General features: G+C 56.5%; 2 protein-coding genes across 2 annotated transcripts; one reads left to right on the top strand and one right to left on the bottom strand.

Moving 5' to 3' along the window:
• Positions 1–24,219: 24,219 nt before the first annotated feature.
• On the bottom strand, positions 24,220–48,248 carry LOC135888151 (zinc finger protein 135-like). Its single transcript, XM_065415963.1, has 12 exons — positions 48,110–48,248; positions 47,886–47,957; positions 46,426–47,664; positions 42,751–42,979; positions 42,425–42,497; positions 41,191–41,270; positions 40,981–41,064; positions 30,237–30,430; positions 28,069–28,185; positions 25,208–26,294; positions 24,647–24,808; positions 24,220–24,505 (listed from the first exon to the last, which is right to left on the bottom strand). Exons 1-12 carry the CDS (start codon positions 48,246–48,248, stop codon positions 24,220–24,222), a joined length of 3,762 nt encoding a protein of 1,253 aa, XP_065272035.1.
• A 10,119-nt stretch (positions 48,249–58,367) lies between these two features.
• LOC135888152 (zinc finger protein 501-like) lies at positions 58,368–59,681 on the top strand. Its single transcript, XM_065415964.1, has one exon. The coding sequence runs from the start codon at positions 58,368–58,370 to the stop codon at positions 59,679–59,681; it is 1,314 nt and encodes a 437-aa protein (XP_065272036.1).
• The last annotated feature ends 1,267 nt before the right edge of the window (positions 59,682–60,948 follow it).

The following is a 60,948-nucleotide window of genomic DNA, read 5'->3' on the forward strand; positions in this document are numbered from 1 at the left end:
ATGTTGGGCCCATTTATAAAAAGGGTAACTGGGATGAACTGGGTAAGCATAGGGCTGTAGTAAAATGGCAGCCAACTCAGGGCAGCTTGTGGCAACAATTTCATTGAGCGCAGTGGGAGATGGTGGCCATTTTTGGTTAGGGCAGCATGTGACATCATCCTATTTGAAAGGACATGTGAGAGGGGCCATCTTAAGTGAGGGCAAATGGTGGCTTCAGACTGCTTTCCAGTTTAGACCCTCCTATCTGTGCTCCCATGATCACTAACACTGCAGTGTCCTTCTCTGTCACCCTGACCCATATTGTTCAGATCGCCACACTGCCCCTTCCTATGTCTGTCAGCCCATGTTCCCTGAGGGAAGCCTGGCTTCAGTCCCATTGGAAACAATGGGAAACAGTGGCCATCTTTCCTAGGGGCAGTCTCTCTTTAGAAAGGGCTGTAGGCCAATGGCAGCCATCATGACTCATGGCAGCCTGTGGCTTCAATGTCATCAAGATCAATGGGAGGTAGCCGCCATCTTTATAAAGGGCAACCTGTAGCGTCACCCCATATAAGGAGAACAAGTGGAAGCAACCATCTTAACTGAGGGCAGCCTCTGGCTTCACTCTTATTGGGAACAATAGGGGATGGCAGCCATTTTGGAAAGGGGCCAAACTTTGCAAATTGGCTTCTAATGACCCCTGCCTACAGGAGACAGACTCTGGCCAGAGCACATTCCCGTCCCTGCCAAGCCCGGGTACCAACTGTGTGTGCTCCATTGAATTTCTCCCTAGGATCCCCACTGGGGTGGGGAGCAAGAGAGAGCAGTGGCCCCTCTACAACCCCATAAAACAGAACTTCTTCCGCATCGGACTAGAGTCATCTGAGGTTGCGGAGATGCCCCTCAAGCAACGCTGCAGCATCTTGGCATCACTGCTTGCAGAGAAGCCGAGCCCGACAGGTGAGCATCCGTGGGGTGAGAGACAGTAACCCTAGAGTGGAAAGGCCCCATGTCCCCTTCCCTCTGAGCCAGGCAATCCCCCCACCCCTGGGGCTGGATAGGAGCTGGGGGTACCACTAGGACCCCGGAACACATTCCCATCTCCATGGGATTTTCTGGCCTCCTAGAAATGCCCCATTCTCCTGCCTGGAGTAGTTCTCGCATCCCCTGGGAACTCCAGAACCCATCTGCTGTGGGAAGCCACAGGTTCTGACCCATCTTCCCTTGCTCGGCCCCTCCGGGAGGACAATGACACCCATGTTTCCTGTATCAGCCCAACCCCATGTGCCCTCATTCCAGCGGAGAAGGCTTGAGCTCAGAGGGGGATTCCCAGCAGGGTGAGTGGGGGTGGAGGGATGGATCCAATGACAGAGGGGGCTGGGGGCAGGTGGCCCGTAATGGCATGGAAGAGAAAGGTGGCAATGAAACAGAGAAACACAGCTGGCTCTGGGGAGGGACGCGGCTGCTGTGTAACTGTGTAGCACAGGGAGTGAAGGAGAATCCAATATCCACTGGGACTCCTGTGTGCCGGGGGCCTCTTCTGGGAGGCAGAACAGACCCTTGCACATTGGACACCGGGGTTCACAGTTGCTGGGAGACACGGGAACTCCACAGCATCCCCTGCTGCTACAATGTAGCACTGGGGGGGGGGGAGCACTGACTGTGTGGGGACAGCCCCCTTCTGAGCCCCCCATGTCGCTCTCCGCAGCAAAGCACCCCCTAGTGCAGGGGGATTAGCACTGACTGTAGGAGGCGAGCGTCCCATACTGAGCCCGTGCAGCACCTGATTTCCCCTGCAGGTCTCCCCTCCCATTTGCAACTAGACCAAACCCTGCATAGTCTGAGCTCATCCCCGCTGCTGTTAACCTCACTCCCTGTGTGTCCTGCAGGAGCAGACCCAGGACGTGCCCAGCCCGGGGGGCTGTGAATGAAGAGCTGAGCTATTACAATCCCCTGACGGGGGGAACCCTCCTTGCAGACAAGAGCATCCAGTTCCTGTTAGCACCTGTCGATTCATTAACGAGGATCCTGCTAATAACCCACCTGGGAATCCATGGATTGACCCTCCCTCTGCAATTCCTCCACCTCCAGTGCATTAAAGCATATTCAGGGGATGGATCACTTGATGATTCCCTGTTCTGTTTATTCCCTCTGGGGCACCTGGCATTGGCCACTGTCGGAAGACAGGACACTGGGCTAGATGGACCTTTGGTCTGACCCAGTGTGGCCGTTCTTATGTTCTTATGTTTAATCTGGAGACAGAACCCTGGTGTGTGAGGTTGATTAGCTGCTCCTGAACAGGGAGGACTGTGTGTGTGTGTGTGTGTGTGTGTGTGTGTGTGTGTGTGTGTGTGTGTGTGTGTGTGTGTAAGAGCTCTGTGTGTGCTTTGTGAGAGTGCTTTGTATATATATGCAGGGGCGGAAGTTGTGAAGCTTTGTGCTGGGGAACTCACCCACTAGGCTCTATCCCTGGGACCTGAGGCAGAGATCCCCTCCCACCCCCCCATCCTGGGAGTTAACAGGGTCCTGTGCAATGCAGGTGCTGTTAACGTGTGGTACTCCTTGCTGCAAGATATTGCCCTTAAGGCTCATGCTCCTGCCCTCTCACACACGCTGTGGCTAATTCATGCTTTCCACCCAGCTCCCCTCTGCCACTAATTCTCTCCCCCACCGCACTCCCAGGTGAGCCCCCAGTCCCACTCTGTGCCCTTGGTTGGCCTGGCCTGCTCCCAGCTGTTCCTGGCTTTGCTGAGGGTAGCGCTGCTGAATGGGATGTACTGAGGGCATCTGGAATGTACTTGCCCCAGGCAAGGGGATGGGAGAGATCTGGGGTACTATCCCCTCCAGGGCACCGCTGACCCCAATGGCACCAGGGGGCGCTGTGCTGCAGGGAGTGGGGTGGGAGGCTCAGTAGGGGGCACTCTCCCATTGCAGTCAGTACTGACCCCAATGGCACCAGGGGGCGCTGTGCTGCAGGGACTCAGTAGGGGGCGCTCTCCCCTTGCAGTTAGTACTGACCCCAATGCCACCAGGGGGCGCTGGGATGCAGGGAGCGCTACAGTAAACATCACCAAGAAGCAATGGCCAGATTCAAGCCCCCTGAGGGCCTTTATTCAGCGCAGAGAGGCGAGGAGTTGATGGGTGGACTGATCCCCTCCCCTCTTAGGGTGGGGAGACCTGAACCTCCTTCTTATGGGGGTCGTACCACACCAGCAGGATCGGGTGGGTGTTTCCCATCCTGAACTCCACCCAGCACCCGTCGCTCTGCAAGATGAGCCTGCCGCCCACCCACATCCAGACATGCTGGCGGCTCTCCAGCAGCTCCATGGCCCGGCTGAAGCAGGCAGCCAGGCCCTCGGTCACCAGCCCCTTCTCCTCCAGCTGGTTCTTCTTCCTCAGCACATCGGTCTGGCTCAGGTCTTTACTGCAATCAACCACGTCTTCCATGGGGCGCTCTCCCCGGGGGCTGCGGCGTCTCGGGCGGGGGCCGTGCGTCCTCTGCTGAGTTCGGCTCTGGTGATCAATTTGCTCCCAGGTTCTGGGGCCAGATCAGCTGTTCGATCCCCTCCCCCTAGGTGACAAGGTGGGAAATATATGGGTTTTGGCTCCCATAGGCCCATCCAGCCCGGCATCCTGGTCCCATGCCACCCTAGATCAAGGGGCCCGTCAATCTGGTATCACCCCTCCTCCCTGCCACTCTGGATCAAACCCATAAGCCCATCTAGCCTGGTATCCTGCCTCCCAAATCATACCCATAAGCCCATCTAGCCCGGTATTCCCCCGCCTCCTTTTTGCCCCGATCAGAACCAGGGGGACATCCACCCCCACCCCCCTCACACCACCCTGATATCCTCCCCATCACCATCCTGGGTCAGACCCATAGGCCCATCTAGCCCGGTATCCCGCCTCCCTAGATCAGACCAATTGACCCATCTAGCAACCGACGGAAAGCCAAGCTCCCAACAGAGCCGATGCCTGCTAGCCAGAGGGTGATGCTAGACATGCAGGGCCAGTTTGCTGCCTTGTGTACATTGCCGCCTCCCTCTGCAGCCTCGGGGGCGGGTCACTCGCAGGTTTAAACCCGTGTCAGTGTCAAGTGGATTCTCTGCCACTTGAAGCCTGTCAGTCATGATTTGAGGATGCCAGGAACTGAGCCAAAGATTAGGGTCTATCACAGGAGTGGGTGGGGGAGGTTCTGTGGCCTGCGATGGGCAGGAGGTCAGACTAGATGATCAGGACCCAGGCTGTGGCCCCACCCCTGCTCCATGCTTGGGCCTGTGTCCTGGAGGTTGGGCTGGTGCTCAGGCCGGCCCGTAGCCTGGGGGTCAGAGCGGCTGGGGCCTCAGGTGGAAGGGACAGGGACAGGGCCTAGTCTCCCCAAAATGGGGGTTCACATGCCGCCCGTGCCTTCTGACCTTAAAGTCTATGAGTCCAAGGTCAGTGGATCCGGGGCAATTTACTCCCATGGGGGATCTGTCCCGTAGCCTTTACGCGGTCGGTGATAGAGAAATTGAGAGGAGTCAGGCGGGAGGCAGCTGAAGAGGTGCAAAGTCAGATGATGCGTCCCATTCCCCCAACAGCTCTGGTCCCTCTGTGACGCTCAGCTGGGCTCCTCGCCCGTGGATGCCAGCTCCTTCCCCCATACCCTAGTCCAGTCTCCCCAAGGCTGGGACGCCAGCTTATCTGCCTCACGTACACAGCTCCCAGCTACAATTAACTTTCAGCTCCCATGGACTTTGTCCTTGGCTCCGGCGCAAGCAGGATGGAGCAACACCCCCTCCACACACACACACACACACACAGATCTTTAGTATCAGAGGGGTAGCCGTGTTAGTCTGGATCTGTAAAAAGCAACAGAGGGTCCTGTGGCACCTTTAAGACTAACCAATACATCTGTTAGTCTTGAAGGTGCCACAGGACCCTCTGTTGCTTTACACAGGTCTGTGTCGCTTTCCCCTGAAACTGTCAACTGAGCATGAGAAACTGTGTTTCTCTCTCTCTCTCTCACACACACACACACACACAGTGGATAAACAGGATTGTTCCCATGCTCCAGAAGGGGAAACTGAGGCACAGAGCAGGGAGAAGAACCCTGTACCTCTCCCAGAGCTGGGGCTAGAACCCAGGAGTCCTAGCTCTCAACCCCCACTGCTCTAACCCACTCGCCTTCCAGAGCTGGAGACAGAACCCAGGAGTCCTGGCTTCCAGTCCCCTCCCGCTCTAACCACTAGACCCCACTCCCCTCCCAGAGCTGGGCACAGAAGCCAGGAGTCCTGGTTCCCAGCCCTCACTAGTCCAACCCAGGAGAGAATATTTACTCCTTCTCATTATTTACTCCTTCTCCTAACACAAGAACTTGGGGTCACCCAATGAAATTAATAGGCAGCAGGCTTAAAACAAATAAAAGGAAGTATTTCTTCACACAACGCACAGTCAACCTGTGGAACTCCTTGCCAGGGGATGTTGTGGAGGACAAGACTATAACAGGGTTAAAAAAAGAGCAAGATAAATTCATGGAGGATAGATCCATCAATGGCTATTGGCCAGGATGGGCAGGGATGGTGTCCCTAGCCTCTGTTTGCCAGAACCTGGGAATGGGCGACGGGATGGATCACTTGATGATTCGCTGTTCTGTTCATTCCCTCGGGGGCACCTGGCATTGGCCACTGTTGGAAGACAGGATACTGGGCTAGATGGACCTTTGGTCTGACCCAGTCTGGCTGTTCTTATCTTCTTATGTTCTTCCTCACTCCTGAACCACAGCTCAATGCTATCCCAGTGCTAAGATCCCCCCACTCCCCACAGCTCTATTAATGCTGTTTTATCCCAATCGACAGCCCACTGCTATCCCTGCCCTGGGCTCCCCACACAACTCTTCTGGTGCTATTTAATAAATAACTTTTAAGGTTAAGCTGGTTGCTTCCCTCTCTCTCTCTCTTGCTGAACTTTACTCTTTTGTGTTTTTAGCTTCCCCATTTACTCTGCAGCAACGCGTCTTTTACCTAAGCTAAAGATCCCTGCAGCACCCAAAATACTGTGGGGTTTGCTCATCAAGTGGGTTAATACCAGTCCAATTGTGTTGTGAGAGTGGGGATAGGGACGTGCTGAACCTGTGGCATACGAGAGTGGCAGCTTGAAAGTGCTGCTTGGCCCAACCCACTGAGTCCAGGGGCATATATGGGGGGGGGGGCAGCTTGACAGTGCTGATTGACCCGGTGCACTCAGACTTGCTCTGTTTTCTGTGTGTGTGTGTCTGTTCTCATCTGATTCTGGGGCTGGAGGAACCCAGCCCTGGGGAATGTAGGTCCTGCAGGATAGCTCCATTGGGAGGGGACTTGCAGAAGAGAGAAGTAGAGCTCCGTATGAACACACAAGTCCCATAAGCAGTACATTGATAGAATTCCGTGCTTTAATTAACCAGTATCCTCTGCTTCCCCGGCTCTCTCCTCACCTGGGATTTCTGGTTTTTAATGTCTGGGATGGTTTTCCCTCCCTCCAGGATTGCTGTTGCACAAATTTCAGAGGCACCTATCGGCTGCAACCAATATCAGCACGAGATGATCCCTGCCCTGAAAACCCTACAGTCTAAATGGACGCAGGCAGGTTCATTCTCCCCATTTTACAGACACATACCGACTTGGGCAAGGTCACCCCAGTGGTGGATTACTGCACGGGCCCACGGGGCCGCAGCCAATTCGGGGCCCCGGGAAAAATCTCTCCCCTAGCCGCTGTGGCCCCGTGGCTGGAGGAGCTCATTCCGCACTGCGGCCCCAGGGCCACGGCGGGGGCACAGAGCTTCTCCAGTGTGGAAGCTGCGGGGGGGGGGGGGCGCGGAAAGGAGTGAGCGGAAGAGGGAAGAGGCAGAATGGGGTGTGGCCATGGGCGGGGCCACAGGTGGAAGGAGCAGAATGGGGTGGGCCCTGCAGGTAGAAGGGGCGAGGCTGTGGGCGGGGCTGCAAGCAGAAGGAACGGCATGGGGGCGTGACCACAGGTGGAAGGGAAGGGGCCACACTTCTGGCCTTCCTTCTGCCTCAGAGTCGCCCTCCGAGTGCGTCTCTGCAGTGGAGCCTGATTCTTCGCCCTGGGAGGGGAAGGGAGCGGATCTGAAATGCTCGGCGGAACAAGGAGAAAGGAGCGAGGTCTGGGTTGCAGGGTGTTTATTCTGCCATGGTGCTAGGAGGCGCAGGTCAGAAGCCCCAGCGCGAGGCTCCCATGCGGTGTTCCCGCACGGTGCCGGTGTGGGGGTCATACCAGACCAGCATCGTCTGCTCGATCTGGTCAGCACGGAGCTCCAGCCACTTCCCGTCACTCTGCAGGACGAGCCGGATGTTGGTCCAGGGCTCCACAGGCCGCTTCTGTACCATTTCCATCGCCCGGCTGAAGCAGGCGGCCAGCCCCTCTGTCATGTGCCACAGCCTCTCGGCCCTGTTCTTCAGTTGCAGCAGCTCCAGCGCGTTCAGGCCCTCGGTGCACACCCTGGCCACTGTGCCACTCCCCTCTGGGAGAGCTTCCTCGCGCTGCATGAGTGGGTGTGGTGGGGGCAGCGCCTCCTGCAGGGGGAGAGCGTGAAGAGCAGGAGCTGAGGACACGCCGAGGGTCTGACCCCCACCCAGCATGGGATCAACCACACATGACCTGGCCTCTCTGATTGTACACAGCGCCCCCAGCTGGTGCTCCTCACTCTGCGCCTGCAATGGATTTGCCCTCCAGGGGGCAGAAGTGAGTTTAGTCTCCAGGGTCTGTCCAGTCCCAAATCCCTCCCCGGCCACCCCACCTGCACTGGGCTCCCATGAATGGTGGCTCCACTCCTGGCAGCGTCTGGGGCTGTTCTCCCCGGGGATCAGGTCACCGTGTTGTTCTCCAGTAGACGAACCAGAGAGAGAAAGAGAGATGCAGAAACAGAGAATGTACCAGAGACCCCGTCCCCTATGCCCCCCTGCCAGACCTGGGGATTGCCCCCAAGAGTCCTGACTTCCAACCTCTCTCCCGCAATTTTAAGCACTAGACCCCACTCCTCTCCCAGAGCTGGGGCTAGAACCCAGGTGTCCTGGCTCCCAGCCCCTCCCCCCTGCTCTGACCACTAGACTCCAGTGCTAGGGGCACCCACCTGCAGCACTCAGCTGACTTGGGGTTGGCTCATGCATGTGGATGCCAGCTCCTTCCCCAGGGCCTGGGGAGAGCCCACATCGGTCACCCTGCCCCAGCCCCAAGGGGCTGGGACACCAATTTATCTGGCTCAATTTCATCCAGCTCGGACCCCTCTCCCCAGCTGCGGTTGACCTGGGACTCCCAGCTGGCTGACTCTGGGGCCTTGAGCTGAGCAGAGCAGGGGAGATGGTTACAAGGTTCTGTGACTCCGTTTTGTTTAAGGGAAGGGAAAGGCGCAGCTGTCTCTGTAAACAGAAGTTGGGGCTGGAGCTGTTGGGAGAGGTCAGAAGGTCACTCCTCTAATCTAAGGGTTGGCCCTAGTGGTTGGCTTATGAGGCTGGGAGTCCAGACTCCTGGGTTGTATCCCTAGCTCTGGGAGGGAAGTGGGGTCTAGTGGGTTAAAGCGGTGGGGCTAAGAGCCAGGACTCCTGGGTTGTATCCCTAGCTCTGGGAGGGAAGTGGGGTCTAGTGGGTTAAAGCGGTGGGGCTAAGAGCCAGGACTCCTGGGTTCTATCCCTAGCTCTGGGAGGGAAGTGGGGTCTAATGGGTTAAAGCAGGGGGGGGCTAAGAGCCAGGACTCCTGGGTTCTATCCCCAGATAGAGGTGGGGTGTAGTGGGTTAGAGCAGGGGGAATTACATTCCATTGCTATTGGTTCTTTCACTATAGCACATTTCCTCTCACGCCCATTTTTCTTCGCAGCACGCGCCCCTCTCTTCCAATCTCTCCCCTTCCTTACTGCCCCTCCCTGCCTCCCATCTCAAGCGGTAATGGAAAAGCTAGAAGCTGATTGGATGACTGGGAAACAATGGGATCCCCCTTTTCGGGCTGCTCAAGCACCCAGGCCCACATATGACATCTCAAATATCACCTAAAGCTCAGGAATGGAGACCTCACCTCAGGCTCTGTGGAACTGTCCACGACAAGGGGACATCTGCTCCGAGTAGGAAAGGGGGCTTCCTCGGGGGGCTGGTCCCAGACTATGGAACGAGCTCTCCCAGGAAGTAAGGTCCACCCCAAACCACACCCCCTTCTGTGCCAGGGGCCAGGTGCATTTCTTTGACCTGCCTTCTCTGCCGTACACATATAGCAAGATGTGTATTTAAAGGGAGTGTGCGCCCCTCTTAGTCAGTGATGACTCCAATGCCCCAAGGCACTGCTGGGGGCACTGTGCTGCAGGGAGTGGGGTGGGATGCGCAGTAAGGGGCACTTGCGCCTCAAAGTCAGTGCTAACCCCAATTCCCTAGAACAGTGCTGGGGGCACTGAGCTGCAGGTGGTAGGAGGCTCAGTAGGGGGCACTCTCCCCTCACACTCAGTGCTGACCACAAAACCCTAGAACAGTGCTAGGGGATGGTGGGCTGCATGGAGAAGGGGCCCTCTCCCCTTGTGACAGACTGTACCCCTGTATTCACCCCATGCACACTATTATAATAATCTTTGTACAAAGTATGCTTTGTGAGGTATCATTTGAAAACTCATAATTTGCTGGACATTATTGTTGTGGTAAAATAGGCATGGCAACACCATATAAGAACCTAAGAATGGCATACTGGGTCAGACTAAAGGTCCATCTATCCCAGTATCCTGTCTTCCAACAGTGGCCAATGCCAGGTGTCCCAGACGGAATGAACAGAACAGAGAATCATCCAGTGATCCATCCACTATCTCCCATTCCCAGCTTCTGGCAAACAGAGGCTAGGGACACCATCCCTGCCCATCCTGGCTAATAGCGATTGATGGACTCATCCTCCATGAACTTATCTAGTTCTTTTTTGAACTCTGTTATAGTCTTGTCCTTCACAACATCCTCTGGCAAAGAGTTCCACAGGTTGACTGTGCATTGTGTGAAAAAAAATACTTCCTTTTGTTTGTTTTAAACTTGCTGCCTATTCATTTCATTTGGTGACTCCTGGTTCTTTTGTTATGAGGAGTAAATAACACTTCCTAATTTACTTCCTCTACACCAGTCCTGATTTTATAGACCCCAATCATATCCCCCCTTAGTCGTCTCTTATATATGAAATTATAAGACTCCCCTGTATGGTTTTGTTAACACATGTTCCAAACCCCAGCCCTGCCGAGACAGAGGTTGGAAAACAGGTCTGCCCTAAACAAAGGGACGTGTGCGCTGCTTAATTTGCATTTAAACAGCAAACAGAGTTATGAAGCAGGAATGGGTAGAAAAGGAACCACAAGCAGATGAGGAAGAACAGCAGAAAACATCCTTTCTTGGTCACTCTCTGTCTCCTATATCTCACCTGGAAATGTTTTCTAAGAGGGGGCCGACGCTATGAAAATGAGGGACAAACTCCCCAAGGCGCCCCTCCTCCTTCCTCTCTCTGTCCATTGATTCACTACACCGGAAGGAACAAAGGAAGCACCCATAGAACATAGACCTAAGAAGTTTGGCCAATAAGACTGTTGAGAGCAGGTGGTGAGAAAAACTTTGCTTCAAATTTAACAAAGTTTGTTAAGTGAGGCATTTAGTTGCGTTTTAGCTGCATTTTTCTTGTAACCCTTTCTGACTTCTATGCCTCATGACTTCTACTCACTTAAAATCTCTCTCTTTGTAGTTAATAAACTTGTTGTATTGTTTTATCTAATCCAGCTTGGTGGAATTGATGGACTTTATATAAACTTGTATTGTCCAGGAGAGAGCTGGGAAGTACCGGACATACATTTCTGGGGGGAAATCTAAGGCTAAGGGTGTGTTGGGGTGACCCTGCAGTACAACCCAGGCTGGTCAGAGCCAGAATGTAACCTGAGTGTGTCTGGCAGGCTGCAGTTACACACACACATTCAGGGTGTGGCTTGCAGGCTGTTTGTGAGCAGCCTAGGTGGGAGCTCCTTCTGTAAGGCATTGTACGGCACCCCAGGGTTCAGAGCAAGGGTGCCACAGCTGCTCATTAGTCTGGATTGTACCCTGGGTATGTCACACCCATCACTGTCGATGCTGACTCCAGGGGGGCTAGGGGGCGCTGTGCTGCAGGGAGCCCTACAATAAATACCACCCAGAAGCCGATTCCAGTTGGGAGGTGCCACAGGCATTTATTTAGGGCCAGCAAGGAGAGGGACCATCCAGCGTGATTGCTTCCCAGCCTAGGACGGGAAGGAGACTTCAACCTCCTTTTTGTGCCGGTTGTACCACACCAACAGGTGCTGGCTGGCGTTTCCTGTGCGGAACTCCAGCCAGCGCCCGTCTCCCTGGATGATGACCCTGGCGTCCTCCCAGAGCCAGTACTTCTTGGGGTCCTGCTGCGCCACCAGATCTATAGCCTGGCTGAGGCAGGCAGCTAAACCCTCTGTCATCAGTCCCTTCTCCTCCAGCTCATTCTTCTTCCTGAGGACGTCTATGGGGGTCACTTCCTTTCCGCATTCAACGGTGAATTCCATGTTGAGGTCAAAGGTTCCTTTACAGCCGGCACAGATATTCCCCGACCGCTCGGTTGGAGGCTGCCAAGAACTGAAATAAACCGATGCATTGTGTGTGGGGAAATCACCATGGATTAAGGGGGTGGGGGTGGAGTCCTACTTTGCTGCAGCATCTCAGCTTTCATGCAAAAGAAAAAAGTTCGTTTCTAGCCTTCGCAGCAGCCAAGAAAACATCCCAAACATGGAGTCGGTGTAACTGACGCAGTGATGCTGAATCTGCAGACAGCCTGGGTCAGTCGCTCCGAGAGGCTGCCGCCTTCACCACGGTGGAATGTTGACTCTGAACCCTAGTGACCACCCTTCAAACGTCAGCTTTGCCGTTGGTGATCAAAGCATGTAAGAACAGAGAGGAACTAGCGTTGTCTGACGATCCACACTTCCCTCTGCAAGCAGCAATTTGTGCTGGTGTTGTGCGTGGGTGGGGTTTTGGTTGTGGGTGGAGCCTGGGAAATACCACTACCCATTTGTGGGGAGAAAGGGTGTGAAGGGACAGCACCTTGATAAGGAATCCTATTATCCTCCTATTTCTTGTATTCTCTATACCTGCAACACTGCCTACAGACCCCACCCAAGAGGGAGGGCTTATTTGACTAAGCACTGTACATGCATAGAGTGTATATCTCTAACTATTAGAACCCAATCCAGTCCCTGAGCTGGAGATAGAACCCAGGAATCCGGACTCCCAGCCCCCGCCCCCCCACGCTCTAACCAATGGATACCACTTGCCTCCCAGAGCTGGGGATAAAACCCAGGAGTCCTGACTCCCAGTCCCCCCTGCTTTAACCAATAGACCTCACTCCCCTCCCAGAGCCAGGAAGAAAACACACACACACACACACACAACCTTTCCCCAGCCTCACAGCTCAGTGTTGCCTGGTGTTATCTGTACCCAGTTACTGGGGCGGGAAGCAGGGTGACTCTTGGAAATCCCACGGTTGGGGTGGGAAGATCGTACAGCAGAGGAAGAGAGAAAGGCTGGGGGGTGGAGGGCAGACGGGATGGGAACGTGGAAATTCTCACATTTGGGGGTGAAGGAGGAAAGGTAACTTTCTCAGGGGAGTTGGGAGGGGGCCGGAGAGATGCGGGATGGGGGGGGGGGACAGGGTACAAGCCCCACCTACCAGCTCCTTTGCTGCCGGGAAACCTCCGCACGAAGCCACGAAGAAAAGGCGTCTGTTGCGCTGTCTGCTTAGCCTTTGGTTTTCTGCCAGTGACGCAGCACCTGTGACAGGCCGGGGCAGGCCCTGGAACATGTGGATGGGGTGATGTTTAGCCAGACGCCATTGAGTAACTGGGCAGGGCGCGGAGCCAGACGATAAGGGTAAAACTGATCTGGGCGGGAGCCAGAACTTTTCTCGGGGCCCCCAGAAATGAAAGGCCAGCCCAGCCCCCTGTTGTCCGCTCCATGTGCCAGGGGCATTCGTTGACCTGCCTTCTCTAATAATAGCACAGTGCAATATGCAGATCAGTGGGAAGGGGGTGTGTGCTCCTGGAGCTCCATTCCTCCACCGCCCCCAACTCTATCTATTTCCCTGATGCTCACCCAGATCTTCCCCCAGTATCACCCTTATTCCCCCCTCCCCGTTTTCCAGCATCCCCCCTGCTCACCCCAATGCTAGGGGCTCATTGTGCCCCATCCACCCTCGCACCCCATGCCACGGGCTCCGTCTGCCCCCATCCCCCCTCACCTCCATGCCACGGGCTCTGTGTGCCCTGCCATCGCCCCTCCCCCCAATGCCCAGGGATCTGTCTGCCCTGCATGCTTCATACCAGGGTCCCCCACTTTCCCCCCACGAGGGGTGCTGTGTACTGCACTCCCCCTCATCCCATAGCAGGGTACCCCATTATCCCCTGCATGCCAGAGGCTGAGTGAACTCCTGCTTTGCTGCCACACCCATTATTTGTCTGGATGATAAATCATTCAGGGTGCCAACATGTTCATCTCCACTGGGAGGCTGGGCAAGGGTGTGTTTAAGCTGGACGGCGTCGGCTGTTTGCTCTGGCACAGGTGCTTGATGCTGGGGCTGTGTTAAACCCGGGCGTGGCAGAATCCGATGTTTCATTTTTAAATTTTTGAAGTTTGAAAGGGAAAAAAAAGGGTTTTATTTTTTAACCCACTCTTCCCAATTTTGATGGATTTTAATTTAAGTTCCTGCAGGGTGTCAGTGGCCAGGACAACCCCTACCCCAAACGCGGGGGAGGCCACCCCGCTGCTGAGTTGCCCCCCTCCTCGCAGGCCTGGCTGGGGGGGGGGTGACACTCTGTACCTCAAAGCAGCACCCTGGAACCCCCATATTCACTCCTGTCATAGAATTCTGTCCTATTTCATACAAAGCATGTCATGTAAGATAGTGATTCTCAATCAGGGGCTCTTCCAGGGGTTACAGCAACTCATCTGGATATTTGCTGAGTTTTACAAGAGGCTAAATAAAAAGCACCAGCAAAGTCAGTACAAACTAAAATTTCAGACAGACCATGACTTGCTTATACTGCTCTATATGCTACACACTGAAAGGGGAGTACAATATTTACCTTCCAAATGCATTATTTTATAAATATATGGTAACAATGAGAAAGGCAGCAATTTTTCAGTAATAGTGGCTGTGACACGTCTGTATTTTTGTCTTCTTTTGAAAGGAAGTTGTTTTTAAGTGAGGTGAAACTTGGGAGTAGGCAAGACGGATCAGCCTCCTGAAAGGGGTACAGCCTGTGAACCAGTAGAATGTAACTTAAACAGTTGCTAATGTTTTCTTGGAAATGCTAGCATACCTCAAGTTTTTCCTTCTTTCACTGTTAATTCTGAGAATAAATATTTTATATAACATTTTCTTTTCAATTTCCCCCAAATTTCCAGTTCTCCCACATGTCAGGAAAAAAACCGATCCCCTCCTACTTTTTCCCAGCTGTTTCCAGGTTTTTTTCTCCCAGACCCTCACATCTCTAATCTCAGCTTTCATTCAGAACAAAAAGAAAGTGTCTAGCCCTTATGATTGCGAAGAAAACCTCCCAAATGTGTCCTCTGTATATGTCTGCCTGAGTTTGTCCAGAGCCTGAGTCCATTGATCTGAGAGGGAGAGGTGCTTTCTCAGGTGTAACTTATGCAGTAGCTTTTGCCTGAGTCTGCCGAGAGTCTGAGCCAAATGCTCCGACAGCGGGAAATTGCCCACTGTATCTCTATAGGGCATTAACTGCCTGGGGCAGGGGTGCTGTGTGTGGCAGGAGAGGAAGAGCACAGCTGGGCCAACCCCCTACCCAAGCAGGAACACCACAGCTGCTGGGTTTAGTACTGGGGGAGAGGGGGCTCCCCCCAGTACTAAACCTTGTGCAGTGGTACAGTGGCCCCCCTTCCCTTGTGCACCCAGGGGTGGTGCAGAAGGGGGGCCTTGTACCACTGCACAAGGGAAGTTGGGGGCTAGTTCTCTCAGTCAGGGCCGGCTCAAGGTTTTTTGCCGCCCCAAGCAAAAAAAAAATGTGGCTGCCCCCCACCCCAGCCCTGGGCTCTTCCCCCCCCCACCAGTGCCCTCCCCCACCCGCACCCCCTGATGCCCCAGCCCTGGGCTCTCTCTTCCCCCCCCCACCCGAACCCCCTGCTGCCCCAGCCCTGAGCTCCCCACCCCAAACATGACCTCCTTGTTCACCACAGCAATCCCCATTTACACTTGCAGTGGGGATCAAATCATTTCTCCTATTTTTATTTCATTTTAGTATAAATCTCGCCCCTGCAACCCCATCTTTAGTGCTCCAAATGCACATGGAAGGCATAGGGACTAACCCTCAAACCTTGTACCCAGAAAGGGATGGGGAGCTAGTAAAGAGGGTTCAGGCAGAGGAGCGGGTGTGGGGTGCTTGGGGGCTCTATACTGGCAGAGAGGCGGGGTGTGATGTACTTCCGGAGGAGGAGAGGGGGTATCAGGAGGGTTGCGGGAGAAGAGGTGCAGGGGAAGGGGGGAGGTGTGGGAGGAGCGGGCTGGGGGAGGGTACAAGGGGAGAGGTGTGGGTGAAGGGAGAGTACAAGGGGAAGGGGTGCGGCGAAGGAGCGATGGGCGAGGTACAAGTGGAGGGGCTGCGAGCGGGATGGGGGGTACAAGGGCTGAGAGGGGCAGGCGCTGACAGCTGCTTCCCCAGCCCTGTGCAGGCAAAGCCGAGAGGACAGACACTGACCCCCAGGTGCCTGAGCCGCGGGGGTCCCTCGGCAGGGCAGTATCCCCCGCTGCCCCGCTCAGAGCTGGGCTCTGCCTCTCCCCGCCCAGGGCAGGCAGTGCGGGGCTGAGGCGGGGGAGGTGCGCGGCGGGCTGGGTCCGGAGCAGCAGGGGGCGGCAGCAGCTCCCTGGCAGCTTGGGCTGCCCAGCCACTCGCCCTGTCAGTGCGCGAGCCGGGATCTGCGCCCCCTGCCCAGCCCGGCGGCGCCCTGCACAGCCCCCTCGGGCGGGGAAACGCCGCGCCGCCCTGGGGAGACTCAGAGCAGCAGCGGCAGCAGGACCCCTCCCTGCATCCCGGCCAGGGCCGGCTCCAGGCACCAGCTTAACAAGTAGGTGCTTGGGGCGGCCAAGGGAGAGGGGCGGCACCTGCGGCAATTCGGGGGCGGCAGGTCCCTCACTCCCTCTAGGAGCGAAGGACCTGCCGCTGAACAGCTGCCGCAGTTTTTTTGCTTGGGGCGGCAGAAATGCTGGAGCCGGCCCTGATCCCGGGCCCCACTTCCCTCCCTCCCGCCCCGGCTCCTCACACCCAGGCTGGGCTGCAGCTCAGGGTGCCCGGCCGCTGGAGAGCCGGAGCATCATCCCCCGGAGCTGAGCCCCTCTCGCCGCCGCAGCCGGGCTCAGCTCCGGGGATGACGCTCCGGCTCTCCAGCGGCCGGGCAGCCTGAACTGCCGTCCAGCCTGTGCGACTCAGGCTGCCATGAGCGCCATCTAGCGTCTGCAGCCAGAACTGCAGCGTCATTTCCAGCGCAGCCTGAAAGCCTCAGCTGACAGGGAACAGCTTGGTTCAGGGCCGGCTCCCGGCTCTTTGTGCCCCAAGAAAAAAAAAAGGGGGGGGGGGGGCTGGAGTGCCGCCCCTTGGAAAGTGCTGCCCCAAGCACATGCTTGGAGCACTGGTGCCTAGAGCCGGCCCTGCTCTCAGTCCCACTCCAACTGGGTGCAGGGCCAGTGGGAAGGATGCTGGGAATGACCCTGGGGCTGGAGCAGGGAGGGTCCTGCAGTGGGGGAAGAGAGACAGAAGGGGGCACAGGAAGAGGAGACAGGGACAGAGGGGGCAGGATCCAGACCAGGGGAGGAGGTGGGACAGGGGAAATCCCCACATCTGGGGGAGAAGGAGGAAAGGTATTTTTCTTAGTGGGAGGAGAGGACAGGAGAGAAGCGGGATGGGGGGGGGGGTTAGGGGGTACAAACTCCCAGACCTACCAGCTCCGCCGCTGCTCCTGGGTCCCTGCTATGCAGCCTAGCAGCAAGGAGAGAAGAGGTTGGCTTTTCCCTCTGCTTAGCTTTCGATTTCCTTTCCTCCCTGTGACATGCCGCCCAAATGGGAAAGGGAGGGGCAGAGATGCAGCCAGACTTTCTAAGCATGACAAACCAATTAGCCAGGGTGAGCCAGACCCCCTTAGGAGACTCACCTCCTCTTCTAAAGGGACTCCTGGGTTCTCTCCCCAGCTCTGGGAGGGGAGTGGTGTGGGTCTGGTGTTTCGAAGCGGGGGAGGGCTGGGATTCAGGACTCCTGGGTTCTATCCCCAGAGCTGGGAAGGGAGTGGGGTCTAGTGGTTAGAGCGGAGGGGAGCCAGGACTCCTGGGTTCTATTCCTATTTCTGGGAGGCTGTTTATCCCACACTGGGGGGGATGTGTTGGGGATGGGCACCAGATCTGAATGGGCGTGGGGGTGGGTGGGTGTGACTCAGTGGCCGGGTTGAGACTGGGTTTGTGGGGTGTGTGGCCCCAATGGTTAATGGGGTAGCTGCATCTCCCTCCGGCACTGCCCAGCCCCCTGGGTTGGTGGTTGAGAGCAGACCTGGCCCCAGAGCCCCCGCTCCCTTCTGACCCCTAGAGGGGATCCCTGCAGGTGCAAGGCTGAAGTCCATGTGTGTATGAGCCTGTGTGTCTAGGGTCAGCCCCCAGTGTGGGGGCAGCTGGGCAAGTTCCTCTTGGCCACACAGCGCCCACTGCTGGTACGTCTCAGCCCTGCACCTGCAGCGACCCCCCGGCCTCCAGTCAGACCTCCCCTTACTGTGAGAGTGGGGCCCACAACTGGCTCTTAAAAACAATCAGTCTCTAGCGAAATGTGGTGGGAGCCAAATCTTAACAACTGCCTCTGCATCTCAGTTTGGGCTGTGATTCCCCCCACCCCCCCACACACACACTGTTTCTGTCCCATAGGGCTCTTCTCCGCATGTCTTAGCAGGCGGCACAGTTAAAGACAAGCAAACAACTCACCGTTCCTAACAACGACTTTATTATTAAAGAAATGAAAAATATATGAAACAAAACCCAAACAGTAAACAACAGTCCCGATCTCTGCTCTCCGGTTCTCCCGGGGGAGCGTTTTCAACAGATTGCGCGACCCGGGGACACTCCAAAAAAAAACGAATCCAAAACCACATTTCAAATGGATTAGTCGAACCTCATTAAATCCCTGTGTGGATGCTCTTATTCAGAATTAAAGTGAATCTTAATCCACTTTGGAAGCGAATTAAGCTAATCTGAAGTAATTGAAATGAGATGAACGTGAGGGACAAGGTCTGGACCAACTCCTGCAGAAGAGCTCTGTGTGGTTTTAAAGCGTGTCTCTTTCACCAACAGAAGTTGGTCCAATAAAAGATATCCCCTCCCCCACCTGGTCTCTCTAACATCCTGGGACCCACATGGCTACAACAACCCTGCAAATGATGAAACCAATGTCTCATTCCACCCCTATATTTTATACTATGATCCACATGCCTGCTGCATTATTTCCCATGTATTTGTTGTTAACGTTTTCCTGAAGACTTAAGAGGGGGGAAAAATCCAACCTCATTTTGGAAAAAATCCCACGCTTTTAAATACTGTTTGCCCAGCACTGTCGACCCTAAAAAGACAATAATTACAGGGGGAGTTTTTAAAAACCAATGTAGCAAATGCAGAAATATAATTTTAATGACGAATTGATAGTACAATGGTTCATTGTCCCTGGCGTTCCTTTTTGGAGCTAAGAAATATTAATATAAATATTTCTGTACTCAATTGGCATCTCGTATTAGTAACCAGTAACAACCTAATGCCCTGGCTAGAGTTGTACATAAAATGTCTCCCTATTCACATAACAAGGGTGTCAGGCAGCTACCAGATGAGGGGCTTGATTTGAGATCCAAACATTTTAAAATGTACATCTCAAAAGGAGTTTATACCATTTTAAGCATTTGATGGTCTGGGCATTAGTTCATAGCTCTGATCCTACATCTTGAGCTCAGGGCTGGATTAACCTTGGGTGGGCGTGGTGCCCTGTCCGTGGCTCCGCCTCCTGCTCCACCCACATTCTGCCCCGAGGCCACGCCCCCACTCGGCCTCTTCCCCCTGAGGCCCTGCCCACCGCTCGCACAAGTGGGAGGGGGCGCAGAGGAGCAAGTGGCAGGTGGGGCCTCAGGAGGAAGAGGCCAAATGGGTGCAGGGCCTCGGGGTGGAGTGTGGGTGGAACAGGATGCGGGGCCACAGTCTGGGTGCCGGGGCCCCTTCTGAGTATGGGCCTGGTGCCATTGTAAACCCGGTACTGCTTGAGCGTCACTCTTCTTTGGCATATCCCAAATAATGGTAACCTCAAAATCCTGTTTACACTCAACTGGTGTCTTCTTTGAGAAAATTCTCTTGTTGGTTGTTGGCCTTGTGACCAAATGGTCCCTAGAGTTACAACTAGGGTGACCAGATGTCTCAATTTTATAGGGACAGTCCTGATTTTGGGGTCTTTTTCTTATATAGGCTCCTATTACCCCCCACCCCTGTCCCAATTTTTCACATTTGCTGTCTGGTCACCCTAGTTACAACCTACCATGCCCTGTACATTTACAATGTGCAATTGGAGACCCCTCTCAAATATTCTATCCAAAGCATGAATCACAATCACTGTCACATATAGAAATCTTTCAAAACATAGCCTCAAAGAAAACAGTATGGAAGGTTAAAACAAAAGAGAAGTTACAAAGATGGTGGAATTGATTATGGGATGAAGAAAATTGCATGTCTGGAACTTGACCCCTAAACTCCTAGAAATCCGTTGGCGAGTCATTTCTATCCCCCAACACATTGCGAAAACTTCCCAGCAGGCACTGCACCGGACCATAGGCGCCAACTTCTCCTGGCGCTGGTGGGTGCTCGTGCCTCCCCGCCCCGGCCCTGCCCCCATTCCAACCCCTTCCCCAAAGTCCCCGCCCCAACTCCGCCCCCTCCCTGCCCCATTGGACGCCTTCCCCAAATCCCCGCCCCCAGCCCCTCCTCTTCCCCACCCCCTCCCCTGAGCGTGCCACATTCCCGCTCCTCTCCCCCCCCCCCACAGCTTGTTATGCCACGAAACAGCTGTTTCGCGGTGGCAAGCGCTGGGAGGAGAAGCGGGGATGGTGCGCTCAGGGGAGGAGGCAGAGGGCGGAGGTGAGCTAGGGCGGGGGGCCAGGCTGGGGAGCTGCTGGTGGGGGCAGAGAACGCACCAATTTTTCCCTGAGCACCCCGCATTCCCCCTCCCGCCCCCCGGCTGCTGCTGCGCTGGGGAAGTTGCTTCGGCCCCCACCGCGGTGGAGAGCGGCGGGAGCCGGGAAAGTTGGAGCCCGGGGAGGAGGCGGCTGCGCGCTCGGATGCCGCCCGCCGTCTCTGTGCCCCTGCAGATCGGGGGAGTTGTTAGTTTTGCTGCAGCCACTCCACTCGCACTCGGGGTCCCCTGAGCGTCTTTTGCCTGAGTGCGAGTGGAGTGGCTACAGCAAAACTAACAACTCCCCCGATCTGCAGGGGCACAGAGGCGGCGGGCGGCATCCGAGCGCGCAGCCGCCTCCTCCCCGGGCTCCAGCTGCCGCTGCGCTGGGGAAGTTGCTTCGGCCGCGGCGCATGGTGGAGAGTGGTGGGAGCCAGGAAAGTTGGAGCCCGGGGAGGAGGCAGTCCCCTTATCATGCCTCCCTATTTTCCCAGACATGTCCGGCTTTTTGGAAATTCCTCCCAGACGGGGATTTGAGGACCAAAAAACCGGACATGTCCGGGAAAATCCGGACGTATGGTAACCCTACTTTTATCACACTCCCTTCTAGAACTGGGACTAGAACACAACGGGGTGGCAGAAACTTCCTAAAGGTGTGAGGGGGCCACTGGTGGTGCCTGAACCATGGCCCTGCCTCCGCCCCTTCCCCTTGAGGCCCTGCCCCTTCCCCCTGAGGCCCCACCCCGGGACACCGCTTCTCCCTGAGGTCCCGCCCACACACCACCCCTTCCCATGAGCCCCCCCCCCCCCCCAGCCTCGCATCACCCCTTCCTCCGAGGCCCTGCTCCCACCCCTCTTCTTCCCCCCCAAACCCTGCCCCCTGCTCACTCTGCCCCTCCCCGGACGGTAAAAAGTGGGAGGGCCATGGCCCCCTGTTCCGGTGCCCCTGGAACCCAGGTGTCCTGCTACCAGAGCTCTAGCTGCTGGAGCATGCTGCCCCCTAGTGGTACACACACCACATGCGGACACTCACATCCCACGCCGCTGAGCCAGGGAGCTGAGTTAAGGAAGTTCTTCCAACTTGGATGCATACAGTGGTGGTCCGATTAGTGCAACCAGATAGCAAGTGCGAAAAATCAGGACACTTTTTTCCCCCCAAGGGGTGGGGTACAAGTGCATATATAAAACAAAGCCCCGAATATCAGGACGTCTGGTTACCCTAGATCCGACTGTGTTACAGTTTATTCATATGACACCAATACAGCAGCTGCTACTTATTAAAAGAAATCAATAGAATCCCCCATAAACAAACCTCAATAGACAGATTTCCACCCTCCCCGTATACACCCATTGTTTTAAAACCCTTACAACTAGAGCCCATTGCTGCTCAGGGACCCCCCGCCCCTCAGCAGGAATCCAGCTCTTCAGAGTGGATGGAGAAAGCACAGACCAGTGGAGAGAGACAGACTGGGATCCAGTGTAGACAGAATTACAGGCAGTGGGGAATCTATGACCTCAGTTCTAACTGCTGGGGTTCTGGGCACACGATGGAATATTGTAGGACCAACCTGTGCTGGATGAACCCACAGCCTCTGCCCCAAGGAGCTCACAGTCTAAACAGACAAAGGGAGAGAGGGGAAACTGAGGCATGGGGCAGGGTATGTGTCTTGTCCGGGTCTCCTGATTTACAGGCCAGTCCCTGACTTGCTAGGCCGCACCGTTCTCTAATAGGCAACAATTCAAATACCCAGAGAAAGCGGAGTTCAGTGATCCAATTGCTAGTGGGACCGGATAGGGCAGTGTTAACCCCTTCTCTGCCAGCCCAGCTGAGGCTTTTATCCCCCTGGGCAGGTTTGTGGGAGTGAACGGGACACAGACAGTCTCTGTCATCCCCACCCAGGACAGGTGACCAGCTGTGTTCAGTGACGGGACCCAGCCTGGATTCGGGTCCCACTAAGGGGCGTCATCTCCCCCCACTTCCTTCTCAGTTCCACTCAGGGTCATCCCCTAAGGATTACGGGGTTACTCCTCCCAGGATGACCTCCCAGCCCTTCCCACGCTCCAGCCGGCCCCCGAGAGATTTCCTGCCTCTCACCTGTGCACTGAGTTAACAGTTCTCAGGCACCTGGCCCCCAAGAACAAACCTGGCGGTGTCCCTATGTAATCCACTCGGTGAGTGTTCATTCCCTGTTCCCCTCTGTGCCAACCCACAAGGCATGAATTGTACATAAGAACGGCCGTACTGGGTCAGACCAAAGGTCCATCTAGCCCAGTATCTGTCTACCGACAGTGGCCAATGCCAGGTGCCCCAGGGGGAGTGAACCTAACAGGTAATGATCAAGTGATCTCTCTCCTGCCAGCCATCTCCACCCTCTGTCAAACAGAGTCTAGGGACACCATTCCTTACCCATCCTGGCTAATAGCCATTAATGGACTTAACCTCCATGAATTTATCCAGTTCTCTTTTAAACTCTGTTATAGTCCTAGCCTTCACTACCTCCTCAGGCAAGGAGTTCCACAAGTTGACTGTGCGCTGTGTGAAGAACTTCCTTTTATTTGTTTTAAACCTGCTGCCCATTAATTTCATTTGGTGACCCCTAGTTCTTGTATTATGGGAATAAGTAAATAACTTTTCCTTATCTACTTTCTCCACATCCCTCATGATTTTATATACCTCTATCCTATCCCCCCTTAGTCTCCTCTTTTCCAAGCTGAAAAGTCCTAGCCTCTTTAATCTCTCCTCATATGGGACCCGTTCCAAACCCCTAATCATTTGAGTTGCCCTTCTCTGAACCTTTTCTAGTGCCAGTATATCTTTTTGGAGATGAGGAGACCCCATCTGTACGCAGGATTCAAGTATTCCATTGTGACAGAGCCAGACTCAAAGCTTTAAATCAAGCGGTAGCAGCTACTCATGCTTTTAACGCTGGCTGTCCCTGGTTCAATCCCAGCATTTCGACCAGCTCCCGCCTCCCTCCTCCTGCCCCCTTTCCTCCTGACTGCATCAGGAACCATTAAAGGGATCAGGGTCTCGCTTCCTTCCCCCCATTTCAGCCTCTTGTCTCCCAGACTCGACTACCAACGTCAGCTCCGGTGAAAATCCTGGATCCTGCTTTGAAACGTGTCCTGACACAGCAGCTCTAAGAATCGCTCAGCTAACAGGGAATGGTATAAAATGTGGTGTTCTGGCTAACAGGGAATGGTGTAAACGCGACACTCCGGCTAATGGGGGACGATGTAAATGTGGCACCAAGGCCCGAATGCTCCTGGGACTTCGAGCCCTTTGCCTGTGAGCCCTTGCAGGAAACCATCCCGAAATGTGCCCTTATCCTGCAGCAGTGAGTCCCACAGGTCCGTTCTGCCTCCTATTTCCAGGGGTTCTCCATTTCGACCTTTGCAGCCTGGCCTCCTCTCCTCCGGAGAGCCTGAGTGCTGGGTGCTGCCTGCTGAGAAGCGGCACCTCTACCTTTCCCCACCTTCCATCCAGTGCCTCCTTTGAAACAACTGCTGGGTCATGGATTGTTCTGTGCGACAAGTTTCTCTCTCGAGCCTTTATTTCATCCACGGACGATCGGGAGGCGGCCCTGACACCTGCCCGGTGGAGGGGAGATAGAGACAGGGGAGAGGGCCTGCGTGAGGGTGGACGTCAGGGGTCGATGTGGGGTAGGGAAAGTGACAGCACCTCCCCCGTCTCCCTCCCTCCCCCTGCTGCTGCCCATCCAACTCGGGTGAGAGGAGGAGATCCTGCTTCATGGCGTGCCGGCCGCCAGGGGGTCACTGATAAGCGGCTGGGGGCAGCCAAACACGCATGATGGAGGAGCATTATCCCCGGTTAGCGCGTGGATTGGATTTCTTAGCCCTAATACGGATTGAATTCAAAGGGGTTCCTCTCCCAGGTGGACTCCTTGTTATCTCGTCCCTGGCAGACACCTTCCCCCTTAGTTGCACCTTTGGCAGGACGGAGGGTTCCTGGGGTTGGTTTCCCTGTTGTCTCCTTAGGGTCCCTTCCTGGTGGTCGTGTTCCCCCTTACTCAGCCCCTTGGGAGGAGGGTTTCTCTCCGGGGTGGTTCCTCTGATGCCGGTAGAGATGGGAGCTACGGCCAAAGCATTTCCCACAGTCGGCGCACTGGAAAGGCTTTTCACCGGTGTGGACGCGCCGGTGCCGCTCCCAGTGGGAGCTCCAGGCGAAGCCCTTCCCGCAGTCAGCACAGCGGAAGGGTTTCCCCCCAGCGGCGTGGAGCCGCCGGTGCCTGGCCAGCGCCGGTGCCTGGCTGAAGCTTTTCCCACAGTCCCCGCACCGGTAGGGTTTCTCCGCCGCATGGGAAGGCTGGTGCCGGTCGAGGTCCGTGACGCAGCTGAAACTTTTCCCGCAGTCACGGCAGCGGTGGGAGGCGTCCTCTTTGCCGGCCCGGTGCTTGGCCAGCGCCAAGCTGTCCCCGAAGCTCTTCTGCTGGCCTGCGTGCACCCGCCTGTGTTTCACCAGGTGGGCGCTCTGGCTGAAGGCCTCCCCGCACTCCCCGCAGGTGTGGGGCCGCTCGCCGGTGTGCACGTGCCGGTGCCGCTCCAGGTGCGAGCTCCAGGTGAAGGCTTTCCCGCAGTCGCCGCACCGGAAGGGTCTGTCGCCCCGGCGATGCTTGGCCAGCGCTGCGCTCTGTGGGCACCGGTGGGGCTGAGCTGCCGTGTGGAGGAGGCGCCGGTGTCTGTCCAGCTGGGAGGCTCGAGGGAAGTTTTTCCCGCAGTCGGGGCAGGGATGGGAGGAGTTCTCCCCCTGGGGGCTCGTCTGGGCTGAGCTCTCCCCACCACCGGGTTGCCTCTCCGCGTGGCTTTTCCGGTGCCTCACCAGCGCCGCGCTCCGAGCAAAACTTTTCCCGCAGTCGCTGCACCGATGGGGTCTCTCTGCCGCCGGGCGTTTCACAGCCAGGCGGCGTCTCCCCCCGCCGGCATGGCACCCCCGGTGTTTGGCCAGCGCCGAGCTGTCCCCAAAGCTCTTCCCGCAGTCCGGGCACCCGTAGGGCCTCTCGCCCGTGTGCACCCGCTTGTGTTTCACTAGGTGGGCGCTCTGGCTGAAAGCCTCCCCGCACTCCCCGCAGGTGTGGGGCCGCTCGCCGGTGTGGACGCGCCGGTGCCGCTCCAGGTGGGAGCTCCAGGCAAAGCCTTTCCCACAGTCCCCGCACCGGAAGGGTTTGTCGCCCCGGTGGCTCCGGCGGTGCCGGGCGAGAGCAGCGCTGCGGGGGAAGCTCTCCCCGCACTCGGGGCACCGGTGGGGCTGCCGGGGGGTGGCGTGGGCCCGCTGGTGCTTGTGGAAGAAGGCGCTGCTGTTGAAGGCCTTGCCGCAGTCCGGGCACTCCAGGGGCTTCCCGCCGGCGTGGGCCCGCTGGTGCCGGTAGAGGTGGGAGCTGCGCCCAAAACATTTACCACAGTCGGCGCACTGGAAGGGCCGCTCGCCGGTGTGCAGCCGCCGGTGCCGGGCGTAGTGCGAGCCCCAGTCGAAGCCCTTCCCGCAGTCGGCGCATTGGAAGGGCTTGATCCCGGTGTGGAGGCGCAGGTGGGTGGCCAGGTGGGAGCTCACCCGGAAGCGCTCCCCGCACTCCGAGCAGCGGTAACGCTTCCCGCCGGGGGCCTGGGGTCGGCGCCGCGGGCCGGGCTCCTGCCCCGCGTGGGACTGCTGGTGCGTAAGGAGGGCGGAGCTCTCGATGAAGCTCTCCCCACACTCCGGGCATGGGTAAGAGCCCTGCCCCGTGTGGGATCTCTGGTGGGTAAGGAGGGCGGAGCTCTCCGTAAAGCTCTCCCCGCACTCCGGGCACAGGGAGGGCTCCTCTCCCGCAGGACGTTGCCTGCTACCGTCCACACTGAGCCTGGCTTCGGGGCTCTCCCCCGATTGGCCTCTCCGCAGGGCTGCCCCATCCCGGACTTTCTTGAAGCCTCCATTGCATGGAGCTTCTCTGCCCCGTCTCTTCCCCGGCGGCTTTCCCTGCTGGCCTCTGGACCTGCCGGCTTTGCCCCCTTTGGGATTGCGGGCCACCTTCCCCCGGCTGCTTCCCGATGATGCCGTCTCGGGGCCTCCTGGCCGCGGAGCCTCCCCCTCGGTCTCGCTCGCGGTCCCTGGGATAAGGAGAGAGTCCAGACGTAAGCCATGCCATGTGCCGGGGGGAAGAGGGGGACAAGCGGGACGCTGGGGTGAACCAAACCCACAGAGGGCCCTGGGTGGATGTCTCTGGCCTGGGCTACGCAGGAGGCCAGACGAGAGGGTCAGGATGGTCCCTTCTGAACTCCCCTCTGCCCTGCCCACCGAGCCCTTCCCCAGGGAGGAGAGAAGAGGGGACCCTTCGTGCTTCCCTCTCCTGCCTCAGCCACCAGAGGGCAGGCAGAGGGAGGGGGCGGCCAGGCAGAGGGAGGGGGCGGCCAGGCAGAGGGAGGGGGCGGCCAGGCAGAGGGAGGGGGCGGCCAGGCAGAGGGAGGGGGCGGCCAGGCAGGAGCGGCCCCGTCCTCCAGGAGGAGACGACTGGAGGGTCGCACGCTTTGCTGCTCCTGTCGGCCGGGCTCCCTGCACGCCCAAGGGGCTCCTGGCCTCTCCCTACCTCCATTGCAGGGACTCCCCACCCCCTGTCCTCACTCCTCCCTTCCCCCCATACTCCCTGTTTCCACTATGCCAGAGATTGGCAAACTACCGCCCGCGGGACCCTCCTGCCCGGCCCCTGTGCTCCTGCTGCAGTAGGGCTAGCCCCTGGCCCCTCCCCTGCTGTCCCCCCCCCCCCCCCCCGCTCCGCAGCCTCGGCTTGCTCGCCCCGCCACCGGCGCAATGCTCTGGGCGGCCGGGCTGTGAGCTCCTGGGGCAGCGCAGCTGCAGAGCCCGGCCTGATCTGGTCTCTGTGCTGCGTGGCTGGCTCCAGCCAGGCGGCGCGGATGTAGCGCCGCCAGCCACCGATGCTCCAGGCAGCGCAGTAAGGGGGCAGGGAGCAGGGGGGGTTGGATAGACAGCAGGGGAGTTCGGGGGGGTGGTCGGGGGCGGGGGTGTGGATAGGGGTCAGGGGGGGAACAGGGGGTCGAATGGGGGCAGGGATCCCGGGGGAGGGCACTCAGGAAGGAGACGGGGGGTTGGATGGGGCAGCAGGGGGCAGTCAGGGGCAGGTTCCCAGCAGGGGAATCCGGGCAGGGGTCCCGGGGGGCTGCCAGGGAACAGGGGGGGTTGGATGGGGCAGGAGTCCCGGGGTGGGGGGCAGATAGGAGGTTAGGGGCCGGGCCATGACCCCCTCCCCTAACCGGCCCTCCATTCAATTTACGAAACCCGATGCGGCCCTCAGGCCAAAAAGTTTGCCCGCCCCTGCACTATGCCAAGGGCTCTGTGTGCACCCCCAATCTCACTGTGCCCCCTTTTCTAGGGGCTGTGAATGCCCCTCTCCTTTCTGTCTGGGAAAGAAGTCATTCTGGGGGCCACTGGGAGGATGGGCAGAGAGGAGGCCAGGCAGTAGTTAGGCTAGAAAGTGCCCACGGCACCATCAACCAGCGGCTTGATCTACAGACAACTGCAGAGGTGCTGGAATCTGTGGCTGGGCTCCACAGCTGGCAGGGGCTCCATGTGTGTGCCCCCCTCCCCCGGTGTTCCCCCCATTTTCGGTTGTCTGATTTTCCCCAAAGTCGATCGGGTTCTGACCGCTCGTGCCGAGAACATGCCCTGAAACTTTGGAATTGAGCGGACGTGCCGTCCCAAAGTTGTTGCAAATGCCATCGTGTTGAGTGGAAGGGCCCCAAAAAGCTTGGCCGTCAAGCCAAGGTGCTGAGCCGGAACTGGGAGAGCTCCCGGGGGGCTTCCTCGGGAAAGCCAGCTCCTGACTTTGCTCCCAGATGGTTTCTGAACTGGTCGAACGGGTTTCCTCACCTGGGCTGGCGCCTCTCGGGAGGTCCCTTCCCCCAGAGCCCTGGAGATCCGGGGGGACCCACGGCTCTTCCCCTTGCTCCAGTCGGGAGATCACGTCCGGTTTAGGGATGGGATATTCTGCGCACGGGTAGGGGGATAAAAGAGGGGAGAGATTAGGGTTTGTCAAGCCATTGGCTTGGCAGCCTCCTTAGCCACCTCTCACCCAGCGTGGGCTTTCCCAGTCCCACCCCACCTCCTGCCTTCTCAACAGCTGGGCCTGGTGCAGTGTGTGAGCGTGTCTCCCCCTTTTGGCTGGCCCCGGTACTACTACTGGGTTGATCCCTCGGGATTTCCTGAGGCAAGCTGTGATCCTTAGACGCGTGAGCAGGGCACCTATGGCCCCTGCCACACGCAGCTGCCCTATCCGTGAAGCACGCTGGGTACGGCTCCATGGCCCATATGCAGCACCCCGGGGTCAGCCAGCGTTAAGGAGGGGGGAATCCTGAGCGCCGGGCTTTAAGGACACAAGTTGTCCGGTTAATATGAAGGGGTGAATTGTCCTCGGTACTCAGGAGGCACAGGGCAAATCACCTGCTGGTGGCCGCATTTGAAGATGGCAGAGTTCAAGATGCTCAGCAGTTCTGCTATATAGCACCTGTTACTATTATGTGGGTTACAGGGCTCCGTTGTGCCAGGCGCTGCACAGACAGTGAGAGAGACAGGCCCTGCCCCAGCTGAGATCAGGGCCCTGTTGTGCCAGGCGCTGCACAGACACACAGGGAGAGACAGGCCCTGCCCCAGCTGAGATCAGGGCCCCGTTGTGCTGGGCGCTGCACAGACACTGAGAGAGACAGGCCCTGCCCCAGCTGAGATCAGGGCCCCGTTGTGCCAGGCACTGCACAGACACACAGGGAGAGACAGGCCCTGCCCCAGCTGAGATCAGGGCCCCATTGTGCCAGGCGCTGCACAGACACACAGGGAGAGACAGGCCCTGCCCCAGCTGAGATCAGGGCCCCGTTGTGCTGGGCGCTGCACAGACACTGAGAGAGACAGGCCCTGCCCCAGCTGAGATCAGGGCCCCGTTGTGCCAGGCACTGCACAGACACACAGGGAGAGACAGGCCCTGCCCCAGCTGAGATCAGGGCCCCGTTGTGCCAGGCACTGCACAGACACACAGGGAGAGACAGGCCCTGCCCCAGCTGAGATCAGGGCCCCATTGTGCCAGGCGCTGCACCGACACAAACTGAGAGTCAGTTCCTTCCCACAAGAGTTTACAAACTAAATAGACAAGCAAGGTTCATTATACCTGTTTTACAGATGGGAAAACTGAGGCCCAGAGAGATGCAGTGACTTGGCCACGGTCACACAGGAAGGCGGTGGCAGAGCTGGGAACGAACCCAACACTCTTAAATCCCAGCCCAAAGCCCTACCCACCAATTCACCCCCTTTCTCTAATCGATGAGCTCTATTTGCAGTTCTGTGCAAGCCGGCTGAGTCGGGCAGCCTTGGTAATCGAACCTGCTTCTCCTTAAACAAAACCAAGCCACAACCTCGGAAATGACATGAAAACAAAAAATTTGTGAATCCAGCACCAAAGCTGCGCCATGACGCGCTCACAAGCCAGGTCGGGGCAGAGCAGCGGTTTTGCTTTATTCTATTCAAGGCTTTCTGGAACCTCCATGGCCCTGGTGCCTGAGCGCCCGGTTGAAGCCAGCCCTTAACTCCACCCCTTTGTGCCCATGAATGAAGCTACAGGTCTTGAATGAACTGAGCTGGTCAAAACATTTTCATTGGAAAATGGGGTTCTGTCAAAACTGACATTTTTCCCCACTGGATTTTCAATGGAATTTTTCCAAAAAGTCCTACGAGGTAGAGCTGGATTCTGATCTGTTACCCCCGAGGTGACACAAAATCAAATATTATTACTAATTAATCCTTGCAGTATTCACCCAACATAAGCGCGGCCAAACCGGGGCACTGCAATGGTCCATCTAGCCCATATCTATCTCGGACGGTGGCCAGTACCTGAGCTGCAGGGGGACAAGACAAAACTCCTACTGATTTCAAAGGTGCTTTGTGAGAACTGTGGGACTCCAGTCACTAGGGCAGAGCTGTGCTTTGCATCCCAGGAGCACAGAGGTCCATGAGAAGCAAAGAGTAACTTAGAGCAGCCTAGGAGCTGCTCTTACTCACGCTGACCAGCACTGGGCACAGCCCCAGCGAATGGGGCAACTTCCCATAACCGAAGGCAGACAGTTCCTTACTGAGGGACATCAGGGTCTCATAGCTCTCGTGCATGACATCTCTGTACAGGGCCCTCTGCCGAGGATCTAGGAAGAGCCACTTCTCCATTGGGAACACGCAGCCGGCTCCTTTAAAGCACCTGAAAGAACAAGAGAGCCCCGCTTAGCACCTGCTGTTCCCGGGGCGATCCCAGCCTTCCCCAAAACCCCGTACGCCGTTCCCAGGAGTGCCGATTGCAGGCCTCTTGTGTGCCAGGTTAGACTCTCCCTCCTGAACGGAACTGGGTGCTTTGGGGAGCTGCTCCCCCGTCCCACAGATGGGGAAATTTCCACCTCCTCCAGTTTTTGTCTCTTCCTGATAATAAGGTCTCAGATGAGCCGAGTCCCAGAAAGTTTGTACCCAAAAGAGTGGGAGGAGCGGGCGGAGCAGGGTGACTGGGGAGCAGAACTGGCTTAAGTCCATGTCACACCCCGCTCTCTTCCCTGCCCCCCCCCCCCCGCCCCGCTCTCTCCCTGCGGACAGATGGACTGGGCCAGGCTGGGAAAACGCTGGGTCGCTTTATCCCAGCGCAGACCCGGCCCCTCCCAGCAGCACTAAACCCACCCAGTGACAGAGTCTCGGAACCAAATGCTAGCAAAGAGCAGAGTCAAAGGGGCCGCTTTGGGGGACACCTCCCCCCCACACACACTGTCCCCCAGGACTCAGGCCAGACAGGACCTGGCTTTTCCTCTCCTGGCTCCTCACCTGGGTGGGTCCCAGGAAAGTCAGCTCTGCCCAGGGATGGATTTGGCCAAGGCTGGGAGCCCGGAACCTCCTTCCCCACTTATTGCTCCTGTTGCCCCTCCCACTCTCCCCCACCCCTTTTCTGTCTCCTTCCCCCTTTGCCTGGGAGACTGTCCTGTTCCCGGGGCCGTTCGCTCTCCAAGCGCTGGATCAGCTGCTGAGAGCAGGGGGGGCAGCAGCTCTGGGACTCGCAGAGCCCCGCCCCTCCGGGAGCAGAGCTGGGGCGAGCAGGGGCCCTGGGTGCAAAGTCACTTTCCTCCCCGGCCCTTTCCCCCGGGTCTCCCCCCCATCACCTGCAGGCTCCGGCTCAGGGGCTGGTGCGGGCAGAGCCCGGGGCTGGTTGCAGCCGCCGCAGACGCTCCCCACCCGGGCTGGGCACAGCGGGGGCCTGGCTCTGCGCTACGGAAGCAGCAGCCGCTAACCTGGGAAGTTCAGCCCCCTGATCTGCTGATCACAGGAAACACACGGCCGGGGGAGGGGGAGAGCGCTGCCACCTCCCGTCCCTGAGCCGTACCCAGAGCCCTCTAGCGGGGACAGCGCCGGGCACCCCGTTCCCAAGCTCCTATCGGTGCTGGACTAGGGGGGCTGCTGCCGCCTCCCCCCTCGGCTTGAAGCGGTTCCCAGCCTCTGCAGGGTTTGCAGTTTGGTTCAATGGCTCTCAGCCCCCCCCACTGTGCAGATTGTTCCTGCCCCCCTGTAGGACTGAAAGTCTCTATCCAGGGAAAATAGGGCCCGGCTGGGGCCAACCCTCGGCCCAGCAACCCCATGTGGAGGAGAGGAGAGGACCCCCCCCCCGCACCCCATGCTCTGTCACAAGTTGCTACCCTGCCTCCAGCTGCTTGACCCCCCACTCCCACCCCCGGCCAGTCAACTTCCGCCCCCTGCAGTTTGCCCCCTTTTAGCCCCTGTAAAAAGCAGTCCAAAGAATCTGATGCCAAGTAAGGGCAGGGCGAGGGCAGCGGCTTCAGCAGATGTTACTGAGCATGCGCAGTTCGTGTGAGCATGCTCAGTATACACCCTAAGTAGCAAATGATGTCAGATAGCAATTTGGGACACTACATCCCGAGTAGCTAATTCTCCTTTCGACCGAGCGCCGGCTGGGGTTTAGGTCGGTTTAACGACGTCGCTCAGGGGAGTGGATTTTTCACACCCCTGAGTTATATCGACCAATTTCCTAGCGTAGACCAGCCCTATGTCTACACTCCACATTAACCCCGGGCTCTGACCCACGGTTAAGTCCAAGCCCCCTTTTCTGTCCACACACAAATTAGTTTCAGAGTAGCAGCCGTGTTAGTCTGTATCCGCAAAAAGAACTCTATATGCATCCGAAGAAGTGGGTTGTAGCCCACGAAAGCTTATGCTCTAATAAATTTGTTAGTCTCTAAGGTGCCACAAGTACACAAATTAGTCTGACTCGGCTTAGCAAGCACTCTGGACCCAGGTCCTAGGACCTCGCTGTGGGGGTGGGTGAAAGCCGAAGTACCACTGTGACTCGGGTCCAAGCTCTGTCATTTTGCGTGTTGCCATTAGCAGGGCAGAGAGACCCGGGTCTGGCAATCGTAAGGCCAGGTTTACAACGCAGTGTGGATGCTCCAAGCCCGGGTGCCACCAGTCCATAAGCAAGTCCACAAACACCAAGTCCACAAGCCCAGGCTTAATGCGCCGTGTAGACGTAACCCGGCCTAGCACTGTCAACACCGGGGGCTAGGTCAGGAGAACTGCGTTGCTCAGGGAGGTGGATTTTTCACACCCTTGAGCGAAGTATCTGGGTCGACCAGGCCTAAAGCTAATGAGCAGCAAAGGGTTACACTGAGACTGAGCATGTGCAGACAGAGGAGCCTACAGGACGTAGGAGTTTTAACTGCAGGTGCAAGAGCGTTTCAAGTGTAGACAAGCCCTAGGTGTCCCCCAAATCCATGTGCCTACCCAGATTGTCCTGCAATTTGCTGTGCCTTCTGGGGGCCCCTGGAGAGGGTTGGTGACTCAAATTTCAGGTCATTTGAGCATGAGATTACTGAGATACTGCCCCCCCCCAACCAAAACAAATCCACTTTTCTTCAAGGTCACAGATTCTACCAACACACCTCTGCATACCTGGCTTCTGAACTGCTACTGGCTTAATGGGATAGGAAGGGGAGGGTGAGCTGGAAATGAAGGCAGAGGGGGCCATATGTTGTGGGGGGAAAGGGGAGGAGAAAGACGCAGCACAGCACTCTTCACTCACATGCTTAGTGATCAGTGACAGGAGCAGTGGAAGTGCCCTAAAAATGGGGGGCCACATGCAGCCGAACCATGGCACCATGCACTGCACTGTCCCCCCTAAGGCCCCACCCCCACACTGCCTCTTCTCCCTGGTCCCCAACCCTCACATGGCCCATTCCTCTCCCAGGCCCCCTGCCTTTGCACTACCCCTTCTGCCCCAGACCACACCCCTGCACTGCCTCTTCCCCTGAGGCACCCCCACATCACTCACCCTTATCATAGAATATCAGGGTTGGAAGGGACCTCAGGAGGTCATTGAGTCCAACCCCCTGCTCAAAGCAGGACCAATCCCACACTAAATCCCCAAATGGCCCCCTTAAGGATTGAACTCACAACCCTAGGTTTAGCAGGCCAATGCTCAAACCACTGAGCTATCCCTTTTATGGACAGTAAAAAGTGGAGGGCCATGGCCTCCTACCCCGTCCCTGTTCCAGTGCCCTGATTAGTGATCCAAATGTGGGGTCATTTGAGCAAGAGATTGAGGTAGGCTTGGAAGGATTAGAGGTTCATCTGTAAATATCAGTGAACGTCGATTTCACGGCCCATGCACAAACTAGGGTGACCAGATGTCCCGATTTTACAGGGACAGTCCCGATTTTGGGGTCTTTTTCTTATATAGGCTCCTCTTACCCCCCACCCCCGTCCCGATTTTTCACATTTGCTGTCTGGTCACCCTAGCACAAACCCATGAACCAACCTTCCCATGGATAACAACCGAAACGTACCGCAAGGCAAAGTAAGAAACATGCCGCTTGGCAGCTTAGTCGAGTTTGATTTAGGGCCATTTATTTGGCATATTACAACGTGGGATGGTGACGGCTGGTCCTAAAACTTGAACTTTTTGAATCTTGGTGTCATTCCACAATGAAAACCTGCCCCCTCTCCATTGTCTGACCCTCTGCAACCGTGAAAAATTTAAAGAGAGAAAACTGCTTAAAAATAAACACGGGTAATTATCCGTTGAAATTGTAAACCAATAAAAACCCAGTTCTGCCAAGCCTGGTGCACTCCCGTGCTGAATACTTACACAGCACCCAGATCTGTCTATTGGTCCACTGATCCCCTAGACGAGTCTAGCCCCGCATGCAGGGCCGGCTCCAGGCACCAGCTTACCAAGCAGGTGCTTGGGGCGGCCACTTCCGAGAGAGGCGGCACGTCCAGCTGTTCGGCGGCAATTCGGCGGACGGTCCCTCACTCCTGCTCGGAGCGAAGGACCTTCCGCCGAATTGCTGCCGCAGATCGCCATCGCGATCGCGGCTTTTTTTGTTTTTGTTTTGTTTGGCTGATTGGGGCGGCCAAAACCCTGGAGCCGGCCCTGCCCGCATGTCCCCAGCTATCCATTGCCACTCATATATACCTGAGCTAATTATAATTCTGCCTGATCATTACCTATCTCCCTGTGCTTCCGCTGTCCCTCTCATGTAGGCCAGCGGGTCTCAAACTTCATTGCACCGTGACCCCCCTGCTGACAACAAAAATTACTACATGACCCCAGGAGGGGGGATCAAAGCCCGAGCCCACCCCAGCCCCGCTGCCCCGGGTGGCGGGGGGGTGGGGGGGGGCAAAGCTGAAGTCTGCCCTGGGCGATGGGGCTCAGGCTTTGGCTTCGGCCCTAGGCCCCAACAAGTCTAACACCAGCCTTGGCGACCTCATTTAAAGGGTCTTTTAATGTTTGAGAGCCCCTGATCTAGGCCAATGTGACGCTCTGCGCAGCTCCCCAGCCCGGACGCAGGGCTCTGGGTAAGCTGGGAAGCCTGGCTCTCTCCCCAACAGAAGCCTGGCTCTCTCACCACCCCCACCTGGGCTATCATCCAGCCATGGCATCTCTAGGGCCCACCCAAGGGGGAGGTCCCTGGGGGTGCTTTCCCGACAGACAGACCCGCTTGCTTTGCCCCTGTTGGCGGCGATCTTGGGGCGAGGTTTCCGCAGCTGTCCCCACTAGAGGGCTCTGGTGTGTTGCTCAGGGCTGGGAGCCTGCTGCCTCTCTCCCCCCGGGTTTCCTGTGAGCAGCAGATCTGCGGCGGAACTTCCCGGGTTAGGAGGGAGCTGGGGGAGCCGGAGAAACCCCTCCGCAAAGCCCGCTCTGTGCCCAGCCCGGGTGGGGACTCTCCCTGCAGGGGACTGAGACGGGAGAGAGACTGGAAGGGGCAGCGGGAGCAAGAAGTGGGGAGGGAGGTTCCCAGCTCCCTGCCCTGCCCGGATCCCCAGCGCTGCAGCGTCCCTGGGCAGACTGACTCTCCTGGGCTCGAGGTAAGGAGCAGAGAGAGGAGAAGCCAGTTGCTGCCCCTGCCTGCTCAGTCCCCGGGGAGTCTGGGGGGCAGGGGACAATGTCAGGGGGCTTCCCCCATAGGCGCTGGAAATAGGGGTGCTGCTGCCGCACCCCCTGACTTGAAGGAGTTCCCATCATCTGCAGGGTTTGCTGTTTGCTTCAATGACTTTCAGCCCCCCCCCCCCGCCCCACTGTACAAATTGTTCCCGCACCCCTGTAGGGCTGAAAGTCGCTATCCAGGGAAAATAGGGCCCAGCTGGGGCCAACCCTCGGCCCAGCAACCCCATGTGGAGGAGAAACACCCCCCTGCCCCCCATACTCTGGGGGCACAAGGCTGCAGGCCACATGAGCGGCAGGTAGGGGCCACCTAGTTGCCAGCCTCTTGGGGAGGTGGAATTATTATGCGGACATAGGATGCCCCCCCCCCCAAAGAATCCAGCACGCAGCCCCCAACCACGAGGCAACTCCACAACCCCCACCCCCCCTTCAACGGTCACTTATGTGACTCATGCCTTGGGCCCTACCAAATTCATGGTCCATTTTGGTCAATTTCACGGTCATAGGGTTTTGAAAATCGTAAATTTAGTGATTTCAGCTATTTCAATCTGAAATTTCACGGTGCTGTAATTGTAGGGGGCCTGACCCAAAAAGGAGCTGTATGTGTGTGGGGGGGTGTCACAAGGTTATTGTAGGGGGTGTGTGGTACGGCTACCCTTACTTTGGGGCCGCTGCTGGCAGCGGCGCTGCCTTCAGAGCTGGGCAGCTGGAGACGGCGGTTGCTGGCCGGGAACTCAGCTCTGACAGCAGCGCAGAAGTAAGGGTGGCATGGTATGGTATTGCCACCTTACTTCTGCGCTGCTGCTGGTGGGGGGCGCTGCCTTCAGAGCTGAGCGCCCAGCCAGCAGCCGCCGCTTCCTGGCCACCCAGCTCTGAAAGCAGCAGTGCAAAAGTAAGGGTGGCAATACCGCAACCCCCCTAAAATAATCTTGCGACCCCCCCCCCCCCCCCCGCAACTCCCTTTTGGGTCAGGACCCTCAATTTGAAAAATGCTGATCTCCGCCGTGAAATCTGTATAGTATAGGGTCAAAGCACACAAAAGACCAGATTTCACGGTTCGTGATGCGTTTTTCATGGCCGTGAATTTAGTAGGGCCCTACTCATACCCTCTCTCACACACCTCTGCGGTGCGCTTGTGTGTGGATGGGCAGACACCTGCTGTATTTTCCACAGTTTGGATCTGTTATTGCTTAAACTGCGGAAAATACAGATGGGAACATTGCGGCACCTTTAGCTGGACACAGAAACTTTTCACAGTGGCTAGCCCAGTGTATTGTGAGACTAAAATGAAAATCTTTAGACCCATGTAAAAAAAACCCCCAAACCTGGCAGATTAAATTATTTTTTTGGCAACTAGCAAATCCATAAAAAAAACTGGCCAGGCCAGTCAAATATGAGCCTGGTGATAACTCTATGCCAACAGAAGAGTTCTCTCTCCCGTCGGCACAGAGTGTCTTCACCGGACTAGCCCTCCGAGAACTTTCAACAGCTTTCTACGGCTGCAGTTGTACTTTCTCTGCCCTATGCTGGCTGGCTGTTTGCTCCAATCCTCCCACTCCCCTCCCGCCTGGTCTACACTTAAAAAATGTCACTCCCTTAGCACCATAGTGAGGTTGACCTAACTCCCAGTGCGGACGCGGCTAGGTCGACGGAAGGATTCATCTGCCGACCTAGCTACCGCCTCTCGGAGAGATGGAGGGATGACAGTGATGGGGAAAAAACCAAAACCAAAACAATGTTCCAGAAATGTAGGAAGCGGCAGCCTAGCTACAATGCCATAGCTGGATGCAGTGTAGCCATACTAGGGATGTAAATATTGGTTTAAAAAGTTAACCAGTTAAACTATTAAAATTATATCATTTAACCGGTTAACCGTTAACTGAGGTAGCTCCGGGGGGAGGCCTAGCACGGGAGAGTGGGGGGGGCTGGGGGCTCGCTCCGACCTGGCCGGGGCTGGGGTCCTGCCAGTGCGACTGGGGCTGGGGCCCCGCCACTGCGGCCGATGCTGGGGCTGCTCCAGCCAGCGCGGCTGGGGCTGTGATCCCTCCCACCGGCCTGGTGTGGGGCCACCGGGGTTAACAGTTAAGGTTGGTTAACCGGTAAGCCTAATGCTTACCGGTTAACCTTTTATATCCCCAAGCCATGCACACAGTCTCTTCATCTCAGCATCGCTCCACGCCTCTCTATTCCTCGCCACCTCCCCTCCCCTTCCCTTTCCATTGAGATGATCCCCGTCTAACTGACCCCTCCTCTACAAAAAAACCCAGCAACCCACCATGGCACTAGTGTCCAATTTGCCGCCACCACGTTGTTCGCTCCGCTTGTGTGTTGTACCCCTTCTGCACACTGTGTCTGTCTGGTCTTTTTAGACAGGAAGGTCTATGGGGTAGTGAGTAGCCTTTGGTTCTGTGGTTGGACAGCACCTAACACGGGGGTGGGGGGGCGGTCCATGCCTGGAGTTCCCAGGTGCTATGCTAATAATAATAAATAACAGGTGGATTTATTCTGGAGCATTTGAAGCTAAACCTCTTGGCCTTTGTTTTGAGCAGGGGCCGTGGAGATGGGGAGAATCACGTTTGCCATTTTAAAAGTGTTGTCAGAGTTTGACCAATTCCAGCGCCTTTGGGACTGGAAATTTTACATTTGACAGAGAGAATTCCTAGGTCAGGCGCTTTCCTCTCCGTCGTCTGGTGAAAATCTGTTTGGACGCAGATTTGTTATGAAAGTTCAGTGAATGTCTCTTGTGCCGAACACGGATTATTTCCCCCTTTGATAAGGTTTGTTTCCTCGTGGAGGAACTGAGCCCGGTAACGCGCACACATTTGTTTGGGACTGTGTGAACGGTCCCATTAAAGTTGTTTAATTTAATGAGAGAGTTTGAAAATATCGTAGTCCTGGTGTGGGAGCGGCGTTGTGCTGGAATAAAAAGACAAAGGCCGGGATCTTTAAATTCGGGAGCCTAAATTTAGGCTCCTGAATCCATATTCAGGCACCTGGGTAAGTGGCCTATTATCAAAAGTTCTGGGCACTCAGAACTGAAATCCAGCGATGCCCGCTCGGGACTTGTAAAAACCAGGATTCTTATTCAGGATATGACTCGAGGAGGCGAACTTTAGGATGGTATTTTTAAAAATCACATTTTGCGCGTTACGTCCGAGTCTTGAGGTTCCGCCTGGAGGGAGCACGCAAAGGGGAAATCAGTGTAAAATGGACTAAAGCTGCTGCTGAAATGTCCCCATTTGCGCTTCTCGCCTGACAGGCTGCAGAAGAACATCCGTGTTTCGCTCCAGGTTGTTCCGTCCTCCCAGAGGGCAGGAAAAGGGAATGGCTGCAGCAAAGGCAGTGACCTTCGAGGAGGTGGCTGTGTATTTCACCGCGGAAGAGTGGGCTCTGCTGGACCCTGCTCAGAGAGCCCTCTACAGGGACGTCATGCGGGAGAATTATGAGAATGTGACCTGGCTGGGTAAGTCACCATGGGCATTTCCCATCTACTCGGGTTGCAGGTCCTCGCTGGTGAACATAGGGCTGGGATCTTCCCAGCATCTTCTGTGTAACGAGGAAACCGGGAATCTGTAACCAGCCCTGATCTCTCCTGTTCTCTCTTCCCCGGGGCAGGATTCCCCATCCCTGAACCTGACCTGATCTCCCACATGGAGCGAGGAGAACAGCTGTGGATGCACCAAGCAGGTATTCCCTCCCTTCTCCCATCCTCTGTACTGTGGTATCGATGCTGAAGCTCGTGAGTTTCCAGCTGCGGGGAGGAGTTTGGGGAAGATTCAGCTACTGACTGTTCAGATCTTCAAAAGCTTCTGCCTGTGTGACAAACCCAGCGCAGGGAGTGACTCATGCTGGGTTCTCTCCTTCCCCCAGCAGGTGATGGGACGGCCAGTGAGAACGAGGAGGAGAATCCCCAGCAGGGAGGCCCTGAGTTGGCAGAACCACACTGGATGTTCTCAGGAAGGTCCCAGGGGAACATTTGCCAGGGAGAAGCTAGCGAGAGTCAGGGCAGGTCGGAGGAGCAGCAGGGAAACCTGCCCGGGGAGAGAGAGGGTAAATCCGCTCCTGAAGAGGGATGTTTCAAGAAACTCAAACAGCTCCTGGACCTTAAGGGGAAGCAGAACAGAGGGACGGGAAATGCAGGCGCTGAATGTGGGCAGGGCTCAGGAGAGATGCTCTGTCCGGGAACCCCCCGAGAAGACGCATGCCACAGATGTGGGGGAAGCCTCCAGCAGAGCTCGGTGCCTCCAGAACATCCGAGCAGGACCGCCCATCGATGTCTCCGCTGTGGGAAAAGCTTCCGCTGGAGATCACATCTTCTGAGACATCAGACGGTGCACAAGGGTGGGAAAAGCTCCAGCCCCAGCACAGCCCACGCCATCCAGCAGAGAAACCTCTCGGGGCAGAAACCCTGCCAGTGCCCCGACTGCGGGAGACGCTTTGATCGGAGGTCGACCCTCATGGCACATCAGAGGCTCCACACAGGAGAGAGACCCTACAAATGCCCCGAATGCGGGAAAGGCTTCATGCAGCAGTCACATCTGGTGCGGCACCGGGGGATCCATGCTGGGGTCAAGCCCTGTGTCTGTGCCGACTGCGGGAAGAGCTTCGTCAAGACCTGGAACCTGACCAAACACCAGCGCTGCCACTCGGGGCAGAGACCCTGTCAAAGTGTTGAGGGTAGGGAAAGCGTCCGTCTGCACTCACACCTGTCTCACCAGGAGGGAGCTGACGGCACGGCCCTGCTAGAGCACGTCACAGCAGAGAGACCCTACCGCTGCCTCAACTGCGGCAGGATGTTTAGCCGGAGCACGGACCTGCTGGTCCACCGGAGTAACCACACGGCTGAGCAACCCTACAAGTGTCCGGACTGCGGGAAGGGCTTCTGTGTACGCTTCAACCTGATGGTGCACCAGAGAGTCCACACGGGCGAGCGACCCTACCTATGTCCCGACTGCGGGAAGGGCTTCAGCCGTCGCTCCAGCCTCACGGCTCACCGGAGAGTCCACACGGGCGAGCGTCCCTACCCGTGTCCTGACTGCGGGAAGGGCTTCAGCCGGAGCTCCCACCTCAAATCGCACCGGAGAGTCCACACGGGCGAGCGACCCTACCTGTGTCCCGACTGCGGGAAGGGCTTCATGACCAAAACGGCCCTGAGCACTCACCACCGGAGCCACACGGGCGAGAGACCCTACAAATGCGCCGAGTGCGGGAAGAGCTTCAGCCAGAAGGCGCATCTGGTGCAGCATGAGAGGACCCACCTGCGAGGCAGACCCTACAAATGCGCTGAGTGCGGGAAAAGCTTCAGCCAGAATGCCTACCTGGCCAAGCACAGCCGGATCCACTGCGGGGAACGGCCCTGCGTCTGCATGTACTGCGGGAAGGACTTCGGCGACACCTCCACCCTGCTCCAACACCAGCGCACGCACACGGGGGAGCGGCCCTACCAGTGCACCGAGTGCGGGAAAAGCTTCAGACGGCGGGCGCACCTGATTCAGCACCAGAGGACGCACTCTGGGGAAAAGCCTTACGTCTGTGCCGACTGCGGGAGACGATTCACGGAGAGCTCCACCTTGATCAAGCACCGGCGGATCCACACCGGGGAGAGACCCTACAAATGCGAGGCGTGTGGGAAAAGCTTCCGCCAGCACTCCAACCTGGCCCAGCATGCCTGGGTCCACTCAGGAGAGAGACCCAGCCTAGACCACGGGGGCAGCCTTATGGACGGCATGGCCCCACCGGAGCGCCACGCAGCAGAGAGACCCTACCGCTGCCTCGACTGTGGAAGGACTTTCAGCCGGAGCACGGACCTGCTGGCCCACCAGAGTAACCACACGGGTGAGCAGCCCTACAAGTGCCCGGACTGCGGGAAGGGCTTCTGTGTACGCTTCAACCTGATGGTGCACCGGAGAGCCCACATGGGCGAGCGACCCTACACATGCCCCGACTGCGGGAAGGGCTTCAGCCAGAGCTCCAGCCTCACGGCTCACCAGAGAGTCCACACGGGCGAGCGACCCTACCCGTGTCCCGACTGCGGGAAGCGCTTCAGCCGGAGCTCCCACCTCAAATCGCACCGGAGAGTCCACACGGGCGAGCGACCCTACCCGTGTCCCGACTGCGGGAAGCGCTTCAGCCGGAGCTCCCACCTCAAATCGCACCGGAGAGTCCACACGGGCGAGCGACCCTACCCGTGTCCCGACTGCGGGAAGGGCTTCAGCCGGAGGTCCAATCTCACAGCTCACCAGAGAGTCCACACTGGGCCAGCTGATTAAGGGCTGGGCAATACCTTTGGCTGTTACCCTTGGATACAGGTGAGACAATTACGGCGACGACCTATGAAATCCTGGACAAACCTTCCTGAATTTCGGTTTAACACCTCCGGGGTTCATGCAAATGGAGTTAAAAATGCAAATGTTTCTGTGCTACAGTGGATTGTTTGGAACTCCATTGTCAAGGAGACAGGATTAATACAACTGCTGGGACGTACGCGGCACTTGGAAGGAACTTTTTGCAATGGGTGTAAAGTGGATTTTCTAGGAAATCCCTGTGGGTGAGGGGAATGCACGCCACCCTTTGGAAGGTAAGCCCTGGGGAGAGAAACCAGTTGTCTGCTAATTACCTGCACCTGGAAACTCCAGATCAGCAACCCCTGGACTGTATAAAGGGTGAGGTAAACGTGTCAGAAGGGAGCTGAAGCTATGATGAGATTGAAGGCACGAGACCCCTTTGGTGGGGCTCTGAAGGCCTTCTCCTACCAGAGCTCACATGAGGGTCGGGGTCAAATCTGGAGAGCTTATTCGCAGGCGTGTAGGCTCTGTGATTGGTTCGACTGTTTCCTCTGCAGTGGAATAAAATAGGCTTACACAGGAAGTGCTGTGTGGTACCTTTATAACTGGGCAATTCCATTGGGTACAATCCCGGAGGGGGAAAGCAAGCGGGCCCGTTTAGGCAACATGGGTGGCGGGTGGAGCCCCCCTCTGCTCCTTCCGCCCATGGCCCGAGTGCTCCCACCCCCCCGCCTGGAGGGGCCAAGTCCCCTCCCTGCTCTGAGGAGCCCCGGGCCAGCCGGAGCCCCCCCAGCTGCGCCGCACCTCCCTAGATCCCAAGCTGCCCTGTGGGAAAAGCTCTTGTCTCTTCTCTTCTGGAAGAAGAACGTGAGCTTTTGATATGCGCCATGTAGGTTCCCGGGGCAGCTGAGGAGGCGGTATGTGTTACTCAGCTTCTGGGGTTCATCAGTAATCTCTCTGGAGTCAGGGAGATTACTGATGAATCCAGGAAGCTGAATAGCACATACCAGCGCCTCCTTGGCCACCCCAGAACCTGCATGGGGCATAATAATAAGCAAAAACTTCCCCTGCCAAACCCTGTACCTGGCGTTCGGCAGCAGCAGCCTCCCCTGACGTATTATACCCGCTGCCCATGTTAGGCAGTCTGTCTATTCTGGGAATTACACAGTGAAGGCAGGGAAGTGTTTGGCCTGGGAACACAGGCTCGGACTTTTGGTTTTGCCGGTGGGTGCTTCTCTCTGCCCCTCCCACCCCGTGTGAGCAGTGGACGGGGCCTGCAGGGGAAGAGGCTGAGCGGGGTGAGGCCTCAGGGGGAAGGGATAGGGCAGGGCCTTGGGGCGGGGCGGGGCGGAGCGGAGTAGGGCCTGGGGGCGGTGTGGGGGCGGAGCCTCGGGGGAAGGGGCAGAGCAGGGGCAGGGCCTCAGGAGAAGGGGGCAGAGCAGGGGCAGAGCACCAGGGCCCACAAAAGATTAATCCGGCCCTGTGGGTGCTGAGGCACCCCCTATTTTGGGGGGGGGGTGCTTGAGTCTTGGAGCACCCACAGAGTCAGCACCTATGCCTGGGAACATCCCAGTTAGAAGGGAGAGAGACACGGACCCAACACAGGTGCTGGCCACAGAGGGGATGGGGGTGGAAGGTTGAAAGCGGGTGCCCTCGCCAAACTGCAAGAGAGGTGCAGTTCATAGAATATCAGGGTTGGAAGGGACCTCAGGAGGTCATCTAGTCCAACCCCCTGCTCAAAGCAGAACCAATCCCCAGACAGATTTTTACCCCAGATCCCTAAATGGCCCCCTCAAGGATTGAACTCACAAACCTGGGTTTAGCAGGCCAATGCTCAAACCACTGAGCTATCCCTACCCCTGAGCTGTGACAACTGGCTCTTTGACTGCTGTCCCTTTGGGGTGGGGGCTGTTTGTGCCTGTACAGCACCTAGCGCACTGGGGTGCTACTCCATCAGAGGGGCTCCTCGGTGCTCTAATTAACTTCTCTGGGAGGTGGCGGGCGGCAGTAGGGATCAGGGAGGGGATGGATAACCAAGCGGGGAAGATGGGACGTCACACTGAGGACTAAGCAGCAGGGTCCGGCGGTCAGGGTGTTGGGTTGGGCCCAGGACAGCTGGGCTCTGTTCCTGTTCTGTTGCTGACCTCCATGATGTCCAGGTGGGCCATTAATTAGCTGAGCACAGCGCGGTCTAACGTTTGACTGGATGGCATTTGTCTGTCTATGGGAATGGCAGGGGGGGTGGGGAGCTACAGAGACCCGGGATAGGGGGTGTATACAGATTTCCTGGCACGGGAGAATGAGGGTACACAAACCACCGAGTATGAGGAGGATGGGAGCTCATGGGGAGCTTGGAGCTATGCAAGGAGCCTGCAGTGGGTGCTTTTCACTTGGCCTAGAGGAGCAATGAAACGCAACCAAATGGATCCCTAGTGCAAACCCCCCTTCCATCTACACACAAATAGCTGGGGCTCAGACCTTGGGTCCTAGGGCCCTGCAGGGCTGGAAGGGCCAAACCCAGCCAGGATCCAGGGTTCAAGACTCCGATCCCAGAGAGACTTTCCCAGAGGCCCTGTTTCAGCCCAATCCGGGCCCATTGCGGTGACCCCTCTTCCTTCAGGGCACACGACTCTGGGAGTGTGAGGACCCCAATGACCCATTGCCCCCTGCAACTCGCAGCCCAGAGCCCGGCCCGTTTCAGGCAGAACCAAGCCCATGGGGCCAACCCAGCCACCAGCCGTTCTAAGGAGATGGAAAAGCACGGCCCCACCGGGGAGGTGGGAGACACTGCGACCCCACTACTCAAGGAAATCCCGGGATCAGGGTTTAGCGGGAGTTAAGAAATCAGCTGTTGTGGTTACAGGGTGTCATCGTGTTAACCCCTTCTCTGCTAGGGTGACCAGATGTCCTGATTTTATAGGGACAGTCCCGATATTTGGGGCTTTTTTTTATATGGGCCCCTATTACCCCCTACCTCCATCCCGATTTGTCACACTTGCTGTCTGGTCACCCTATTCTCTGCTGGCAGCCGCTCTCCCAGGGAAAGGCTGGTTTCTGCAGGGTCGGGGCGCTGATCCCAGCTGAGACTAATTATCCTCTGGGGGTGGGGTGTGCATGGTGGAGGGGGGCAGACAGTCTGTCATCCCCATGCAGGACAAGGCAGGTAAAGGGGATGCCCAGTGGGGTGACAGAGTCCTCTTCACACTCTGGCTTCAGTGCTGGTGGCTGGGGGGCGGCATCTGGATTCCCAGCCCTTCGGGTGGGGCTTGTCTCATGCAGGTTCCTTCCTGGGTACGGTCAGCTGAGGGGGCCGATTCAAATGTAACTGTACAGTCAATCCAACCCGTCCCACCCAGGAGTGAGCTGGGTGAGGTTCCACCTCGCGACACGCAAGCCCGGGTTTAGTCCCCATCCCTGCTGGGCTAGGCCCCTGCTTACGGTGGCTGTATCAGTCAGTGGAACCCCCGGGGGGGGGTCATTGGCAACCAGCCCCCTGAATTTCTCCCTGGAGGGGAGAAAATTCTCTTAATTGCGCTTGGTCTCCTGCCACCCCTCGCAAGTGGGGGAAAGTTCCCAGGCTTGATCTGCCAAGCCACCAGCTCGCCCTGGCTCACGCCTCTCCTCTGCCGTGGTGGAGACAGGCGAATGCAGCCTTGCAGCTGTGAGCTCTGCTCCCAGCTGGCTGAGGACCGTGCACATCCCATTAGATTTCCCCACCTCCCATCCAACCTGCTGGTTTGCCTCGTCCACCTGTTACCCCTTGTCTTTTGATCTGTAAGCTCTTTGACTGTCAGCCACTAAGGACCTCAAGATACAGATTGTGGTGCATCAAGGACTGCGTTGGGAGGGCAAGCTAGCACTTCAGGTGTGGTGGGGGTTTCTGGTCCTGCGAGCAGGCTAGGGGCTCTAGGGAAGCTTGCAGTGAGAGTCAGGCCGGAGAAAGCCAGCTTAGTGCAAGGGTGAGTTGTTCCTCTCTGTCTCAGAGAGCAGCCTGCTTTGTCTCTCTGTGTTTTTGGTTTGTTGTGTGTGAGCCGTACTGAATTCTTCGAAATGAAGTTGTGTTACACGGCAACCTTCCTCTGAGAGGATTTATGCTTTTATTGAACGTCTCGGCGTGTATGCCCAGAATATAACACAGAGAAGTGCCTAAGTCCCATTGAAATCAAGAGGGCAGACCGTGGTGTATCATGGGCGAGGCAGGCTGACCAGGGAGACAGGCCTAGAGAGGAGAATGGGAGCATGCGTGAACTACAACTCTGATGAGGCACCGCAGCAAAGATTTCCATTGTTGGCCAAAATGTTTTGGCATTAGAAATTTCCCTGAAAAGTTAAAATTTTCCATGGAGGGGGAAAAACCCCCCAAAAGAAAACCCTATTTCCCAACCTGCTCTTCTGAAGACTGATTGACGTGGAGTCTCCAGTGCACCATGAGGTCGGATCTCTGGTTGAAGCCGCTGCCTCAGTTGGGGCATGTATTGCGTCGCTTGCCAGCATGGACTCTCCTATGCATCGCAAGGTTGAAACGTAGGCTGAAGCTCTTCCCGCAGTACGAGCACCTGTAGGGCTGCTCGTCCGTGTGGCCACACCGGTGGGAGAGCAGGTTGGCGCGTCTGCTGAAGGTCCTGCTGCAGTCGAGGCAGCGGTAGGGTCTCTCCGCTGCCCGGTGTTTTGGCAGGGCTGTGCTTTTGCAGCGCGGCCCCTCCTCTGGGGCCGGAGAGCGCTGGGCCAGGTCGGAGCTTTTCCCGCCCTCGTGGTGTTTATCGGGCCTCTCTCCCGTGTGGCCCCGCTGGTGCTCGATCAGGGCCAAGGCGTCGATGAATCTTTTCCCAGAGCTGGCGCAGACACGCGGCTTTTCCCCGCAATGGGCTCTCCCGGGCTGCTCCAGAGGTGCCTGCCGGCCGAAGCTTTTCCCGCAGTCGGGTCGCACCCCCTCATGGGCCCTCTGATGTACAGTGAGCTTGGCTCTCCGGTTAAAGCCCATTCCACAGTCAGGACACAAAAAGGGGCGCTTGCCCGTGTGGACCCTCCGGTGCATCGCAAAGTTGAAGCGTAGGCTGAATCCTTTCCCGCAGTCCGGGCACGCATAGGGACTCTCTCCCGGGTGGAATCGCCGGTGCTTCGTCCGGACCGAGCTCTCGGCAAAGTGTTTCCTGGATTCTGGATGCGGGAAAGGTTTCCTCTGCAGGTCAGGGCATTTGTAGGGCCTCTCTCCCGTGTGGAGCCTCTGATGTGCCATGAGGGTCGACCTCCGAACAAAGCTTCTCCCGCAGTCGGGGCACTGGCAGGGTTTCTGCTCTGAGCGGATTCTCTGCTGGATGGTGAGGGCTGCGCTCTGATGTTGTGGCGGCATCGAGTTCTGCTGGGGGCTTTCCCCGCATCTATGGGATGCCTCTTCCAGGTGGGTTCCCAGACGGAGCATCTCTCCTGAGCCCTGCCCACATTCAGCGCCTGCTTTTCCCGTCCATCTTTTCTGCTTCCCCTTAAGGTCCAGGAGCTGTTTGAGTTTCTTGAAACATCCCTCTTCAGGAGAGGATTTACCCTCTCTCTCCCCAGGCAGGTTTCCCCACTGCTCCTCTGACCTGCCCTGACTCTCGCTAGCCTCTCCCTGGCAAACGTTCCCCTGGGACCTTCCCGAGAACATCCCGTGTGGTTCTGCCAACTCAGGGCCTCCCTGCTGGGGATTCTCTTCCTCGTTCTCACTGGCTGTCCCATCACCTGCTGGGGGAAGGAGAGAACCCAGCATGAATCACTCCCTGCGCTGGGGAGGCAGGGGCCCTGGGGAAAGGGGATCGGCAAAGGGTTTGTCACACAGGCAGAAGCTTTTGGATCAGCTGAACAGTCAGTAGCTGAATCTTCCCCAAACTCCTCCCCGCAGCTGGAAACTCATGAGCTTCAGCATTGATACCATGGCACAGAGGATGGGGGAAGGGAGGGAATACCTGCTTGGTGCACCCACAGCTGTTCCCCTCGCTCCATGTGGGAGATCAGGTCAGGTTTAGGGATGGGGAATCCTGCCCCGGGGAAGAGAGAACAGGAGAGATCAGGGGTGGTTACAGATTCCCGGTTTCCTCGTTACACAGAGGATGCTGGGAAGATCCCAGCCTTATGTTCGCCAGCAAGGACTTGCAACCCGAGTAGATGGGAAATGCCCATGGTGACTTACCCAGCCAGGTCACATTCTCATAATTCTCCCGCATGACGTCCCTGTAGAGGGCTCTCTGAGTGGGGTCCAGCAGAGCCCACTCTTCCGCGGTGAAATAAACAGCCACCTCCTCGAAGGTCACTGCCTTTGCTGCAGCCATTCCCTTTTCCTGCCCTCTGGGAGAATGGAACAACCTGGAGCAAAACACGGACGTTCTTCTGCAGCCTGGCAGGCGAAAAGTGCAAATGGGGACGTTTCAGCAGCGGCTTTAGTCCATTTTGCACCGATTTCCCCTTTGCGCGCTCCCTCCAGGCGGAACCTCCAGACTCTGTCGTTCGGACGTAATGCATGAGACGTGATTTTTAAAAATACCATCCTAAAGTTTGCCTCCTTGAGCCATATCCTGAATAAGAATCCTGGTTTTTACAAGTCCCGAGCGGGCGTTGCTGGATTTCAGTTCTGAGTGCCCAGAACTTTTGATAATAGGCCACTTACCCAGGTGCCTGAATATGGATTCAGGAGCCTAAATTTAGGCTCCCGAATTTAAAGATCCCGGCCTTTGTCTTTTTATTCCCGCACAACGCCGCTTCCACACCAGGACTGCGATATTTTCAAACTCTCTCATTAAATTAAACAATGTTAATGGGACCGTTCACACAGTCCCAAACAAATGTGTGCGCGTTACCGGGCTCAGCTCCTCCGCGAGGAAACAAACCTTATCAAAGGGGGAAATAATCCGTGTTCCCGCACAAGAGACATTCACTGAACTCTCATAACAAATCTGCATCCAAACAGATTTTCACCAGACGACGGAGAGGAAAGCGCCTGACCTAGGAATTCTCTCTCCGTCAAATGTAAAATTTCCAGCCCCAAAGGTGCTGGAATTGGTCAAACTCTGACAACACTTTTAAAATGGCAAAACGTGATTCTCCCCATCTCCACGGCCCCTGCTCAAAACAAAGGCTAAGAGGTTTAGCCTGCATGTGGGACCCTTGACACACTTAGAATCAGTCTGTATGTGAGTGTTCACGGAACTGACCCCTAAGTGAGGAAACAATTCTGATCAAAGGGGGAAAAAAATTCAGTGTGTCTGCACAACAATCTTTTATTCAGCTCTGACAGCAAAGCTACAGCAGAACAGGTGTTTATGAGCCTACAGGGAGAAGGTGTCTGACTTGGTAATTCTCTTCCTGCCAAACGTAAAAATTTTTGTCCCAAGGTGACGGAAGTGTTGAAAAACGGACACAGGTTGTAACTTGACCCGACACCCCGGCCACTTCTCAGGAAAAGGCTCAGAGGTTTTATCCTCAAACTTTGCCAAACTAAATTCACCCCCTGGGCAGAGACTTTCAGCCCGAAAGATGAACCTAAGCAGTAGCATTGAGTGTGGCGTAAACCAGTGGCTCTCAACCTTTCCAGACTACTGTCCCCCTTTCAGGAGTCTGATTTGTCTTGCGCACCCCAAGTTTCACCTCACTGAAAATGACTTGCTTACAAAATCAGACATAAAAATACAAATGTGTCAGCATGCTAGTACTGAAAAATTACCGACTTTCTCATTTCTACCATGTAATTATAAAATGAATCGATTGGAATATAAATATTGTCCTTACATTTCAGTGTATAGTCTATAGAGCAGTATAAACAAGTACATTGTCTGTCGGCAATTTTAGTTTGCACTGACTTTGCTAGTGCTTTTGATGTAGCCTGTTGTAAAACTAGGCAAATATCTAGAGGAGTTGACGTCCCCCCTGGAAGATCTCTGAGTACCCCCACGGGAGGGGAGGGGGGAGACACGTACCCCGGTTGAGACCCACTGTCGTAAGCAACTGGACAATTGGCTTCACAATTTCAGCCCAACCCTACCTGTCGGTGCCGCTGTGCACTCCAGCTAAAGCAGATTCCAAGGAGTGGCTGTGGAGGAATTCCTTTCCCTGAGGCCTGTCTGTGACTAATGAGAGGCAGAACTGGTTTGTCCTCTCTCTGCACCGACACCTTGTCCCCAGGAAAGCCAATCAGGCCAGGGATGACGCAGGGAGCAGATCTGGGCGGGCCGGGCAGCTGGGAACCACCCTCTCCACTTATTACTTCTGCTGCCCATCCGATCTCTCTCCCTTTCCCCTCTGGCTGGGAGATATGATCCCTGGCTTATGCCCATGGGGCGTTTGCTCTCCTGTAGCCAAGACCCAGAGTGGGGAGCAGAGATGGGGCTGTTGGTGCAGAGTCACTTTCCTGCCTGGCCCCAGCCCTTCCCCCCGGGTCTCCCCCTCACCTGCAGGAGTTGTTCCAGGGCTGCCCTAGGAGGCCAGTTCCCCACTCTCGGCTGGGCCCAGAGGTAGCGCTCCTTCAGCCTCTCTCTAGCTGTACCAGCCCTGTCCAACCCAGGAAGTTCAGTCATCTCTTGATCAGATCACAGCAGGAAACTCGTGGCCAAGGGAGAGAGAGAGGAAGTAGTCCAGCCTTGCTTTGAGCTGTAACCCAGAGCCCTCTAGCGTGGGCAGATCTGGAAACCCTCTTCCCTGGCTCCTCCTAGGGGTGACCAGATGTCCTGGTTTTATAGGGAAAGTCCCAATCATAGGCGTGCGCAGCACATTTCATTAGGGTGTGCACCCAGGGAGTCCTGCCCTAGCCCCGCCTCCATCCACTCCCTCCTACTTCCCACCCCCTGACTGCCCCCCTCAGAGCCCCCAACCCCCCCTGCTCCTTGTCCCCTGACAACCACCTCCTGGGACCCCTGACCCCCAGAACCCCACCCCCTATCTAAGCCTCCCTGTTCCTTGTCCCCTGACTGCCCCCTAGGATCCTACCCCCTACCTGTCCCCTGACTGCCCCGACCCTTATCCACACCCCTGCCCCCAGAAAGCCCCCCGGGACTCCCATGCCTATCCAACTGCTCCCCGCCCCCTGACAGGACCCCCAGAACTCCCAACCCATACAACACCCCCCCCCCCCGCTCCCTGCCTGCCCCAACCCATCTCCACACCCCTGCCTCCTGACAGCCCCCCCCCAGAACTCCTGACTCATCCAACCCCCCCAGCTCCTTGTCCCCTGACCACCCCCGCCAGAGACCCCCCCACCCTAACTGTCCCCCACCCAGGACCCTCCTTGCTCCCTGCCCCCTGACTGCCCTGACCCCTATCCATCCCCCACCCCTGACAGACCCCAGGACTCCCATGCCCCATCCAACCCCCCCTGCTCCCTGACTGCCCCCTCCAGAGACCCCCCACCCCTAACCACCCCCCTGGCATCCCACCCCCTATCCAACCCACCCTGCTCCCTGTCCCCTGACTGCCCCCACCCCTTATCCAACCAGGGCCGGCTCCAGGTTTTCTGCCGCCCCAAGCGGCAAACAAAAAAAAAAAGCCGCGGCGGCGCAATTGCGCCGCTCCACTCTTCAGTGGCAATTCGGCGGCAGGTCCTTCGCTCCGAGAGGGACTTGCCGCCGAATTGCCGCTGAAGACCCAGACGTGCCACCCCAATAGCGGCCGGAGTGCCGCCCCTTAGTATCCGCCCCCCACCTGCCTAAGGCTCTGGGATGGAGTTTGGGTGGGGGAGGGGGTCTGGGGTGCAGGCTCTGGGATGGAGTTTGGGTGCTGGGTGCAGGATCCGGGCTGGGGCAGGGGATCAGTGTGCAGGAGGGGGTGAGGGGTGCAGGCTCTGGGAGGGAGTTTGAAAGTGGGAGGGGGTGCAGAGGGAGGGGGTGCAGGCTCTAGGAGGGAGTTTGGGGGGCAAGAGGGGGTGTGTGGGAAGGGGGAGGGAGTGCATGCTCTGGGAGGGAGTTTGGGGGATGCAGGGGTGAGGGCTGTGGTGCTGAGGATGAGGGGTTCATGATGCAGGAGGGGGCTCAGGGCTGGGGCAGAGGATTAGGGTGGATGAAGGCTGGGGCTGGGGTTGAGGGGTTTGGGGCATTGGAGAGGCTCAGGGCTAGGGCGGAAGGGCAGGGTAAGGGCAGCCTGTCCTGCCATTGGGAATGGGGGGGGCACTAGGACCCTGGGGCAGCAGACAGCAGTTGAGCAGGAATGTGCTACACCAGTAGCACAGGCAGGCACTGGAGAGGCCTCACACTGCTTTCTTTCAGGCAGGGACGCTCAGGGGGGTGGGAGGGAGACCCGCGGGGGGGGGTGGCAGGCGAGACCCACGGGGGGGGGGTGGCAGGCGGGGAGGAGATCCGCGGAGGGGGGGTGGCAGCCGGGGGCCGGCCCGGGACGGCGGGGGAGGGGGCGGCGGCTTGCTGCTGCAGGGAGAGTGGAGCCATTTGCCCACCCCTGCTTTAGGGTGTGCCCAGAGGATTCAGGGGGCCTGGGGCAAAGCAATTTCAGGGGCCCCTTCCATAAAAAAAAGTTGCAATACTATAGAATTCTGTATTCTCATGGGGGCCCCACTTGTGTCCCCCCCCCTCCCCCCCCCCCCCCCGGCGGCCCTGTGCACACCCGGCACTTCCCGTGCGCACGCCTATGGTCCCAATCTTTGGGACTTTGTCTTATACAGGTGCCTATTACCCCACCCCGTCCCCATTTTTCACACTTGCTATCTGCTCACCCCATCCCCTCCCCGGGACAGACCCACGACCCAGAAGGGATCCGTCCATGAGCATTAACAGCTCCGTGCCCCCGCGGTGACTTCCTTTCAACACAGCTGTGGTCCCAGCCCCTGCCCCGGAGCCAGCCTGCACGTGCAAACTCTCAGATTGCTGCAACTCCTGACTCCGGGGAGGCCCATGTGGTGCAGGCGCCGTCACCCACCTGTTCCATTCGCAAACCATCTCCTGGGTTAGCGCGTTCACCCTGTTAACACCCATGGAGCCACCGCCGTAGCCTCCTGCAAAACCCTCCTTAAGCCTCTCATGTGCCCTGGGACCTGCGAAATGCTTGACAGCAATGAGGCTGCAGGTGTGCGGAGACCACAGCCTATCGTGCTGAGCAGCGGCGTTCCCGTGGGCTCCCTGGTCTGCCTGTCACGGATACGGATACAGAGATCAAGAGTAGCCAGTGTTAGGATGGTTCTGGCTAAGAAATAGGGTGACCATATTTTCCTAAAGGGAAAACTGGACACCCCCCGGGGTCGGCCCGAGGGCCCCCTCCCCCCTGTGTGTGGGGCTGGTCTGAGCACCCCTGTCAACCCCTGCACGTGGGGCTGGCCTGAGGCCCCCTCTCCCTTTCCCCACGTGCAGGGCCAGCCTGAGACCCCCTGCCGCCCGCCGGCACATGGGGCCATCCCATCCCAAGCCGCTCTCCTTAGCCCTCCCTGCCACATGGGGGTGGTGCTGCCGCTTGCCCCCCCCCCCCCCCGCCATGTTCCTTCGCACCCCGCTAGGGCTTGCACCCCATTTTTTGGGGCCGAATTGTGCATTTGTCCAGTTCGTTCTTGTCAACTGATGACAAATGCCAAGTTTTGCCCCCCAAAAAGTGTCAAGATGGCTGGGACAGGGCCTCTATTAGAGACCAAGATGACAGGCAATGGAAAAGAGCAGTTTATTCTTGTTATTACCTCAGATCTGCTACTGCAGGTTTCTGAGCCCTTCCTCTGACCCATCTGGGACCGGCCACTAGCAGAGACTGAACTGGAAGGACCTCAAGGCTGAGCCCACCGGACGATGCCTGTGCACCTCATAGAAAAAGCATCACCTGTTGGCTCATAATGGCCGTGTCATTCAGAGGTGGCTTCAATACAGTCCCTACTTCCACAGCATTAGGTTTTTTTGTCGGCAGCTCCAAAGCTGTCCCCACCAGAGGGCTCTGGCTGTGCTAAGGGGAGGCGGCTCCCTCGCTCCTTGTCTCTCTTTCTCCTCGGTTCAGCACAAGTTTCCTGGCTGAGACGGATGCAGCTGCGCTGAGCAGCTGCGGCCCCCTCAGTGGGGTGTGGACCAGGGGGAGACCTTCATCCAAGCCCCCTCTGTGCCCACCCCAGGCGGGGTCTTTCTCCGGTGGCTGGAACCAGCCCCCTGGGGCTCCCTGGACTCTGCCGACACCAGCTCCTGAGCCGTCGCCTGCAGGTGATGGGGAGACCTGGGGGAAGGGCCGGGCAGGAAAGTGACTCCCCATCTCACCCCACCCCCATCTCTGCTTTCCATATCTCTGCCAGTCCCAGAGCTGCGGCCGTCACCGACAGACATTCCCGGTCCCACAAGCGAAGAGCCATAGGAATGGGTCAGCCAGTGCTTAATTTGTGCCAGGGCTCAGCCCTGGCACCTCTGGGCCTGGCAGTTCAGAGCCCTGACACGGCATCTCTGGGCTTGCCACGTCAGTTATGCATGTAAAAAAATTGCTTGAGCCCCGACACCTCTTTCATTACAAATTAGCCTCTCAGGCCAAGGGGGAGGAGAGACCAGAGCAGGAACCATAAATGGGGAGAGAGGTTCCCAACTCCTAGATCCATTCACTTGGTTCTTTCTCTTAATCCTTATTGATCCATGATGCCGGATCCAGCGCTCTAATTATTTTTCATAGATTCTAGTCCACTAATTTATCAGTGTACCATCCCTCTAGAGCAGTGGATCTCAACCTGTTTACCATTGTGGGCTGCATATGCAGCTCTCTGTATGTTACGTTAAGTGGGCCCCATCCACACAATATATATACTACCTGTATGGCCCTGAGGATGGCACATGGGCCACAGCTGTGTGCTGATTGGCCGCCAGCAGCCCACAGGTTGAGACCCACTGCTCTTGAGTGATTATCTCCTCGGTGTCTAAGCACTGCACATCAGGTGACCAGCTAGCAAGTGTGAAGAACTGGGACGGGAATGTGTGGGTAATATGTGCCTGTATAAGAGAAAACCCCCAAAATTGGGACTGTCCCTATAAAATCGGGACATCTGGTTACCCTACCTGCACAGATGCATAAAGCATCAATGAGAAAATGTGTCCTTTTTTTCTCTCCTCCTAATGCCCAGTGGCGAGGGAGATGGTAAGCCACTGTTTGAATTATTTGTGCTACGGTCAATAAGGCTCCGTTGTGGGAGGCACCACACAAACTCCAGCCCTACTCCTGCGAAGACTCTAGCCCCAGCATCTGTTAACTCAGGCGAGGTGTGTGCATTGAAATCAATGGAAATCTGCTGAGTTTATTTACATGAGTCTTTCCAGGATCAGGGCAGAGTTTGTACAGTGCCTAGCGTACGGGCCCCTCTGATGTTGTGTGGCGCAAATCGTTGCCCCAGTGAGTTTGCAATCGGAGAGGAAGACAGATGAACGGAGGCCGTGGAGCAGGCCGGGTCACAGGTACAGGCAGAGAGTTGTGTCACCTGTGGCTAGATGGTTTTGTCAAAGAGCTGATTTTTCAAAGTGCTCTAAAATCCACACGGGTGCTCAGGCTGTCTTGAAAATTGCTGTGCATCATGAGGGCTGAGGGTAGGGTTAGCGGTGCGAATTTGGGGCCATTTGATCCAGCGGTTCCTGAAATTAGGGGGAGCAGAGAGAGGAGGAGAATTAGGACACAAGAGGAAGGGTGGCCCAGTGGTTACAGCACCAGTTTGGGGCTCAGGAGTTCCCTGCTCCGTCATAGGCTGCATGTGACCTTGGGAATTAGATGGTAAATTCCTTTACAAATCTTGCCCACCTCCCAGGGGTGTAGCAATGAGAAATACACAGGGCTTAAATTCTCCCTGAGTATTTCCCAGAGCCCCAGGGCTTCGGCTCCACGGAAGGTACTGGGACTCCCACTGGTTTGAAAATAATTACCAGAGCTCTGTTCCATTCAGCTCCAGCTGAATTGAAGTCCTGGCAATGCATTAACGGTTGTGAGGTGCTTATATACTAGGGTCATGGGACACTATTAATAGCTAAGAGTCACTCCGAATGCTGGGGGGAGAAGGGAAGTTGCAGAGGAGTGGAATCAAATCACTATAACTTTTGTGCAGCCCCTGATTTTTCAACCTGATTTCTCCAAACTTTTCCTCAGATGCAGGGATCAATTCTGCGTCGCCACTGAGAGAAAAGAAGGGGGGATAGATACATGGCCAGGTGGCGACTTGTACTAAGTATGCACCTGCCTTGGAACATCATCTTGTCATTGCAGGTGTTGTCCTTTGAGGGTTCTTGACAAGAAAACTCTTGGTCCAGTGCATGATCTGGCTTGGTCTGGAGAGATCCCTCAGCAGGGAGTACCCTGCCCCAAGCTCCCCTGAGCTTGTCTTAGGGCACGGTTAGAACATGATCTTGGACTACTTTGTAGTCAGTGCAGACAGGGACAAGATGTGATCAGTATCAGGTCAGCAGGCTGTGGTTAAGGGTTTGTCTACATGAGGAATTTGACCAGAATAGATACCCCAGCATAGCTTCCTGTGTGGACACGCTTATCCTGGAAGAATTAGCTGGTATACTTCTTCCAGTGTAGACTAGGCCTACGTATAAGACGAGAGACAGACAAACACAAGGAAACAATGAGGCAAAAGCGGTCAGCATGATAGGTGGTGTTCTCAGCACACCAGCAGCCTAAACCATGTCAAGTTTGTATCCTGGGAAGTGCTTATAAGGGACAGCCTTTACAACCATGTTAATAATGTTGTGCTAATTAGCAATCAATTAACTAACTAATATAGACAAGTCCTTTACACAGGTTGGGCCTGTGTAGCAGTTGGGGCCTGATTCTGATCTCAACTGCACTGATGTAAATTGGGGATATGTCTAGACTACGTCGTCGTAGCTACACAGGCATAACCCTGTAGTGTAGACGCAGCTTATAACAACGGAAGGGGGTTTTCCGTCAGTGTAGGAACCCCCCACCCGATGCATTCTTCCAGTGACAGCTGTGTCTACACAGGGCCTTAGGTTGGCATGGGTTTTTTTTTCTCCCCACCCCTGACCGGCATAGCTACACCAAGCTAACTCTTAAGTGTAGCCCAGGCCTTGGAGTGGTTCCATTGAAGTTGGCATGAAGAGAGAGCAAAGGGAGAAGCAAATCGTGGCATTTGAGTGTTGGTGGGCAAATCCTTTTTAATAACCCGAGGCAATGTCTCCAATGCAAAAGAGTTGTGTTCTTAATTTGGATTCACTCCTAATTTCACATGACCTTGAAAATTCAGTTAGAACCCAACCACCTCTCTCTGTCTGTGACACTTTTGGGTTAACTGGGTAGCTATATGGTGTTCTACACTTCGAGAACACGAAAGGGAAACCAGTTTTCCAGCATGACCCTAATCAAACATAGCTTGTTTACCATTCCTATGGGTAACAGCAATGGAGAACATCCTGTTCCTAAAGCCTGGGGTGCAATTTGAACTGCTAACCACAGTCAAAAGCCGAGTTGCTGTGTTTGCACTGCTGTTTTAACCCGAGTTAAGAACACATCTCCTTCTTTGTTCTGAGGACATACCCAGGGAGAGCAGTAGGCCAGGCTTCTAGGGCTCTCTAGTCAGTCGGGGCGGGGGGGGGGGGGGTTAGAAATGGCCAAGAGATTTAATCCTTGTGCTGGGCTGAATCACTAACTCCCGACTGTGTGTGGAGATCGCTGAATCCCTTACGTGGACCATTGCACATCAGCTTCCACATGCTGGGCTTTGCGAAAGGGCATCTCCATGGGTGTTTCCCATCTGCTTCATGTTACATATCCTCTCTGGCAAACATAGGGGCAGGGTTTAAAATCCCAGCACCTGTATAACAGGGACTCCAGGAATCTGTAACCAACCCTGATCTCGCCTGTTCTCTCTCCCCTGAGCAGGATTCCCCATCCTTAAACCTGACCTGCATGGAGCCAGGGGAAGAGCTGTGGGCACTGGATCTGCAGGGGAGGCACCAGCCCAGGTGAAGAACCAGTTAAACCAGCTCAGAGTCCATCTGGGAGAGAAGCCCAGCGCTGGGATTCGCATTGAGCCCTTGTGAGCTTTTCCAGGTCTGCCCTTCTCAGGTAGCTCATCACCGAACTGGAAGGGACCTTGAGAGGTCATCTAGTCCAGTCCCCTGCACTCATGGCAGGACTAAGTATTATCTAGACCATCCCTGAGAGGTGTTGCAAACACCTGTCCTAGTTTCAGAGCAAATGTTGCCTGGGGCTTTTTACCCTTTCTGCCTGAAAGCAGCTACCAACCCTCGCTCTGCCTATTGAGATGGGAAGGGAAGCAAAGCAGGATGGGTCCCCTCTGCTGAAGGACTGGGGGATGGTTTTGTCCAGGTTCCCCAATACATTATCTTGGTATAATAGATTCTAAAGCCAGAAGGGATCATCTAACCTGACCTGCATAGCACGGGGCAGAGAATTCCACATAGGAATTGTTTGTTTTTGCCCTCTTCCTCCCCTGGTTGGGGGGGAATGTCTTATATGTGGATTCTCTCCATAAACCAGGGATGGCAACAAGTGCGAATGAGAAGGCAAATCTGCTGTGGGGAAGCCCTGAGTCCGCAGAAGCCGAGAAAGCAGAGGGGCACATTTGCCCGAGAGAAGCCAGTGAGAGTCAGGGTGGGTGGGAGAAAGAGGAGGAAGGAAATCTTCCAGGGGGGAGAGAGGATAAAGCTTTTCCCCAAGGAGGAGATGTAAGGCAACTCTGGGTGCAGCAGAGAGAAGGGGAAGGTGATGGGTCCAGGGAAGGATTCACGGAGAGTGCCCAACCTGATGCCCAGTGGAGCACCCACAAGGGAGAGAAATGCCACAAGTGCCCTGACTGTGGGAAAAGCTTCAACCGGAGCTCGACCCTTAGTGCCCACCTGAGGATCCACACCGGGGAGCGTCCCTACATATGCCCGGACTGTGGGAGAGGCTTCACGCAGCTGGCTCACCTGACCCAGCATCGGGGGACACACTCAGGAGAGGAACCCTATCGCTGCGCCGACTGTGGGAAGGGCTTTGGGGTCAGCTCCCGCCTGGTGGCACATCAGAGGAGCCACACGGGCGAGCGCCCCTACAAATGTCCCGAATGCGGGAAGAGCTTCCGGGTCAGCTCAGTCCTGGTGGTGCATCAGCGGATCCACTCCGGAGAGAGACCTTATAAATGCACCGATTGCGGGAAGAGCTTTAATGTCAGCTCCAACCTCATTAAACATCAGAGGATCCACACGGGGCAGAAGCCCTACAAATGCACCGAGTGCGAGAGGAGCTTCAATGAGAGCTCAGCCCTGATTGCCCACCAGCGGCTGCACAAAGGGGAGCGACCCTACAAATGCCCTGACTGCGGGAAGAGCTTCAACGTCAGCTCCAACCTCCTGGAGCATCAGGGCACCCACAGGGGCCAGAAACCCTACAAATGCCCCGAGTGTGGGAAAGGATTCGCCCGCAGCGCCCACCTCTCACAGCACAGCCGGACTCACACCGGTGAGCGACCCTACAAATGCGCTGAGTGTGGGAAAGGATTTGCTGTGAGGTCCCATCTGGCCCAGCACTGCCGGGTCCACACTGGGGAGAGACCCTACAAGTGTGCTGACTGCGGGAAGGGCTTCACGGCCCGTTCGTCCCTGACCACCCACTGGCGGACTCATACAGGAGAGCGACCCTATGAATGCCCCGAGTGTGGGAAAAGCTTCAATCAGAACTCGCACCTGGCTCAGCACTGGAGAACCCACTCGGGAGAACGACCCTATCACTGCCCTGACTGCGGGAGAAGCTTTGGGGACAGCTCTGCCCTCATTAAGCATCAGAGAATCCACCTGCAAAAGAAACCTTGTTAATGCCACCCTGCAGCTACTGGGAAAGCTTTGCTTGGAACTCAGCGCTTATTACTAGAACTGGGCAGGTAAGGGCTTTTTCAGTGAGGTGGGAATTCAAAAAGGAAGAAAAAAAATCATGTTGAGTTGACCCCAAAACAAAATGTTCCAACATTTGGGGGGGGGGGGGATGGAAAAGTTGAAAATAAAAATCATTTCAAATTGAACTCTTGTGCTACATGAAACATTTCATTAGGATTTTGAGTGGCTTTACCATCTTTTTTAAACAAAATTTTTTGCTCAGGTCACTTATTACACTTCAGAGAATCCATGTGGGGATAACCCTGACCGATGGGAGTAATATCGGTGACATTCAGCTCCTCCCACTGGGAGCAGGCCACCTCTAGCTGATCTGTGACTCTGGTCTGGCCGCTGAGACCTTGCTGCAGCCCTGCAGGCTGAGCATAGGACGGGGAAGAGAAAATACCTGCAACCTCGGTTGTTCCCTCTTCTGGGACTCAAGATCCCTCTCCTCCCCAGGCGAGATTCATTCCCTGGGCTGCCCACATTGGTATCAGAGAGGTGGGTAAGAAATTAGGTCCAATTCCATCCCCAGCACTGCCTCCCCACTGCAGAAATTGGATGCTTAATCAATGCTCCAGGTCTCATTCTCCCTTCAGGCAACCGTAAAACTGAAGGTGCCCTAGGCTCCCTCCCTTAGCAGGAGCAATTTCTTGGGGTGAGGGACTCACCTGCTTTACTAATCCCACCCACCATCACCACCAGCTAGCCCTAGCTCTTCCCCCATCCCAGGTCTTCTCAGGGCATGTCTACACAGCCGCTAAACACCCAACTCAGGCTCATGGGACTGATTCATTGCTGTGTAGCCTCCTGGGCTCAGGCTGGGGCGTGAGCTCTAGGACCCTCCCACTCATCAGGCTCCATCCTGAGCCCAGAAGTCTACACAGCAATGAAACAGCCCCGCAGTCCAAACCAGCCATGGGTGTTAAGCTGCTGTGTAGACATACCCGCAGAAGTCTGGCCCTCTAGTTTGATCTGTCACTTTGCTGCGTGGGGGGAGAAATGGTGAAGGGTGGAGCTGGCTAATACAGCATGTAGCAGGATTAATTTGTGATTGGCCTCAGCAGTAGAGGTACAGAACTGGGTTTTCCACCTGTCCAGAGTCTTTTGCTGGGGGAGAGGACAAGCGAAATGAAGTGGAAGGCACTCTACTCCTACATTTATGATACGAGAACCTGAATAGGATAGAATTTAAAGCCAGAATTTGACA

This window comes from Emys orbicularis, chromosome 13, assembly GCF_028017835.1.
Source record: "Emys orbicularis isolate rEmyOrb1 chromosome 13, rEmyOrb1.hap1, whole genome shotgun sequence".
In the NCBI taxonomy this organism is placed as follows: Eukaryota; Metazoa; Chordata; order Testudines; family Emydidae; genus Emys; species Emys orbicularis.

Coding starts and splice junctions, on each gene's coding strand:
- LOC135888151 (XM_065415963.1), bottom strand. CDS start 48,248: ATGGCTGCAGCAAAGGCAGTGACCTTCGAGGAGGTGGCTGTTTATTTC. Junction 42,498..42,750: donor GCAGCTTGGGATCTAGGGAG/GTGCGGCGCAGC, acceptor ATTCCACTGCAG/AGGAAACAGTCGAACCAATC. Junction 28,186..30,236: donor CCCAGTGCTGGTCAGCGTGA/GTAAGAGCAGCT, acceptor ACCCGTGCGCAG/AATATCCCATCCCTAAACCG.
- LOC135888152 (XM_065415964.1), top strand. CDS start 58,368: ATGGCAACAAGTGCGAATGAGAAGGCAAATCTGCTGTGGGGAAGCCCT.